This window comes from Alnus glutinosa, chromosome 11 (assembly GCF_958979055.1).
Source record: "Alnus glutinosa chromosome 11, dhAlnGlut1.1, whole genome shotgun sequence".
NCBI lineage: Eukaryota > Viridiplantae > Streptophyta > Magnoliopsida > Fagales > Betulaceae > Alnus > Alnus glutinosa.
Window position 1 is genome coordinate 9,102,901 of NC_084896.1, and position 72,089 is coordinate 9,174,989.

At 35.8% G+C, this 72,089-nt stretch overlaps 1 protein-coding gene across 1 annotated transcript; it reads left to right on the forward strand.

The window, feature by feature from the left end:
- Nucleotides 1–28,296: 28,296 nt before the first annotated feature.
- On the forward strand, nt 28,297–40,655 carry LOC133880861 (butanoate--CoA ligase AAE1-like). Its single transcript, XM_062319821.1, has 3 exons — nt 28,297–28,564; nt 38,862–39,461; nt 39,714–40,655. The coding sequence occupies exons 1-3, from the start codon at nt 28,364–28,366 to the stop codon at nt 40,545–40,547; spliced, it is 1,635 nt and encodes a 544-aa protein (XP_062175805.1). The 5' UTR covers nt 28,297–28,363; the 3' UTR covers nt 40,548–40,655.
- Nucleotides 40,656–72,089: the final 31,434 nt, after the last annotated feature.

Consider the following 72,089-nt stretch of genomic DNA (forward strand, 5'->3'; position numbering starts at 1 on the left):
TCTAAATTGATACTTTTTAATTAAAGTTTGGATTCTTTTCTCAAAAGTGATGAAAGATCACGGTTTATAAATGAAGTTTCCAATAAAAGAATAATCATTTTTACCAAATTATTACAAATTCTTGATGCCATTTTGTCGTATGTGCCAAGTAGATATATTCCATATGCCGTACGTGTATCTATGATCGATCATTGCTTACTTCAAACTTAATTAAGTATTAGCAATAGATCAAATCTCTCCAAAAAGGACAAGAACGTTACACACATAGATAGATATATATCTCAAAAGTTAAGATACCTCAGGACTAAGAATTTTGGGAAGACAGATTTTGAATCCAATTCACAGAATACTTTGAGAGTATAAAAAGATCGTCCCTAACAATTACTTTGCACACATATATGGTTTTCAATTACTTTAATAAAAAAATGTATACCCAAATATTAGTTTACTAAATTAAAAGATCCTAAAATTGGTTGGTTATTGATAATAACTTACGAACTCATGATACCATGATAGAAAATATATATGCTATTAAATTGGAATATAACAAAAGAAATAAGCTCTAACATATATATGGTGATTCTCTTACTCTTGGAAAGGCGACTGTTTCCACTTGTTATGTGTGGATCTGGCCCTAGGGGTTGGCATGCGAGCTACCCCAGACTGCGAGTCACCTCTCGGGTGGCTTGCAAGCCACTCCCCTTGGTGAGGGTGCCACCCCAAATACCCATATTTTTTTTTTTTTTATTTTAAAAAATAAAAAATATTTTTGTTTTGTTTCAGTTTTTTAAATTTTTAATTTTTTAATTTTTTTTTTAGTTTTTTTAATTGAAAAATGACACACGGCAGGGATATTATAGACATATTTTGACAAAATGAGTATTTTTAAAACTTTTTTGTAGTTTGAAGGCCAGAGTCCAAGCGTTGGCGGCTTGCAGTTTGGAGAGTTAAATTGTAATTTTCCCATTTTTTATAATAACCATAAACCAAATACATAGTTACGAATTTCATACGATACTTACCATATGTAATATATATAGAAAAATGTTAGATTTACAACACCAATATAACAACTGTACAACAACCCCTCACATGAGGGTAGGTCCCACACACTAAGGCCCACCCTCATGTGAGGGGTTATTGTGCAATTATTGTGATGGTGTAGTGTAAGAATCAAATCTCAAATATATATATATATAGAACATCCCTTATATTACTAACTATTACTTACTATATATATACGTCGATCGTAGACATGCATTAAGATCGATGTTACTCACAAACAAACCGACAAGAAGTAAGATAAGATATTTTTAACCAAGTGCAATTAGTACACTGTGCACAAACTCTAATGGGACTCAAACAAGACCACCGCTAGAAGTGGGAAAGGAAATAAATAATAAAAGCCCAATCGATCAAATGGTTGCTTTGAAGTGATGTCAACTATATAGTGATCGTAAAGTCACTTTACAAAAGAGAAAAAATTAGTGATGATTAAGTCATCAGCTTTCTCTCTCTATATATATATTGACTTGGCCCCGTCATTAGCTTTCTAAATAAAATTTGATTGGCGATTCACATGCAATAATTGGGCTTAATTGTTGATCCCTTATCATGTTTTGCTAATTAGAAACGACTAATTATGATGGGCACATCTTTATGCCTTTTACCGTCATACTACAAAATCAATAATAAAGACAAACTTTGTCGTCCACGAACGTGGCGTGCACGACTCAAAAAACTCCGGCCCATTTGGTCATTTTGCTAATTAGAAACGACTAATTAATTATGATAGGTACATCTTTATGCCTTTCACCGTCATATTACAAAATCAATAATAAAGAAACTTTTTCGTCCACGGCGTGCACGACTAAAAGAACTCCGGCCCATTTGGTCGGAGTTTCCAAATGAAGCCACTGACATGAGGCTTTCGGCCATAAGACACGGAAAAAGGGATGTTGCATGTTCTGTTCTGCCCACGAGGAACGCTCTAGTCTTGGACAAGGCTTTACGGCTGTTTCTCAGTGGTGACACTGACAAATCGATCTGTATCACTTTTCTTTCGGTAGATTTTCCTTTCTGAAAAAAATAAAAAATAGAGAGAGAGAAGCTTCAAAGTGTACGTAGAAATGCATGCATGGTTTGATAAACGGTGAGCTTCGGAGGTGCATTGAATATGAGTTGGCGTGGCCGGGGGGATGAATATGGAGAGGTCCTACTAGAAGGAATGGGCAGAATCATTGGATCTACCTAGATATCATGCACCTTCCAACTTTTCTTGGGCCGGGGTCTGCATCTTCGACATTCATTTCTTTGAAATTTCAAATATGATTCATAGAATATATATATATATATATATATATTCGATTCAGAAATATACAAATCCATTTATCCACCAAATCACTGCTCATTGGATCCAGATTCTTGGTTAGTGTTTGGTCTTGGATGTGACTAGCTTGGAAGTAATAGGGTTACATACTGATAATAAAAAATAGAGATGGAAATAGATGAAAGAAACATAAATTAAGGTGGTTCGGTTTATGATTTACATCGACATGCACGTTAAAGTTCCATAGACTACATCTTTCTTTGATATCTGGTCTGAGTACAAAGATCTATTTATAGAGTTTTACATGTGATTTGAATAATTTCATATACAAAGTTATCTCTTATATCAAGAGTAATAAATTCCTTAATTTACGATCAAATCACCTAAATCTATTGATTTAGAGAATACAAATCAACATTTATCCAGAAGGATTTCTATCATTTAACTGGAACAATTTTAGACTAGTCATTGGATCAACTTTGAACTATTTAAACATTATGTAATAACTAATTTTGTGTATTTGGACTAAAAAATATGCGATGCACACTAATATTTCAATATATTTTCAAATGAACTATCAATCAATATAAGAAATATATATATATATATAAAGTGTCCAATATCTATAAATACATCAAGCAAACAAATTGAAAAAATAAGACTCCTAAGTGTGTGTAATCAACGAAACATACAACCAAAATATAAAGTGCGGAAAATAAATAACACAGATATTTTGGTGAAGAAATAGAAACTCTTTGTACTAAAGAAAAAAAATCAGTTCGGGGCAGCCAAACCCAGGAAATCCACTATTCAGAAGAAATAGCTAGTTACAAAACAGTCGTACTCACATACCCCTAATGCAGTACTTGTACCTTGAACTCTAACACGTACCTATACGTGAGCGCCTCCCAACCAGACCACCTGTTTGAAGGGTTCTTCATTGGACTCCTTTATCTTAAAACTCCTCCTTAAATTATACTTCAATGGTTGATCAAATCACACACAATAATTCTAAGAGAGTTAGCAAATATTACAATTTCTGCATAAACACCATCTCTTAGCACAATGGAATTCAATACTGAATTCTTTTAAAATAACATCCTAGGAGCCCCTTTAAATAGGCTTTGAAAAACCAAATTTGACACAAACTTAAATTTCCCTAGGCAGCGTTCGAACAGGAAATTGGGCATTCGGACGGTACGTAGCAATTCTTCATAAGTTGTTGAAGCGCGTTTGGATGGCTTGCCCTAACGTCGAGATGATTGTGCAGAACATCTCCACTGTTTGCAAGTACCTCATTTGCGTCCTGACACTTGTGCGAACATGTGCTCTTTGTGGGTCATGTCTGTTGGGTCGTCCGGATGGCTGTGCGAACACCAAGTCCTTGTGGTTTGCGTCTGATACGCTGTTCGGACAGGATGGACACTGGCTGGCATCTAGACACTTCCTTTGGGCCGTCTAGATGGTCACAATGAAAACCGCCTTTGTTAAGCTGTACGTGCGTCAAAACTTTCCTTGTCTCAGGAAATTGCCTTCTTTGAGATATTTGATGCAGACCTTGCCATATTAAGCCATTTCCATGTTGGAGAATATATTCTACAATATCTGAAAAGTCTTTCTGAAATACAGTATTCCTGTTTAAGCAGTTTCCTGATATGGCAATGTTTTTGTCAACCAGAATATCGGACCAATTAGGAACAATTAATTATGCAGAATATTTTTCACATCTCAAATCTTTCATTTCTTGATTAATATTCTGCAATATTTTCAGCACTTAGCTCTTTCCTTTTCTTGAAGAATATTCTACAATATTCTTTCTTTCTTGGCTTTTTCCTTTTATTGAGGAATACTCTGCAATATTTTTTCTTACTTGGCTTTTTCCTTTTCTGAATTAACCAAATAAGTTTTGACACCGAATTTGCCAATATTAAAAATCCAACAAACTCCCCCCTTTGGCAGTTTGGTGACAAAACCAATTACAACAAAATCTCTATTCTCTAAAACATGAACACACCATTAAACACATAGAGATTTGAAGTAACTTAGATTAACATAAAGATGAATCATTGAATATATATCCAATAAACACATTAGCAAAACTATGTTAATCAAACAGCATGAAGAAGTATCAAAGTAATTACTCCACCTATCAAAGTGGTAAATACTTCTTCTCCCCCTTTTTGTCACGAAATGAAAAAGAGTTAATAGAGTAATAAACCCACAAACAAACATCCAAAATAAATTGGGAACGTAATATAGTAAAAAAAAAAATAGCCCAAACAAACATAAGTGAAACAACACTTAATCCTTTAACAACTTTCTGAAATAAAGAAGAAAGACACGCAGAGTGATTCTTTCACACATAGAGTCAGAGCACACGTGTAGATAAAATGGATAAAACAGTTATGAAGCATAATAAACATCTACAAGAGAGATGAGTAATTTATGAGCAACAATTTCTTTGCAAAATTTTAACTATGATTAATTTACTCAACTCATGCCATGCGTGTCGTGTGTGAAAACTTTCTCAATAAGGCGTATGATCACTGAATTTAATTCCTTTATGGTTGAGTACGGGTACAATGAAACTACTAATCACTTTGTGTTTGTTAAGAAGTTATGTGATGGAGAATTTGTTATTCTTTTGTTGTACGTGGATGACATGTTGATAATTGGCCGCAACACTAGTAAAATTGACAGACCGAAGACAAAATTGAGTAAGTCTTTTGCTATAAAGGACTTTGGACATTCAAAACAGATTCTTTGTATGAAGATCTCTCATGACACAAAGAAGGCAACATTATGGTTATCTAAAGGTTCAACATGGGCAAGGCAAAATCAATGACTTCTCCATTTGCAGGTCATTGAAGCCAAGTTTCAAGCAAAGTCCTACTTGCGAGAAAAACAAAAAACAAAAAACAAAAAATGAAGAAATTGTCTTATGCATCAACTGTGAGTAAATCAATGTATATTATGGTGTGCACAAAGCTTGATATCGCTCATGTTGTTGGAGTCCTCAATCGGTTCATTTCTAATACCAGTAAGGAATATTGGAAAATGGATTCCCAACTTTCTTAGAGGTACTTCCAGGGTGTGTTTTGGTTTTGACAATGATAAGCATGTGCTTGATCATGAGTTCATAAATATAAATATGCCTGGTGATATTAATTTTAGGAAGTCTGCTTTAGGGTACTTGATAACTTATTTAGGGGAACAATGTTATGGCAATCCAAATGGCATAAATGTGTTACTTTGTCTACCACGGATATTGAGTACATTTCTATCACTGAAGCTAGCAAAGAGTGGTTATGGATGAAAAAGTTCTTAAGTAAAGGAATTGAGTCTATAACAAAAGAGCTATTTTCTTTACTGTGATAGTTAGAGTGTCATCCATCTCAATAACAATCCAACTTTCCATTCGAGATCCAAGCATAATGATGTGAGGTATTATTGAATTCATGATGCATTGAAAATGAAGTTTTAGATTGAGAAAATCTCGACTTATAAGAATGTGTCATATATGATGACAAAACCATTGCCAATAGAAAAGCTTGAAGCTTGTAGAATAAAAGAGGGTTTGGTGGAGCCTCCCACATAGTCGAAACGGGGAGATTTGTTGTGTGGTATCTCCTATGCGAGGGAACCAACCCACGTACTAAAAACAAAACAAAAATGAGAGCAATTTGTTTTTTCATAAACGTCACATATGAGCTAGCGGTTGATGAATTTGTCTTTCGTAGAAAACAAAGTGAGCACTCATGTGTTTTTATACAAACTTCAACAATTAGAGAAAGAAAAATTGGACATTTACGCAGACAGTTGCATCAGAGATTGAGGAATCATTTTTGGTTCAAATTTTGTAGAAATTTTAGTATGTTGTTCCCGACGATGAGACACTACAAAAAAATAGGTGTTTTGAGCCTTTTTTTGGAGCCAAAACAGTTTGAGACTTTTTTTTTTTTTTTTTTTTTGAGCCATTTTGAAAATGGCTCCACATATCAACTATTAAAGTCTCGGTTTGAGCCATTTTAGTCCAAAATGGCATTAATTTGAGCCGCTTTTACTAAAACGGCTCCAACCTTTTTGAGTCGTTTTAACAAAACGATTCAAATCGGTTTGAACCGATTTAGTAAAAACGACTCAAATAGGTTGGAGTCGTTTTGGAAAAAGCGGCTCAAATAGGTTGGAGTCGTTTTGGAAAAAGTGGCTCAGAACGATTTGAGCCGCTTTAGTAAAACAGGTTCAAACCGGTTGGAGCTTTAGTAAAACAGGTTCAAACCGGTTGGAGTCGTTTTGAACCAAAACGGCTCTAACTAATTGGAACCGTTTTAAGGACCCTAAAAAGGCTCTAATTTTTTTTTTTAAAAAAAAAAAAAAACCATTATTTTTTTTTAGAGCCATTTTCAGGTCCCTAAAAAGACTCTAAATTAAAAAAAAAAAAATAAAAAAAAAAAACATTTTTTTGAGTCGTTTTAGAGTCTAAATAAAAAGAAATTAAAAAAAAAATAGTAATACCAGATATAGCAAGATTACCGAAAAACAAACTAAAACGCCATCGAACTAAAACGCCAACAAAAACGATCCTAAAAGGCTATAAGAACTTGCAATTCACGCTTCAAATTAATATCTATATTTTGAATGTTAAAAAGGGTATTCACACATATAGAGAATCAACGAGAAGCTCACACGAAAATGACCCATTCACTCTTAAAATAACAAAACCGAGCTAAAAGAATCAGCTTTTTATTGAATAAAAGAAGGGTTTAATATCAAAATTATACCTTGAAAATCCAGAAACTGTCAATGGCTTCCTCGAAGTCCGAAGTGGATTCGGGGCGGATTTTCCTTCCCCGTCGACGTCAGGAGTGAATTTCCGTTCCCCGACAACGAAAAACAATAACCAGCATAGAGATTCAACCCAAAAAATCAATAAATGGCATAGAGATTCAATAACCGACATATAAATTCAACCCAAAAAAAAACAATAACAAACAAAAATAATTTCCGTTCCCTTTCCTCCCCTATGAAATTCAATCCAAAAAATCCAACCCAAAATTAAAATCCGACGAACACAAAGTTCCAAGAGAGTTCAAAAGGGGAGAAAAAGTGGAAGATCGGACCCGATCTCCCACCGGTGACCCAAAAAAATCTGGCCTGGAGTGGAGCTTGACGCCTTCATCCCCGTCACCTATGATGAAAACGAGCTTCTCTGGGTGGTGGCGACCAAGTTGTGCGGTCAGTGGGTGAGTCGTCATCTTCTGAAACAAAAAAAAAAAAAAAAAAAAAAAAAAAACACACACACACACACACACACACAAAGAAAAGAGAGTGAGACACAGAGAGACGAGGAAGAAGAAGAGAGAGTTTTTTTATTATTATTATTATTCAATATTTTGAGAGAGAGAGAGAGAGAGAGAGAGAGAAACTTAAGATCAAAGAGATATGTAAAAAAATAAAAAATAAAGGCAAAATTTAAAGTGGTCCATACTCATCCACGTTGAGAGAGTGATAATGCATGACACGGCTTTTTAGGAAGTAAACGAAAACTTAAAATTTAAAAATTAACAAAATGAAAGAAACTTTAATTTCAATTTATGGGGGAGGTGCGCGCGGACACGAAAATTTTGTGTCCCAGGCGCCTTTAATGGGTCAGAAAAAAAAATTCAAAATTCAAAATTCAAAAACACATGAAATTGGGTCCCCCCCCCCCCCCCCCCCCCCCCGCGCGCCCAAAAAAAAAAAAAAAGAAGTTAGAGTCATTTTCTCCAAGACTACTTCAACTGGAGCCGTTTTCTCCAAAATGGCTCTAGTTGGAGCCGTTTTATGGCTAAAACAACTCTAATTAGAGTCCTTTTTTTTTTTTTTCAAAAACGGCTCCAATCACTAATTTTAAATTTTTGATAAAAGAAAATTTATATATATATATATATTTACTAAATAAGCATATAGTATACTAGCTAATTAAATATAGTATACGGCTCCAATAGTTTTTAATTTTTAATAAATTTATAAATACATTTTTTACTCAATTTATTAATATATGTTACAGATGTTATGTGACATTTATAAGTGTGTGTATTAGTTAACATATATACTAACTACTTAGCTCTGAATAAAAATAAATAAAAATATACCAGTTTTTTTTTTTCTATAATTTTTTGTTATTTTATATTTTTTAAAATTTTAATAATTTAATGAAAGGTATTTTTGTCATTTGGGGGAACATTGACAATTTTTAGTAGCTTAAGGAGGGACAGTGACACAATTGGGAGTTTGGGGGGACATTGACAATTGAATGGTAGTTTTGAGGGGGATATACAGATCTTACCATGATCAATCACATAGTTTGTACCACGATCGATCACTTAGATTGTACCAGTTGTAGGATCGATCATGTGTGATCGATCGTGGTAGGATCAAAATGTGATCGATCGTGGTAGGATCTAAGTGTGATCGATCGTGCATGGTATAATCAATGTGATCGATCATGTGTGATCGATCGTGGTAGGATCAAAATGTGATCGATCGTGGTAGGATCTAAGTGTGATCGATCGTGCATGGTACAATCAATGTGATCGATCGTGGTACGATCTATGTGATCGATCATGGTAGGATCTAAGTGTGATCAATCGTGATATGATTTAAGTGTGATCGATAGTGATTCGATCAATGTGATTGATCGTGGTACAATCTATGTGATCGATCGTGGTACGATTATGTGTGATTGATCGTGGTAGGATCTAAGTGTGATCAATCGTGGTAAGATCAATGTGATCGATCATGGTACAATCTATGTGATCAATCGTGGTAGGATCTAAGTGTGATCGATCGTGGTAGATCTAAGTGTGATCAATCGTGGTACGATCTAAGTGTGATCGATCGTGGTACGATCTATGTGATCGATCGTGGTACGATCAATCTGATCGATCGTGGTACGATCTATGTGATCGATCATGGTACAATCTATGTGATCGATCGTGGTAGGATCTAGGTGTGATCGATCGTGGTATGATCTAAGTGTGATCGATCATGGAACGATCAATGTGATCGATCGTGGTACGATCTATGTGATTGATCCTGGTACGATCATGTGTGATCGATCGTGGTAGGATCTAAGTGTGATCGATCGCGGTACGATCTATGTGAAACTTTTTTTTTGTTTAAACGCCTGCAATTAAAGCCGTTTTGATCAAAACTGCTCCATTTCGAACCATTTTTGTTAAAACGGCTAAAATTAGAGCCATTTTAACAAAACGACTCTAATTAGAGCCGTATTAACAAAAACGACTCTAATTAGAGCCGCTTTTACTAAAACGGCTCAAAATTAATTAGAGCCGCTTTTTTAAAACGTTTCTAATTTGAGCCGTTTTAGTTTAAAACGGCTCAAATTAGAGCCTTTTTCTTAAAACGGCTCTAACAAAAACGGGTCAAAAAACCTTCTTTTTTATTTTTGTAGTGAGAGTTTTGTATTGACTGATGTCAATCGTTGGAATTCCTATTTAGTTGCTTTGTATTGGTGTGGCCTCTAGAAATTGTTCTAAAGAATATAGTTATAAAATCAGTATTGTTGATACTGAAAATTTTAATTGGACTGTCAAATGGTTTTTCCCTTCTCATTGGAGGGATTTCCATGAAAATTTATCTTGCTTGTGGGTTACTTCATTTATTTTTCTACAGTATTTGTGAGTTGATTTTTACTGCTTGAAGTCATCGTTATTGTCTATTTGATTTGCACAAAGATCAACGATAACAAAAAAATTATAGTGTTCGTCATTGTTGTTCACCTAACATTTCGGCATACCAAAAAGAAATGTTATCTAATCCATTTGTGCTAGACACAGCCTTGTTTAGAAGTGAACTCAAACTCAAATTTGGGTCATAAATTTCAAAAATCAAATGTAGTTATAAACAGTTTGAGTGCTACAAATTTGTGCCGAGTGTGAATTTCATGTTAAAAACAAGATAAAACTCTGAATTTTTTCACATAACTAAATTCTAAATTTGCATAAAAATTTATGCTAAAAGCAAAAACAAATTAGTTTCAAACAAGGCCTAGCTAGGATGATTAGGCAAAGCAAACTACCTGTCTTTTCCACACTACAAAAATTGAAGCAGATAGCCACATGGATTATAAGAACACGTCGCTGAATGATTCAGCGACGTGGCCAACCGACCATGCGGCCATGTGGCCACGTGGATTGAGGGCACGTGGCCACATGGCTATGTGCCCGAATCCACGTGGCCACATTCAACCACGTGGCCTATTGGCCACGTGCACGTATTCAACGTGGCCGCACGACCATGTGCCAGAGAGCCACGTGAAATATGACCACATGGCCATCTAGCCACGTGTCTCATATACAGGTGGCTAACTGTTGTAATTTTTTTTTTAAAAAAAAATTAACATTAGAGAAAATAATCTAACACGTAGCGTTTTTAGCAACCGGCCTATTGCATGCGGCACGTCACTAATATATTAATTATATATTAATTATTTAAATAATATATTTGACGTATTAAAAATATTCAGAATGATATACCTCTCACTGTCTATTTTAAAAATATAAATCATTTAAAAAATAAATACAACTTTTAATTAATACTACATACATATTTTAAAATATGTAGAACTTTTAATTAATATACCAAATTTGGTATATTATATGGTTCGAACCCTAACCCTAGTTTAGTATTTATATAGCATGCATATATACGTATAGCTAGGGTTTACATTTGTGTACTATATATATATATACACTCATTAAAAGTATATACTTAATTGTTTTAACTAATACTATATACATAATTAATAGTATATATACATAATGAATATATACTACTAATTACTAAAGCACTAACCCTAGTTTAATACTATATATAGTATATATACGTTTTGTAGTGTTAGGGTTGTGTACTACTCATATAAAATATATACTTTAACAAATATAACAATTTTCAATATATTAATACTATATACATAAACTGCAGTTGTGCTAAGTTTGGTACGCATAAGAAAGTGAATGCACAAGTTCCTGAGGATCATCTGCAGAAAAGCCAACCTCGTCAAATAGTTCAAGGTAATGTGTTGGCCTTGTGGTCCCGATCATTCTAGCATACCGAACAAAGATTGAAATATGCATGCCTCTATCATTATATAGATCCAGTTCAATGTTCAAAACTTGGTCGAATTGTGACTTACTCACTCCACGTGGCTGACAACGTTATTTGACACAACCTGAAATCCCATGATGTTGATTTTGCAAGAACATAAATTGGCACATATGTATATTTTTATTGCCTTACAAATCGAGGACGATCTCTCAACTCATTGTGTGATCCATATGATTGAGAGTTAATTTCACGATAACATAAACAAATTTCACCGAATGACCATCTAATAAACACACTAGGAGTACCCCTCATTGGGCTTCCCCAAAGAGTCATGTGACACATCCATCCCAATTATCTAGTAGGTGGGAGCCATGGAAACTATACGATTAGAGCTAGAGAGAGTGTTCAACTGTCGATAATTAATTCAAACCATAGGTGGTTTTTGCATTTATCTTCAAACACACTGTGAAGGAGGGCGGGTTGAATTCCCTTCAACTCTTCACATTTAGTCAAATCTCGTATAAGTTCTTGTACAGTATATACATGTGTTAATGGTATATTTTATTTATACCATCCCTAACCCTAGTTTAGTACTATATATAGTATATATACGTATAGTTAGGGTATATCATTTGTGTACTACGTACACATATAAAATATATGCTTTAAAAAATATATATGCCAACTTGGGGGTTATTACTATGTACATAATGTATATATACTATTTATATACTCTAACCCTAGATTTGTGCTATATATAGTATAGGTCTGTAGGGTCAGGGTTTATCTTTTGTGTAGTATATATTTAAACTTTATACTTTAACAAATTAATACTATTTTAATTCAACATATATAATTTTTTGGGTATATTTTATTTATTGAACTCTAACCCTAGTTTAGTGCTATATATAGTATATAAACTTAGGGTTATGGTTTACATCCGTATAATATATATTTCATTAAGAATATATGCCAATTAACTTCCATGTCATACTATATACATAATATATTGTACATATACTATTTATATACCATAACCCTAGATTTGTGCTATATATAACATACGTAGGGTTATGGTATATTTTATTTAACGAACCCTAACCCTAATTTAGTGATATATATTTAGTATATATACGTATGGTTATGGTTTACATTTGTACAATACACATATAAAAATATATGTCAATATAATTAACTTCCAATTAATACTATTTATATATACATTATATTGTACATCTACTATTCATATACCCTAACCCTAAATTTGTGGTACATATAGTATAGGTACGTATATAGGGTTAGGGTTTACATTTGTGTACTATTTAAATACTTTAAAAAATTTAAAAATATATGCCAATTAACTTCCAATTAATTGGCATATATACGTAATATTGTACATATAATATTTATATACCCTAACCTTATATTTGTACTATATATAGTATGCGTACATATATATAGTTAGAGTTTACTTTTGTGTACTATATATATATATGCATTTTTAAATTTTTCATGTTAAAAAATTTATATTACTTTATATATTTCAACATATATACTTTTTCTGGGTATATTTAATTTATTGAACTCTAATGTACCCTAGTTTAGTGCTATATATAGTATATACACTTAGGGTTAGTGTTTAGGTTTTAGGGTTTAGTGTTATATATAAATAGAATACTTAGGGTTAGGGCTTAGGGCTTAGGATTTAGTGCTATAAATAGTACACTTAGGGTTAGGGTTTAGGGTTTAGGGTTTAGGACTTGGGGTTTAGCGCTATAAATAGTACACTTAGGGTTAGGGTTTAGGGTTTAGGGTTTAGGGTTTAGGGCGGGTTTAGTACTATAAATAATATACTTAGGGTTAGGGTTTAGTACTATATATAGTATATATAGGGTTAGGGTTTACATGATTTTATTACAAATACAAAACATATAGTGTGTATATATATATAATACTTTAATTTTAGGGTTAAATACCCCAGAGGTACCTAAGTTTTACGTGTTTTTAAATTTAGTACCTCAGTTTCATTTCGTATCACAGGTAGTACCTGAATTTGGAAGAAAAAAACCATAGGTAGTACCTGTCAGATTTCTCGTCCAAATTTCAACTTCTCGCCACGTGTCAACCGCTGAGGTTGACACGTGGCACCACATAAAAAAAATTAAAAATTAAAAATTAAAAAATTAAAAAAAATGATTAAAATTAAAAAAATGAAAAAAAAAAAGAAAAAAAAAAGAGGGGTGGCTGGGCCACCTCCTTGGCCACCATGGGGGTGGCCGGGCCGGTCTGGCCGGTCTGGGGTGGCCGAACCACCCCATAAGGGGTGGTTCGGCCACCCCACAGTTGAAAAAAAAAAAAAAAAGAATAAAAAAAAAAAATTGAAGGGTTTTGGCCCTAGGAGGTGGTTCGAGCCACCCTAGACCGGCCAGACCGGCCAAGGGGGTGGCTGGGCCACCTCCTTGGCCAAAATGGGGGTGGCCGGGTGGCCAATTTTTTATTTTTTTTTTTAGTTTTTTTTTTAATTTTTTTTTAATTTTAATCATTTTTTTAATTTTTTAATTTTTAATTTTTAATTTTTTTTTGGTGCCACGTGTCAATCTCAGCCGTTGACATGTGGCGAGAAGTTGAAATTTGGACGAGAAATCTGACAGGTACTACCTAGGGTTTTTTTCTTCCAAATTCAGGTACTACCTGTGATACAAAATGAAACTTAGGTACTAAATTTAAAAACACATAAAACTCAGGTACCTCTAGGGTATTTAACCCTTAATTTTAATTAAAATATTATACAATGACGTGGCTAAATGACATGTGGCATAATAGCCACGTGTCTTCTCCCACGTCACACAATGGATGACGTGTATTAGATATACAGTCACGTGGATTTGACCACGGGCCAAATTGCCCACGTGGGGAATTTTGGGCCAGATGGGTGCACAGGACATTTCCTCACACGCCACTTACCCTAAAATTCAAAAAAAAAAAAAAACAAAAAACAAAATAAAAAAATTCAAAAAAAAAATCCTTTTTGAAATGGATAGCTTCATTTCATCTCTCTCTCTCTCTCTCTCTCTCTCTCTCTCTCTCTCTTAGCTTTCTCTCTCTCCCTTTCTCTCTCTCTTATAGCTCCATCGTCCCCCACCCACCACCACCGCTAGTCCGGCATCCCCTCCAGCGACTGTCTCCACCGTCCACCCCCTCTCACTCTCACTCATCTTCTCTATCTCTCAATCTCTCTCTCCAAACATCTTCCTCTCTCTCTCTCTCTCTCTCTCTCTAACCAAAAAGGCCCACTGTCCGGCAACCACCTCCGGACGGAGACACACACCCGACCTTGATAGGTTGTCTCTCACTCTTTCTCTTTTGTTTACACTATTATTTTAACAATTTTTTTTCTTTCTCCAAAAATGCAGGTACACAGTCAACCATCCTTATACTACAAAATCCACTGTGAGTATTTTTTTCATTTTTGACTTGAATTTTTTGCTATAACTTGGTACATTTTACTGATTTTTTTTTTTTTGTTTGTGATATTTGTCTAATTTTTCTTTTCTTTTCCAGTACGTGGAAATATGGAATTAATATGCACTTGTAGATTTTTTTTCCTTTTTTTTTTCATGCATTGTTACTGATTTTTTTGGGTTTGTATATATATGATTTTTTTTGGTTTTGCTATTGTTGGTCATTATGTAGATGTTGGAAATTTTTTGGTGATTCTAATTTTTTTTTTTTTTTTTGGTGTTTATGTTACTACAATGTTTTGTGTTTTTTTTTTTTTTTGGTTTAATTGTTAATGTGAGAAGATTTAAGATATATTTTAATGTGCGATTATGAACTTGGGGTGCTATTATGAATATAGATGAATTTCGGTATTTTCGACCCAAAAAAATTATAAGAAGAATTTTCCGCATACGCATATTTAAAATAATATACAGAATCAACATTTTTAGAACAAACATCAAATTTAAACAAGTGCAACGACCATGTTCTTACCTTTTTTTCTTTCTTTTTTTAAGTTTAATTGTTGGTGTGAAAAGGTTCTAAATTTTTTAAGGTGCTATGAACATAGACGAATTTTAGTATATTCAAAAATAAAAAAATAAACAAAAAATTTTCCACCTATGCATATTTAAAATAATATACGGAATCCACAGTTTAAAACAAACATCAAATTTAAACAAGTGCGACGATCACGTTCATACCTTTTTTGTTTTTTTTTAAGTTTAATTGTTAATGTGAGAAGTTTATAACTTTTTTAAGGTGCTATGGATATAGACAAATCTTGGTATTTTTGACAAAAATACACATGTAGGAACAAAAAATTTTCCACATACGCATATTTAAAATGATATACGAAATCAATAGTTTAAAACAAACATCAAATTTAAACACTTTGATCGGCCACATTCTTACCTATTTTTTTTTTATAAGTTTAATTGTTGATGTGAGAAAGTTCTAAAAATTTTAAGGTGCTATGAATATAGATGAATTTTCTGAGAAAAAAGAAAAAAAAAATTGACAGGACTATGCATATTTAAAATAAGGGTTAAATATATTTTAGCCCCCAAAATTACCACAATTTCTCCGGATGGCCCCTCAAACTACCAATGCTTAGATTCTAGCCCCCAAAATTACCACTTTCTGATTTTTTGACCCCATCCGTCTATTTATGCCATCAATTCTAACATAAATTGGCCAAAAACTCGAAAATACCCCTCCCCTAACCGTCAGAATTTCAAAGTGTATGAGGAGTATTTTCAGATTTCTGTTTAGAATTGACAGCATAAATGGACGGATGGAGCCAAAAAATCAGAAAGTGGTAGTTTGAGGGGGGTGGGGCCAAAATCTAAGCATCGGTAGTTTGGGGGGCCAACCAGAGAAAGGGTGGTAGTTTGGGGGGCTAAAATATATTTATCCCTTAAAATAATGTGCAGAATCAACAGTTTAACACAAACATTTAATTTAAAGAAGAGCGACGGCCACTTTTTTTTTTTTTTGTTTTTTTAACTTTAATAAATTTAAGCACTTTAATTGCTCAAATTAAAAAATCTTAATTTGTTTTGATCTATTAATTCATGTATAGACAAATATGGACAAGCCTTGGATGACAGCACGTAGGGGTACGACACAGTATAATGACAAGTGTAGAGCGTCTGTAGCATTTTCCATTAGTAACTGTACGGCCGCCGATGGTAAAATTTACTGCCCATGTAAGTCCTGTTCTTGCCCACCTAACAGAGGGTAGGGGAATGACACCGGGATACATTTTGTGGTATATGCACGGTGAGAGAAGGATTAATGGACCTATTCTTGGCCAGTATTCGAATCCTATGGCCGCAGATGCGACGATTGGAAGCACAGAACAGGGTGGAGGCACAGAATAGGGTGGCGACAAGCATGCCATATTGCGTGACGCCTTCGGCAAGCACGATCTTGGGGAAGACGTCAATAGCCAGCCGAAGTCAGTTAATGAAGAAACGGTTGGAGGGAACACATTGAAGTACTATGAATTGCTAAGGACCGCCAAGAAGCCACTTCACCCCGATACCAAGCATAGTAAATTGAGTGTTACTGTACACATGTACAACTTGAAGTGCATTTGAGGTATTAGTAACAAAATTTTCTCAAATATTCTCAAGTTTATGAATCGGTTGCTGCTTCCTTATGATGAGACTCTACCAGGTAATACATATGAAGCAAAGAAGTTTCTCAGTGACATGGGGCTCGGGTATGAGAAGATTCTGGCATGCTCTAATGACTGTATGTTATTCTGGAAAGGCAATAAGGACTTAGATTCATGTATCCTATATGGAGAATCTAAGTGGAAGGATGACAATCATTTAGATGAGGATGGTGAGCCCATATCATCGAGGAAAAAACATCCAGTGAAAGTGTTGCAATGGTTTCCACTCATCCTACGGCTACAGAGGCATTTCATGTCGGAGCATACTGCGCCCTATATGAGGTGGCATGCAGAAGGCCGCGCTAGGGACGGCGTACTAAGGCATCCGGCCGACGGGGAAGCATGGATATCATTCGACAATTTACATCTAGATTTTATGGCAAACAGTAGAAACGTGCGGCTTGGTTTAACATCTGATGGATTTAATCCTTTTGGGAACATGAGCACATCCCACAGCACTTGGCCTGTATTGCTTGTACTGTACAATTTGCCTCCTTGGATATGCATGAAACAAACGTTGTTCATACTATCACCGGTTATCCTTGGCCCGAGCTCACCTGGTATGGATATCGATGTCTACCTTCAACCATTGATAGATGAGTTACAAGAACTATGGAATGTAGGAGTACGAACATTTGATGTTTCAAAAAAGGATAATTTTAAAATGAGAGTTCAGTTGATGTGGACAACAAATGACTTGCTGGCATATGCAGATTTGTCCGGGTGGCCTAACAGGGGTGTGAAGGCATGTCTTTTCTATATGCATTCAACAAGGTCTATATATTTGAAACACGGCCGAAAATTTTGCTATATAGGGTACAAGAGATACTTGCCAACGGAGCATCTGTGGCAGCTGAACAGAAGAACATTTGACGGTATTGAAGAATTAGAATGTGCTCCCAATGTGCCATGCGGGGACGAAATCCTTCAACAGTTGGACGAAATTGCATTTGGGGATGATAATGCAAATAAGAAGAAATGGAAGAAGCGAAAGACGGGTGCAATAGGTACTGATTATGTAGTGTGGAAGAAGAAAAGTATTTTCTTCATATTGTCGTACTGGAAGGACAATTTACTTCGGCACAATCTTGATGTCATGCAGATAGAAAAAAATGTCATGGACAACATACTTGGCACTATTCTAGACATCAAAGGAAAAATGAAGGACAACCTCGAAGGCCAAAAAGACTTGCAAGAAATGGGGTTGATACCTAAATTTCATCCGTTCATAGCCGAAAATAGAAAAATATATATGCCCGCAACATGCCACACGATGTCTAGGGAGGACAATCAAACTTTCTGAAGGTTCTTCGAAATGTGAGAGTCATGGACGGATATGCCTCAACATTTCTCGGTGTGTTTGACTCAAGGAACGTACGATTTCGGGGTTGAAGAACCATGACAGTCACATATTGATGTAGCAGCTTCTCCCAATTGCATTGTGCCTATCATTGCCAGATAAAGTGGTTAGACCTCTTGTGGAGATGTCTGCATTTTTCAGAGGCATATGCTCAACAAAATTAACACAAGATGAGATGGATCGACTGCAGAGTGACATATGTATTACTTTCCCCCCGAGTTTTTTACCAACATGGTCCACTTGGTCATGCATCTTGTGCGCGAATGTAGACTCGGTGGACCTGTACAGTATAGGTAGATGTACGCGGCAGCGAGGTAAAATGTGAAGGGTTACAATAAAATATTTTTACAATAAAATATTTTAATTATTTCGAAATTGGTTTGACAATATCTTAATAAGTTGATTGCATGTGTGTACACTAGGAGCCTTGGGGGATTTAAGTCTAATGTGCGCAATAAAGCGGCTAAAGGGCAATGCACGACCAAGCTGGTGACGTTCTGTTCAAGGTATCTAGATAACGCACCAACTTTCCATAACAAACCTCAAAGAAATCCTAATGGGTCAAAGGAGGCCGGAACACGAGTAAGCCTGGACCATTTGACAATGAACCAGATTCACCATTTCATTGTGTTCAACTCTGACGAGTTCCTTCAATTGTGGATGTAAGTAGGGTTTATATAGTTTGCACATTCAAATACGTTTCTAAATAATAATGAGTACATAATAATATCCGCTGAATATAGGATGCAAAAGCACGCTTAGGCGATCATGCACTGGGGGTCGTATTACGGATGATCTTATTGAAGCCCAACATCATAAGCAGTTCCGCGAATGGTACCATGCATATGTAAGGAAATAGTGGTATTTAATTATAAAAAAAAATATACCGTGTGTTCAATGTATTTTAAATATTGATTTACCAAAATATTAACCAATGTGGTTTCTATTAATTGTAATACACACATAGGTTGATGGACTTGACGATCAACGTAGGGAGGAATTGGGTCACAAATTCGTTATGCATTATAGAGGGCTGAAGGAGACAACAGTCAAGTATAACAGGTACGTGGTCAATGGCAAATTGTTTCGCATGCTTGCCCATGATGTGAGAAGGAGGACTCAAAATAGCGGCGTATGTTTACCAACCGTTGATGGCGAAACATACTACGGGAAGTTAACCTATATAGTTAAGGTTGAGTACTATGACCAGACTAAGTACGTCCTATTCAAGTGCGATTGGGGTGACCCCACTAGAGACAGGGGATTCAAGATAGACGATTATGGCCTAGTGTTTGTCAACTTCAATCACCTTGTCCACAGGGGAAAGCTGATAACTGATGAGCCTTACGTGCTGACATCTCAGGTTGACCAAGTATTTTACGTCAAAGATGAAAAGAACCAAGATTGGGTTTGTGCCGTGAGGACTAAACCGAGGAACGTGTACGACGTTGGTTAGGGTGAAGGGAGTCATGATTCAGGTGCAACCTATCACGAATGAGAGCCGCTCATATTAACCAATGGTAACCTATATGATATGAATGATAAATTCGAGTGCGACAGGCCCGATATAGATCCAATTGAAGCGCCCGTTGGATGACTAAATATTATTTGCTGGTACAATTCACTTAAATTCTATTACATAATATGTAACGTATAGTAATTAATAAGTGCGTTGACCAAAATGAATAAATTTCATTGTCTAATTTGTATGTTCCTTATTAATATATATGTGGGTAATTATATGCATTAACGTGTTTAATTCGTTGCCTAACTTTGTTCGCAGGTTTCAATAGACTAGAGACCTCCTCCTTGTGCGCATCGGGCACCACATATACCCGTGCCGTCCACGTCCATGCCACAAGGGTCACTGTATGCTATGCCACACCACACAGATGGCGCTTATAGACAATTATTGTCGGGTACAATGGGGTACCAGCCAGAGCACGGGCAGGCCAGCTTCGCTGGATATTCTTCTTTTCCATATTCTATGCCGCCAACGCTTTTGCAACTAGGGATCACCTCACCAGGTCATGTGGCTCGACATTGGGCCCGAGAAGGTCATCAAGGGATCAGTACCCCTTGGTCTACTATGTTGTACGAACTGTTCCCCTAGTTTGGACCCCATCCATGTGGATCTGATAGTGAGACGCGGGATTACAAGTTCCCACTGACCCAGCCAGGCGAGAGCCAGATGCCAGCTTCGGGGGAGAGCTAGATGCCGGCTTTGGGGGGGAGCCAGGGGCCGGATCAGGGGGAGAGCCAGATGCCCCATAAGGGCGACTTTGCGATGTTAGGTCCTAATCAGTCACCCCTCGATAGCCCCCAGGATATGCCTCCAGAAGACAACCAGCAGCTGCCCCCAGAAGGGGTTGGCGACGAGCGTGTAGATGACCCTACAACGCAGCGCCTACAGCCGGACCAGATTTGGTTGATGGGTAAGTACAGATTTATACATCATTAAATCCCTGAATATATATATGCAATTAATATGAAGTTTGAAATAATATACATCTATCATTGTTTATCTTAATTTATTTTTTATTATATTAGCTTAAGTATTTTATTTTCTTTGCTTAGGGTATAATCCATATTGGAGCATCTACTATGAGGTGTTCAGGGACCCTGAGAGGAATTGGGTGCTCCCCAAGAGGAAAAAGATTGTACTGCAGTACAATGCAACGGCACAACCTATTGGATGTGTAACCGATTTAGGCGCAATATAGGGAATCTTGTAAGGAGCGGCTCCTACGTGCATATACGGGACGAATGGTTTAGGGTACTACATGTGGCAGACGTTGATGGTATATATGTTTGATATAGATGTTTCAATACACATTCGTACTTTGATTAATTTATTTAGTTTTTTTAAAAAAAAAAAAAAAAAACTTAGGGTTATGTTTTTGTTGAACTTATAAATTAATGTTTAAATTGCATGTTCAGGAGGAGTTCTATCTCCCGGTCTCTATAGATGAACAAAAGGTACAGCACGAAGCGTTCCAAGATATGGGACGTAAGCACCGTTCATGGAAGCATTCACTTAAAACACAGCTAGATATTTGAGACAGTGACACACCTGAAACTATTCGTGCAAGAGTGCCTGCCAAAGTTTTTGAGAGGTATGACAAAGCAGATGTGGAGCATCTACTGAGAGAATGGTGTACCGAGCAAAAAAGGATACGTAGGTCTTTGATTGTATTACTATTATGTGTATTTTCAATAACTGTTCAATTAATTTTATGTCTTATTTAAGTGTGTTATTGCTTAAATATTATGAAATATATGTTCACTCTGTAGAAGGCCCATGAACAGATGAAGTAGATGCGACAGCAGAAAGACCTCCCCCATTGCTTGGGATCAAAAAGCTATGTCAAGTTCAATCACGATGAGGTATATACATATATATGTAGATGTTATTATATTTGTATCTAATTGTTTTTAAAAAATAATGTTCCTATTTATTATTTATTTTGAAAAAAATTTCATCATCATTTTTCATTTGGATGTCGACAGGCAACAATTTCTAGCACTCCTCCCACTCGAGCGAAATCATTCTTCAAGACGCACACGAGGCGAGACTGGAGTCACCTGAACGAGCATACGGTGGTCCTATGCGTGTGCTGCTGATCTTATCGTTTAATATTTCTAAGTTATGCGTGTGATAACTTATATATTGACTACATAAATATCATATATTGACAACATACAGGAGAGGATGACACAAAGTATACCGAATTCCTGCTGCTATGCAGAGCATTTCGAAGGACACGGTGCGTTGGGCACCAAATGACGCGTACGAACAGGCCCTTGGGAAGCCTAAATACACAGGGAGGGTTTGGCAAGTTGGGCCGAACATTACTCCAGTATGGGGAACATCCTATTCCTACCACACCCGTTCACAGGCAGGTCCATCACAGTGTACACCTCAGAGCTGCTCTATACATGAGGATAGGCTTGCCACGATGGAGATACTGCTACGGGCTCAGACCGATAGGAATGACGCATTAGAGCAACGTATTAGGCACTTCGAGTCTATTCTTACCTCCATGGGGGCACTACATATGAGCCCGATTGCTCAACACTCTCCACAGCACAATGGAGGTAGTACATCGTCTGTAGGTAGTGCCTCTACAGGTATGATTACAATTGTGTAAACTGCTTATTTTTCCTCAATTCTATGGACTTGATATGCATATAGATTAATTTTTCAATTTTTTTATTATTTGCAGGTAATATGACAACAATTGGGCCGCTGTCACCCCAGAGTTCGGTCTGGTCCCTTGGAAGGCAGTATTCACCATCGCCGTTGGGCCAGTACTTTCCTGCTGGGACACCCTCACCCGCTACACCGTCCCTTGTGCATCAGTCGCCCGTTGATGAGTCGACACCTAGTACGGGAAATTCTAATTCCCAAAAGCGCCGACGTGAAGATTTGTAGAGTTTTTGTAGTGCAATTTTGTTAATAAACAATAACAATTACATTTATTTATAAATAATTTATTGTTGTTTTGATTCATATTTATTGCAATATTGTTCACATTTGTATATATTGTAAATCGTTAAATATTCTGGAAAAAATGAATTTAATGAAATAATTTTTTCAAAAAAAAAAAAAAATTTGCCAATTTTTGCCACATGGCTGACTGTGACCACGTGGATTTGGACCACGTCCCCATAGTCAGACACGTGGTCCGAATCCACATGGCTGGATGGGGCCATGTTATGTATCTTTCTTGGATTTGTGTATATTTTGAGATTTTTGTATGGAAATGAGATTGGAATGATGAATAATGGATTGAAGATGAGGAAATAAGAACAAGATAATGGGCTATTCAAGATGCCCAAGTCTCCAAGTTGATTTGAGAACAACAATTTTCCTAAAAAGGATCCATTTCATATAATTCTTTTTCTTTCTTTTCTTTACAAACTTCATTTCCTTTTATAGACTCTAAAATAGTATTCTAGAAACAATATCCTAACTAATTCTCCCTTGCTAATTTCCCTATTTACCCCTATATAATATTCCTTACCAATTCCCTATTAACCCCTATATTATACCATAACATTCCCCACTCCTTAAAGCACCTCGCCCGCGAGGTGCGAGTTTTTGTTTTGTTTTTTTTTTTTTAATAAAAAAAAAAAAAAAAAAAAAAAAAAAAAAAAAATTACAAAAGAAAAAATAAACCAAACAATTAAGCTATCTAAAGGAATTAAAAATTCCATTATTGCCGGCCCATAAAGCATCCCAAGCATTAGCCCATGCAACTGCAAAGCCCAATTCCTTCTGCTGCCTTGTACTCAAGTGGCCCACAGTTGACCCACACAGCACCCTAAACCGAAGCCCAATCAATTGTAAAACCCACTCCATTGGAACAATTCGCATCTGGAAAGGATGGTCTCCTAAAGGGCAAAACCGTCCAAGACTGCATCAGCTCCAGCTCCTGCCACGTGGAGCTCCAAAACCGCCGAGTCCCAAGCTCTAGACGTTTGATCTGGAACCTTCCAGAGGCTCCCAGAAATGACGCACAACGTGGACCTCCAAAAACGGCATCAGCTCCAGACGGTTAAGCGTGATCCTTCCAGAAGCTCCCGGAAATGACGTCAAATGAAATTGCCGCCATGGCCACAACCACCATCGTCCTCCTCGCTGCTGTGCGAAGGAAGTGTCGGTCAGAATGTCAAACGGTATCAGCGTCCATGGATGTGGAACTGTGACCAACGGATTCCCTTTGTTCATGGATACGGAGCTGAGGCTTCCACTAGGAAAAATCATCCCGGTCATGCGATGGCTTCCATCGACTATGCCAGCCGAGTCGTCTGCCATTGCATCGTCGTCATCATTCACCAACTTCCATCTCCAACGTTGCTTAAAGACGACAGTCGAGTTCCAAAACTCCAAGGAGCACCGAATTTGAAACGTAGCCGTTGGGGACCTCGGGGTGGTCACTAACGGCAGAGGTGACGTGGTCAGTGACCTTCTCGGCGTGGACAGAGCTAGATGCCCGACTGTATTGGAGGTGGCTATCGCATCGTGGAGGACGCCAATCGATTGTGATGGAGTCGACACTGGCACCACCGTCACAGACAGCTCGTCCACGGGCGCAAGCTGGGTGGCTGGATCAAAACTCCCGACGTTGATGACGCCAATCGAATGTAGATCGAGCAAGATGATCGTCGGCTACTCGATGATGCGCCTGAATGGTTGAGGTAGCAGCTTCTCTGTATCAAAAATAGTCGAATCCAGTTCTGATTTTTTCATTTGCTCGTTCTTTGCTTCGTCTTCTTCCTCGAGTTCGTGCACAATCTCACGAAGATTGTGCAAGTTACACCCAATTTGGCATGTGTTTTCCACCATTGCCGGCATAGATACTTGCAATTGACCCAACATCTTCAACACCTTTCGAAGCAATGGTGTTTGTTGTGGCCACAAAATGGCCATGGTATTGGTTGTATTGTGCAATGAAAAATGAGAGGAAAATTTAAATTTCGGAATCAGAAGCTAGGAAAAAAAAATTGTGAGGGAAACAGAGAAAGCGGAAGCCATGGGAGAGGAAGGACTGGCTCTAATACCAATTGTTATGTATCTTTTTTGGATTTGTGTATATTTTGGGATTTTTGTATGGAAATGAGATTGGAATGATGAATAATGGATTGAAGATGAGGAAATAAAAACAAGATAATGGGCTATTCGAGATGCCCAAGTCTCCAAGTTGATTTGAGAACAACCATTCTCCTAAAAGGGATCCATTTCATACAATTCTTTTTCTTTCTTTTCTTTACAAACTTCATTTCATTTTATAGACTCTAAAAGAGTATTCTAGAAACAATATCCTAACTAATTCTCCCTTGCTAATTTCCCTATTTACCCCTATATAATATTCCTTACCAATTCCCTATTAACCCCTATATTATACCATAACAGGCCACGTGGATTCAGGCCACGTGTCTGACTTTGGCGACGTAGTCCAAATCCATGTGGCCACAGGCAGCCACGTGTCTCAATCCACATGGGTTCCAGCCACGTCACTGACACATCAGCAACGTGGTTAATCCACATCGTCCACGTGTCGCGACGTGGCCAATAAGCCACGTGGCCCAGTGGCGGCATGAACAACGTGGCCACGTTGCGAAATGTGCATTTCACAACACCCTGATTTGCCACGCTGCGCCCAAGTCGTCACTGACATGTAGCTTACAGTTAGCCACGTGGATGACCCATCCACATGGCGAACTACAAGTGGCCAAAAAAAAAAAAAAAAAAAAAAAAAAATTGTAGTGCCAGTTCTGCTCAATGATCAAAAAGCCCGTCACTGACAAGGCACATCTGTTGGGATCTCCATCACCAAGTATAGATATTGGCTTCCATTCATGTCTGTTTGCTTCAAAGTTTCTCAAAATTTACGGACCAAAAAATGGCCGTTCAAATAACAAAGCAAACAGGTGTACGTTGACGGGGATATTCATGTTCTCACTTGTTTCTTTCTCTCTTTTTTCTTTTCTTTTTTTCTTTTTTTTTTTTTTTTGCTACTAACGATGCAACAAAAAAAAAATCATAAAATAATTCTCTCAATAAAAGCGTACGTTTGTTGTTAAAATTCAGGTGTCAAATTAAAATGAGGATCTCAAAATTAATGATCCAGTACCCTTAATATGGTATATCCCCTCCCCCCAACTTAATTAACATATTTTATATTTATACAAACAAATATTTCACCAAAAATAAAGATCATATCTATAACTTATTGAGATTTCCTGAATTATGATATCTAATATTGGCCAATTATATATTACGTGCATAAAGGAGCAAGCTCGCAATTACTCCTAAAGAATACGGATATATGCGTGTTCAAAGTTCCTTTTTTTTTTTTTTTTTTTAAAGGTAAAAAAACAAAAAGTTCACTTTCATTTGCCGTAATATTTAGGATTTGTTTGCGTGTGCGATTTTTTTGTTTTATATTCTACTATTTTGTATTATATTTATTGTCCAGATAATCAACCCTAGATGGAGGGTAATAGGATTGATAGCAAACTTTTCTTTTAATAAAAATTATACTAAATTAAGAATTTAGAACAATATAAGATGCAGTATAATGCAGAGAATATAAATGTAAGAACAATAATAAAGAGATAGGGAGAGAGAGATTCAAACTTGGCGATATATAGTAGTTCGGTCTACGTGACCTACATTCACTCCCCAAGAGTACACCACTCTTCTTTACAAGGTGAAAAATCTCATTCACACCTCACAAGCTAGGGCCACACCAACCCTTTTGTCACAATTGATTGTGGATAAGATTTGAGATTTCTCTCACAATGACAATTCTCATTTTTTAGAAGGATATACAAATAAAGCTTTACAACAATATCTCTCACTATAACTCTTGTATGAATTGAACTTGAAGGACTCAAATGAACTTGAATATATGAAAAGAAAGATTGCTTTGAGTTCTAAGCTTGTTTGTTTCTCACTTGATTGATGTATTAAAAATGAGAACTAAGGTCATGTATTTATAGGTCTAGCAGAATATAACCGTTGGAGATAATTTGAATTTTTCTAGCTAATTTTCAAAGTTGCAATCACATTTTCAAAGTCAAAAATTGTTGCTAGCTAATTTTTCAAATTTGAAATCAGATTTTCAAAGTTGCAACTAGATTTTCAAAGTTAGAAATTGTTGCTAACTAATTTTTCAAATTTGCAACCAGATTTTCAAAGTTGCAACTAGATTTTCAAAGTTAGAAATTGTTGCTAACTAATTTTTCAAATTTGCAACCAGATTTTCAAAGTCAAAAATTGTTGCTAAATAATTTTCAAAATTGAAATCAGATTTTCAAAGACATGAATTATTGCTAACTAATTTTTCAAAGTTGAAATCAGATTTTCACAGACAGAATTACAACTAGCAGATTTTTCAAACTTGAAATCAAATTTTCAAAGACAGAATTATTACTAGCAGATTTATTAAACTTGAAATCTAATTCCAATGTGTTTTCGTATTTCAAAAACTCATGTATGCAATGCATGAAGGGTCCTAAGGTCATTCTAGAGTAAGGAGTCTCAAGAGTTCAATTATATAAAAGCTTTACAAGAATACCCTAATAAAATAAAGATTCTTCAATTTTGAGTTCTTTAGTGCTTAAGGGCTTCTTGCTTTGAATCCAAATGCCTTTGATTCTTTTTGGTCCTTTGAGAATGTGTGCTTGAATGTTTCTTGCAACTATCATACTTGAAGTGAATACATTAGAGCAACAAGATATAATTTGTTATCATCAAAATATTTGCAATATAATTGGATTGACGTCATAAGGCTAACAAAATTCAAAATTATAAGTACCGAGAGAACATGTTTTTTGAAATTGTGTTTGAATGGTTTAGAAAACCTGAGATAAAATTAGAAAAAATTGTATAAAATCTAAGTAGAATTTAAATTTCAAAAAATAACCCAAACATACGTTTGAAAAATACTAAAATATAATAAAAAAACAATTGTTACTCAATCATGCCCTTAAAAGCTATTTGTCTTAAAGGCTAGATAAAGACAAATAATAATAATAATAATAATAATAAAAAGAGGTTAATGTCAAAATATTAATTTCTCTTCCATCTCGAGGAAAAATATTAAAAAAATATGAGGAATATTGCTGATGAAACCCATAAAGCACTTCCATCCTCATCTCAATTTGATAAAGACAACACATAATTTTTTATTTTTTTATTCCCTTTATGATCATCTGAGTCAGAACTCAATTCAATGCACATTAACTCTCTCTCTCTCTCTCTCTCTCTCTCTCTCTATATATATATATATGTGTGTGTGTGTGGGGGGGGGGATAGATAATTAACTTGTTGGGAATCTTGTAGAAGAACCTGGATTGTTATACGTAAATGGAGGGTGTTGTTCTATGCTCTGGAAACTACATACCTTTGTCACCTATAAGCTTCTTAGAGCGAGCAGGCAGTGTGTATGGTGATAGGGATTCCATGGTTTATGGTGCTTGGAAAACTTCATGGAGAGAAACACATGAAAGATGCATCAAGCTTGCTTCTGCTTTGGTCCACTACTTGGGGATATCTCCTGGTGATATCGTGAGTTTGCCTTCTTGTACTGATCATATGATTATCTCATTTTTCATTAATTATCTTGATTTTGGTTCAATTCTATTACTCTCAGAAGATGGATGCATATTTATATGTATATATAACTCCTTAATTCTTGAAAATAAAAAAATAAAAAAGAAAATGGGCTTTGAGAATATAGATCAGTAACTCAAACTTGGGATTATTTGATAATTATTGATCGGTTACGAAGACAAAGAAGGTGGTGGCTGTGGTTGACGTTATATTTAGAGTTATTTTATGATTTTAAATTTTATAACCATCGAAATAGAAAAGTATTTATAAAATTTGTGTGTAAGAATTTATAAATTTGTTGACCACATGGAATGATATAATTGTTTAAAGCTTGGTGGGAAGGTGCTTCCCAATGACATAACAACAATGATAACCACCCTTTTGGATGAGTAGCAAAGGTACTGAAATTTAACAACGCATGTATATATTCAGGAGTTGAAGGTTTCATTTGTATAAAATTCTATTGAGTTAAATATACCTTACATCATATATTACAAGAAGCTATATATTATGTTCCAATTAATGATCAGAATTGCCTCGTAGAAATAGGACGATTTTATGATCAAAGCTCAAATTAAGCAAGCGTATATGTTTCTTGATCTCTATTTTGGCCAATCAAAAATTAGATAAAAGGGTGGCATATGATAGCATGCATGTTTCGTGTGTGAAAATAGATACATGCAAATTAAGCATAAGTATGTGTATGTATGTTATACTTTTTGACCAGTTTCCTTCTCTTTAATTAATTTGTTTATCTTTGTACAAGTACAAAAGAATATTTGACCTTTTGGGAAAAGCCTTTTCGTCCCCTTTTTTTGTGGAAACGTATACTTATTTAGAGTGTTATTGTGGTCCTAAGCTTCACCCCCTAATCCACGGAGAGGAATCTTACTTACGTCTGCATATCTTGTCTGTTAGACCGTAATAATGGAGATGACTTCATCAGGATTCCCTTATTCCGTATATTTTAGCTTCTACCACCAAACAAATATTGCATTAAATAATGATCAAATGGTTATGAGTCTTTGATAGTATAGTTTTGATTTAGAGAAATGTTTGTTTTCATTTTTGTTCATATTATCTCTTGTCATTTCTTGTATATCTCCGTACAAAAATATGTAAATTCTTGTACAGATATCTAGAAATCTTTTTCGTAGCTGCTTAATTAGTAGAACAAGTAGTCTCGAGGAGGTGGGAAGTATGCCCAAGCTAAGTGAGCCCCCATCTTTGAACTGTGGAAATCCTACAACAATTTAGTTTTGAGAGGGGACGATGGTGGCATCACCACTCGACCTCTATAAAACAGCAGTCCTTCATGCTCCAAGTAGTGTGAATGGCCGGGTTGGCTCATGACCCGTTCTTGGAATTAATGACTCATCTCGCTTGGAATTTTATTTGGATGAGTTGGGTTTAGGGTCGCCTTTGTAAGAACCAGAGGAATGGTTCTAATTAACCCACCACAACAAAAAAGCAAAACTAATAAGAAATTAAAAATATTTAATCAAAGAATCATAAGCAACATAACTATAAGATCTATTGAGGTTGAAAGCCAAAAACCAACACAACAGAAATTATCTACCACTCTTTGTACAAATTAAATAGTCAATCTAGTACCAAAATATCAACTCACCAAAAACAATGCAGAGAAATAAATCAAACAACCCATAAGCAAGATAGCAAGATTTTTACGTAGAAAACCCTCTTGTGTGAATGGAAAAACCATGGGACCTAGTCCAGTTAAATCTTCCACTATCGACAATAATGAGCTTAAAAGTGTCTTCTCTAAAACAATATCTGGAGGTTATCACTACATCAAAAATACATATATTCTTTGATTAAAACATAAATTCATCACTTCAAGAGTGGATTCCAACAAGAACAAAGAAAGGCATCACCAAGTGGGGAAGAACAACCAAGCAACTGGAGAAGAAGTCCAACGATTGACACCAGTCACTATGTAGCTCTTATAGTCAGGAACAACATGCTGAAATTTCATCAAGAACGGACCATAAATGACCTTCCAATCTTTGACGGAAATGACTATGTGAAAAACCTCATTTTTTTCACTTCTCTCAGTGTTTGCTCGCAACTCTCTCCTCCATATTGATTTTCTTCTATTCTATCTCAGGCTGTAAAACTACATGCATTTTCTTTTCCAATTTTTTTTTTGTTCAAAGTCAAAAGAGTCGCGATGTGTGTGACCTCTTCTCTTTGCTACAGAACATAGGGTTGCTGCCTCTTTATTTTGTAGCACACCTAAGTTGGTCCCCACATAGGAAGGACCATCCAACACCCGCTGCCCTTTGTTTCTCACTTGTAGAACTTTGTTTTGAACTTAGCTTCAAATGACCTACAAGTGGAGAGCTTATCGGGCTTGCGTTGCTCATGTTGAACCTGTCCAATACCTTCTCAATATAACTCTATTGTGATAGCCACAATCTTACATCTTCCTATCACGAGAAATCTTCATACCAAGAATCTTTCTTGCGGGTCCCAAGTCCTTCATAGCAGAGGACTTACTCAACTCCTCATTTAATTTGTCAATTTTGCTAGTGTCACGACCAACTATCAAAATGTCATCCACGTATAGCAAAAGAATAATAAATTCTCCATTTGAGAACTTCTTCACAAATACACAGTGATCAGAAGTAGTTCGGTCATACCCGTGCTCAACCATGAAGGAATCAAATTTCTTGTACCACTGTCTCGGTGCCTGCTTCAGTCCGTACAAGCTCTTTTTCAACTGACACACTAGATGTTCCTTGCCTTTAATTCTAAACCCCTCTGGTTGCTCCAGATGTATTTCCTCCTCCAAGTCACCATGGAGGAAAGCAGTCTTCACATCAAGCTATTCAATCTCCAAATTCAAATTGGCAGCCAAACCTAGAACAAATCTGATAGAAGACATCTAAAAAATTTCTTCAAAGTCAATACCCTTCTTTTGACAACCAGTCATGCCTCGTACCTTGGTTGTGATCTATTTAGTTCTCTTACATCTGAACACCTATTTATTCTTGAGTGCTCTCTTGCCCTTAGGCAGTTCCACCAAATCATATGTGTGGTTCTCATGCAAGGATTTCATCTCTTCTTGCATGGCTTCTTGCCACTCATTTTTCTGGTCATGTAGCATAACCTCCTGATAACTTTCTAGTTCTCCCCCATAAGAAAATAACACATACTCATCAATTGAATATCTTCTGGAATGCTCGCGCTCTCTGGTAGATCTCCTCAACAGAATCCCAGTGGACGGCTCTGAGGAAGCTTGCTTTAGGTGCTCTTCTGACTCCACATTATCAACTCCAGATTCACCATTTCTACCAACTATGTCAATCTGTTCTTCTTGTACATCTCTCATACGTTCATCATGTATCATACATAGAGGAACAACTGGACCCAAATCAACACATTCTTCACAAAGAGATTGGCTTTTTAGTTTGTTCCATGTCTTCAATGGTTTGATCTTCAAAGAAAACAACATCTTTGCTCCATATGATTTTCTTAGTAACTAGATCCCAAAATCTGTAACCAAACTCCTCATGTCCATAACCCAAGAAGATATAATGTAGCCTTACTATCAAGTTTGGACCTTTTATCTCTAGGAACATGAACAAATGTCTTGCAGCCAAACACTCTCAAGTGCTCAAAAGAAACATCTTTTCCTGTTCACACCCTTTGAGGAAAGTCACAATCCAAAGGAACTGACGGAGAAAGATTGATCATGTCAATTGCGGTCTTCATTGCCTCACCCCAAAAGGATTTAGGCAATTTTGCATGAGAGAGCATACATCTGATTCTTTCACAAATAATTATGTTCACTCTCTCAACTATGCCATTTTGTTGCGGAGTCTTGGGCATAGTTTTCTCAAGCCTAATACCATGGCTTCTGCAGTACTCTTCAAACGGACCTCTATATTTACCACCATTATCTACTCGAATACATTTGAGTCGCCTCCCAGTTTCTCTTTCAACCTTTATGTGAAAGACTTTGAACACATCCAGCACCTGATCTTTAGTTTTCAAAGCAAAAACTCACAGTTTTGTAGAGGATCATCAATAAAGGTCACATAATAAAGTGCACCACCAAGAGTTTTAGTATTCATAGTGCAGACATCAGTATGAACTAAATAAAGAATATTGGTCTTTTTTTTATGGAGGGGATTTATGAAATGAAACACTTCTTTGTTTTCCAACAAGACAATGAGTATAGGGCATTAGTGGTGTACCTTTGATATTAGGTAGGAGCTGCTTCTTGGCAAGAACCTAAAGTCCCTTCTCACTCATGTGATTCTCTTGTGCCATAACTCAGTGGAAGTTTCATTCTCAACAATATTCACATCTCCCTTGACTAATCTTGCTTTTGTCTTGTAGAGAGTGTTAATCTTCTTCCCCCTGGCCAAAATAAGAGAACCCTTGCAAATCCATTGTCCACCTCCAAGGTAATTATGGTAGCCTTCATCATCAAGTTTCCCAATGAAAATCAAATTGAAAAGCATTTCAGGAACATATTAGACATCTTTGAGAAGCAATTTGCACCCAACGCTAGTTTCTAACTGTATATCTCCCATGCCCAGAATTTACACTTTGCTTCATTTCCCATCCTAGCCTAACCAAAATTTCCACTAGTGTAGGAAGGTAAGAAATCTTTTTGTGGCGTAAAATGAAAGGAACCTATCGTATCAACTACCCACATAAACTCATGACATGTGAGATTGACATAAACATCTTCACAAACAACTAAATCACTACCATCAGATGCAACTGCTACAATGTCTTTTTCTTCTTTTTTTCGGTTCTTACCTTTTTTTTTTCAATTGTTCCCTTTTAAATTTTCTACATTCTCTCTTCATATGCCCAAGCTTGCCACAATGAAAACATTTTATCTCCTTTCTTGACTTGGACTTTCCCCTTGACTTGTCACGACTGTCATCACCACGAGGTTTTCTGCTTTTAATTCTCCCCCGCTTTTCTATAACAAGTGTCTCTGTATGAGAATAAATACCCTGCTCTTTTCTTCTTGCCTCTTCATTGAACATGTTGTCTTTTACCATACCCATAGTCATCACACCGTTGGGAGCCAAATTGCTGAGTGACACTACCAAGGTTTCCCAACTGTCTGGCAAAGAACTCAACATAAGTAATGCTTGCACCTCATCATCTAGCACAATTTTTATGGTAGACAACTCATTCAATAATCCCTAAAAATTACCCAAATGCTCCGTAACACTTTGCCCATCTTTGTACTTCAAATTCATAAGCCTTTTTATCATAAAAGCTTTGTTCTGAGCAGTCTTTCGCTCATAAAGACTCACTAATTTAAACCAAAGTATGTAAGCATCAACTTCTTTGGCTACATGATGGAAGACACTTTGATCAATCCACTGCCTAATATGTCCAACGGCTTTCCTATTTAATTTCTTTCATTCATCATCGGTTTTGGCATCTAGTTTAACCCTATTGAACTCAATAGGCCCAAACAATTTCTTATAATTCAAAATATCCTCCATCCTAGTCTTCCAAATTGAATAATTAGAAGTTGTGAGTTTAACCATGCTATTAGATGACTCCTCCATTTAATTTACACAACAAGTTCGCAACCAAAGCTCTGATACCACTTTTTTAGGGTTGAAAGCCAATAACAAAAACACAGCAGAAAGTATCTACCCCTCTTTGTGCAAATTAAATAGTCAATCTAGCACCAAAATATCAACTCACCAAAAACAATGCAAAAAAATAAATCAAACAACCCGCAAGCAAGGCACCAAGATTTTTACGTGAGAAACCCTCCGATATGAAAGGAAAAACCATGGGACCTAGTCTAATTAAATCTTCCACTATCAACAATAATGAGCTTACAAGTGTCTTCACTAGAATAATATCTAAAGGTTATCAGCACATCAAAAATACATACATTCTTGGATTAAAACATAAATTCATCACTTCAAGAGTGGATTCCAACAAGAACAAACAAAGGTCTCACCAAGTGGGGATGAACAACCAAGCAACTGGAGAGGAAGTCCAATGATCAATGCTAGTCAATACGAAGCTCTCGTCGTAAGGAATAACGTGTTAAAATTTCATCAAGATCGGACCATAAATGACCCTCCAATCTCTGACAGAAATGACTATGTAAAAAACCTCATTTTTCTCATTTCTCTCACTGTTTCCTCGCAGCTCTCTTCTCCAAATTGATTTTCTTCTATTCTGTCTCAAGCTGTAAAACTGCATGCATTTTCTTTTCCTTTTTCTTTTTTTTTTTTTTTTTTTTTTGGTTCAAAGTCAAGAGAGTCACGCACTGTGCATGACCTCTTCTATTTGATACAGAACAGAGGGCTGCTGCCCTTTGTTTTGTAGCACACCTAGGTTGGTACCCACATAGGAGGGACCACCCAATTAGATCAAACACATATCTACAACACAAAGATTTGTTGATGAAATTGAAAGTCTTTAAAAGAAAGCAAAGGGAAAAACCACTTCGAGTTAACTAAACTCGAGAAATCACTGGCAAAGAAGATCCAAAATACAAACACAAAGAAACTTGGAACCCCTTTGTAACTCTTGGACTCTTAATGACAACAAGCAACCCGATTGCTTCCAAGCTTAACAATCATCTTCAAGTGCCTTTCCTCACCGATCTATTGGTAGACTCCTTGGTGGATGCATGTTGTGTATGATGTGGTTTGAAGAATGAAATAAAAGCTTCAAGAGATGGCAAGCTAAAGGATTTGTACACATCCTCTCTTAGAATTGCAATGAAATGAAGCAAGACAACTCTAGAATCTCTCTCTAGGTCTTTTACAATTTCCTTGCTTTTCTTTAAGAATGAGCATCATGTTCTATTTATATGGGTTCCAAGAACACACATTTTAGCCTTCAGTTTAGAGCAATTTCACAGATTCACGTCAAGACAGGATGAATCGGGTCATGACATGGCTACAGTCTCATCGCGAACTCTCTAAATTTGGCAGCTTTTGTCAGGACACATCTTGACACACAACTAGGGTTTTATCTCTAACTTGACAGCTTTTCTCAGAACACGTCAAGACGAACTTTAAATGGAACAAGAGAAAAACTTTATGTGACTCTGCGTTATGTCTCTATTGTTACGGGCTTTGAACGGAAGAAGGCAATAGCGTTTCTGTGGCTATGCAACATTTCTCTGTCGTAACATGCTTTGAATGAAAGAAAGTAACTTCTCTGTGACTCTACATCACGTTCCCGTAAAGACGGGCTTTGAATAGAAAACTCAAAAACCTCAATAACCAATCTTTTTCACCACGAACACTTAGGAGATCAAAAGCATTACAAGTAATATTTTGAACACTAAAAGAAGTCAATTTCTAAAACCTAACAATCTTTCCATTTGGCCATTCGGTTACAAAACTTACTACATCAGAGACCCAACAACATTATAGAGAAAAATAACCACAATTACAACCCCACCCATGTCTAACAAACCACTACTGGACCACGGTTGATCGAATGTGCAATGTTCTTGTTCTGTGGTGACAATAATAAACTCATTAAACATATTGAGACTTTGACTAGAACAACTTTTTCAATCCATATATGAGTTTTTAAACAAATGCAATAAAGAAACAACTTAGGGAGATATAGAAATAACAATCAAACCAAAAAAAAAATAGTTTGCAGCCCATAACCACAATAGCTAATGTAAGAAAAGCAAACAACTCCCCCTCAAATAACCCACAAAAGTAGCAACACATATTCATTTTCAAAACACTTCTCCCCCTTTTTTCACAATGGACAAAGGAAAACACCCATCACAAGACAACTAAAAGAAATCACATAGGACACACATGAAAAGCCAATGAAATGAAAAAATCAACATGATCACAAAGTGTATCTAAGGAGATCCGAAATATTCACAACCATGATGGTTTTATACACACAAGGCAATTGTATTAATGACAATGTTAAGACATGTCAGGTGATGTGTTTGACAAATTCCATAAGGGAAGACCAAACCTACATATGTGAGAAAGAGGGACAAACTCACATGAAGATTAGGCAAACCATGAGAGGCAACAATCAAACCTTTTACTAGGACCAAAAGAGCACTTACACACCCATTCCTCTTCAATTGTCCAAGCAATCATTTACAATTTCAATCCCGTAGGCATTTCACCATTTTCTGCAATGACTTGACACCGGCTCTCTAATAAGGACTTAGAAAGCAAAATTTTGAAAGTTATATTTATTTTGAATTTAATAAACATTTCTTTTTGCATTGTCATTATATGAAGTTATTGCCTCCGGTTCAACTAGCGTGTAGTCAATTTGAACTTAAGAAATACCACACCCACACACAAGATTGCCTATCAGATCTAACACGTAGCCTGCCTCAAGCTTATGAAAAGAGTGCAAGAAGATGGCATATCTTAAACATGCCATTAAAGGCAACTGTACACAAGTAAAAACACAATCCATATTAAATAATGTCAATTCTTAACTCATCAAAGTACACAACATGACATAGGGGGTAAACCATGAAAGGAAGACGTGAGTGAATTAGGATACTTTAACAATCGCTTTGGAACAAGAGAATCACTAAACCCTTTATTTGGATATGACAAAAAATAGACAAAAGACAAGAAGAGGAGAGCACAAAAGACCAAAGGATAAGGATCACCAACTCCAATGAAAACAGTTACACTAAAAATTAAATCAGCAGAAAAGCATAAACCAATAGACAACAAATTGGAAGTAGTCTACTGTTTGGGTCAATGATCGTTGCTCTACGAGTGAGCTACTATATGTGTAACGACCCACCCCCAATGACACAATATTGTTCGCTTTTGGCTCCCCAAACCAGACTTCCCAGGAGATCACCCATCATGGGATTGCTCTTGCAGAAGCACGTTTAACTGCGGAGTTTTGATAGGTTCATGGCCATCACGGCTTTAAAACGCGTTGTGTTATAAAGGGTGCATTTATACATATAAGTACATCCTCATTCTCAGGCGATGTGGGACGTCACAATCACCCCCTCTTTGGACCCAGCGTCCCCGCTGGCGTCCCTCATTGGGCTTATGCACCCTCCCACCATCTCAGGCTAGGCAACGGCTCTGATACCATTTGTAACGACCCACCCCCAATAACACAATATTGTCCGCTTTTGGCTCCCCAAACCGGACTTCCCAAGAGGTCACCCATCCTGGGATTGCTCTCACAGAAGCACGCTTAACTGCGGAGTTCTGATAGGTTCATGGCCATCACGGCTTTAAAACGCGTTGTGTTATAAATGGTGCATTTATACATATAAGCACATCCTCATTCCCAGGCGATGTTGGACGTCACAATATGTTCATTGGTTTCAACCTCATCTCTTGAAGCTCTTGGAAGTAGTCTACTGTTTTCGGCTTAGACACGGAGGTTAAGTATTGGGCTCTTGGCAATACTGCTATTGAATTGGTTTTGCTTCAGTCTCTGCTTCTTGAACTTTGTGTCTTCTTACCATGTCCCCACAATACTTCACTGTGAGAACATTAACACTACATATTTGACTGTTAACCCGACAATTCATGCTCACGCAAAGTATACTGATATTGACTTTCATTTTGTTTAGGATAAAGTAGCTTCTAAATGTCTTGGAGTACATTTTTTATCTAAGAAGGATCAATTAGATGACAATCTCACAGAGCCACTAGTCTCTCAACACTTTTGGGTGGTTCGGCCACACCCTTGGTTTTTTCCTCCTTTTTTTAAGTTTTTTTTTTTAATTTATAAGGGTATTTTTTCTTTAGGGTAATTTTTTTCTTTTATCAGGCCTTAAGGGAGGACATTAACAATTTTTGGTAGTTTGGGAGAGACATTGTCGCAATCTAAAGTTTTGAGATGAGACCTTGTCAATTGGGTGATAGTTTAAGGGACGTATATGGACTTTTCCCATACTAATAAGGCTATAGCTCAACAACAACATGACCCAATTAAAGACAAAGAGCTTAATTATAAGCCAAAACACTCTATAACACAAGTCTTTTAATCAATCAATTGATGTTGCAACTAAAATAGCTATGAATTTGTATGTATAATTATAAATAGTGATACAACTCTTTTAAAAAAATATTAGAGAAGAGATCGAGATTGAGATTTCCCCATCATCTGTGTTCTTTATCTTTTAGTGACAATCATGTTCTATTAATTTAACAAAGTTCTAATAGTGTTTATAGAATAGCATTGTAACATGCGCCTTCATGGTTGATATTCTTCACTCTTCTTCTATCATGAACAGGTTATGGCTTTTGCGCCAAACATTCCAGCAATGTACGAGCTCCATTTTGGCATTCCGATGGCAGGGGCAATTCTTTCTGCTCTAAACACCAGGTTGGATGCAACCACGTTAGCATTGTTATTGGAACAATTGGAGCCCAAAATCATTTTTGTATACTATGAGTTCGTTGAAGTTGTTCAGGAAGCACAGAGCATACTTTCTGAGAGAAGCAAGCCAGCCCAACTTGTTGTAATAGCAGAGTATGATCAAACATTACCTGGTAGCTTGGATTACAACAGCCTTATTGCAATGGGAAAAGTAGATTTTGAGCCTATACGACCAGAAAATGAATGTGATTCTATTTCAGTGAATTATACTTCAGGCTCAACTGGAATTCCCAAAGGAGCAATATATAGCCATAGAGCTGCCTATTTGAATTCACTAGCAACAATTTTCCGTTGTGACATGAAACAAATGCCGGTGTTTCTATGGACTGTCGACATGTTTCGCTGCAACGGTTGGTGCTTCGCTTGGGCAATGGCTGCTCTTGGTGGCACCAATATCTTCCTTGGCACTGATCTCTCAGCAAAACTTATATTTAACGCAATTTTAACTCACAAGGTAATGAAAGATGAATTTAAATCATTTATTATATTCTAACACACTTTTTTTTTTTTTATGAACTCAAACTCGATCTCACTTAATAAGTGAGGCCGGAACACGTAAAATATTTAATTGAAATAGGAGGTAAACTGTAAAGTCAAAATTCAAACTTAGGACATTTGGTCCTAATATCATGATAAATCATCACCTAGTTCAAAAGCTTAAACTGATAGTAGGAGATGAATTTAATCATTTATTATATTCTAACAGGTAACTCACTTGTGTGGCGCACCCACCATTTTGAACATAATCGCCGATGCGCCAACTTGTGACCAGAGGCCATTGCCATCTACGGTGGACATTATTGTTGCCGGCGCATTACCGGCTGCCCAAGTCCTTATAAAGGTTACCGAACTAGGGTTTAATGTTAGCCATGGATATGGTATGACAGAGGCTCTTGGCCCAGCCATTGTTGCACCACTACAATATTCTTCTAACAGCTTCGATGAACAGATGAAAACAATAAAACATCGTGAAGGGATTCACAACCTGATAATGGATGGCGCTGACGTAAAAGATCCAAACACCATGAAGAGCATACCCTATGACGGGAAAACTATCGGTGAGGTTATGTTCAAGGGTAATACTATGATGTCGGGGTACCTTAAAAACACGAAAGCAACTCATGAAGCTTTCAGAGGTGGATGGTATCGTACTGGGGACCTTGCAATTAGACACGCAAATGGATGCATACAAATGAAAGATCGTGCGAAGGATATTATCAAAGCTTCTAGGGGAGAAGTTATTAGCACGATTGAGGTGGAGGCAGTGCTGCTTAGTCATCCAATGGTTATGGAGGCTGCTGTTGTTGGGAGAGTAGGCAATGATCATGTGGGAGAGATGCCATTTGCATTTGTGAAGTTGAAGGAGGAGGGTTGCAGTGCATGCATGGCAAAAGAGATTATTGAGTTTTGTGGGGATCGATTGCCAAAGTATATGGTTCCAAATAGTGTTGTTTTTGGGGATTTGCCAATCAATTCAACTGGCAAGATACAAAAATTTGTTCTTAGGGAGAAGATCAATGCTATGGCTAACAATTGTTAAAAGTAAACGAATAATTTCTATTTAAATGTGGAAATGGCATCTTACCTTCATTGTATTGAAATTAAATGATTGTTAATTTCTATTTATAATGAATAATTTGTTTCTGTACACTTTGTGATAAACATGAAATGTAACAATCGAGAGCATATCTACGATATGACAAGTAAAGTTGCTATCGATCGAGTAGATTTCCTTAAATTTTAGTCATTGTTTTGAAATTAAATGATTTAAATTTTGTCATATCAACATTTATTAGACATATTTACTTTTAGCGACTTGGTTAAAATATGATAAACGTTGAGATAAAAAATGCTAAGTCTTTAAAAGTTATATAATAATAAATGTTAATATGAAAAAAAAAATGAAAATTATTCATCCAAAAAAAGAAAAAAAAAGTGAAAATTTTAATTTTAGAATAATAATTTAGATTTAAGGAAATCTATAAATATTCTAGAGAATCTTGATCCCTATGGACCCTATATATGCTGTTATTCGTTGTTGTATGAATGTCTCATCTTGGTTATTATATGAATCTCAATATGTATTGTGATTGATAATGGGTGATTTTGGCTACTGTAAGTGGAGACAAGGATAATCAACAATAGGATCGTGCATGGTAGCTAGATTCCCAGTTAATTATGTCGAAAATAAAAACAACAAAATATCGTTTTCTTTGTATTTTTTGAGTTCCCATCTTGTGTAGATGCATGAGGCTACTTTAAAATCCCCAATCCTCTAGGTCTTGGTTTGTTATCGTAAACCCTTACAGGTGCAAATTAAAGATACTTATTAGGAAAACCAAGACATTAACTAACATAATGAAAGCATTAAGTAAAATCTTGATTGTGGAAACGTAAGGTCACAAAACTCCAATGTATTGAGTTTCTTAAAACATCTCTTGTGCCCTTAGTCACTTATTGAAAATAAGATGCAATTAAAAGATGACAATTACATGTGAATCTGCTTCCAAAATCATCCCAAGCAGAATTGCTCATTTGCAACCTCATTCGAACGAGTTTTACAAACGAGCGATAATGCTTGCTCGTTTGCAAAGCTCATTTGAACGGGGTTTGCAAAAGAGAGTCCCTCAAGTCACAAATGCAACCTTCACCAAGAAGGAAAGTGTATTCTGCGGGATTACAACCCACCACCACCAAAATACTTCTACACTTAGCTACCTATTAGTATTGCAATGATGTTTCACCAATTAAAGTTTTATTGTGCAAAGATTCGTAGCCAGCAATCATGAACAAAAAAGCATCGAAGAGCTTCCTATTAGTGTCTAATGCCTAGTTAAGATCCATTGGTTGGCCACATCTACCTACATTTTCCATAAAACTGAGAAAAGTTCTAAAATTTTACATTCAATTTACATTATCCTCACAAGAAGTTGATATATTTGTACAACAAAACTAGTTTTATTTTGATTCTCCAAAATGTACATTCCTAACAAGAACAAATTTTTATTTTATTTTTTTACATAGTTTCTCACAAGTCACAACTACATAATATTCAACTTTATGTTCCAACTAAAGTTTTTTGGGCAGGCAAAGTGATTAATAAGAAACAGGAAAAAAAAAAAAAACATAAATTGAGAGAGAGAGAGAGAGAGAGAGATTGAGGAGAGACGCTTTTCCTGAGTTTTTTGAGATAGAGAAGGGGAAAAAATCCTTTTTTCTGAGTTTTCTCATGGTAAGAGAGAGAGAGAGAGGGAGAGAGAGAGAGAGAGAGAGAGAGAGAGAGAGAGAGAGAGAGAGAGAGAGAACGGACTAAAGACATACACTTTATTTGAGTTTTCTAAGATAGAGAAGGGAAAAAATGCTTCTTCTTTTTTAGTTTTCTAACGCTAAGAGAGATAGTGAGCAGTCATGTCCATGAGAGTCCTCCATGGTTGCCACTACCAGTATATGCCTTGGCTTGGGTAGTGGAAACCTAACCTGGCACTTGCCATGTTAGGGTGTATAGATTTGGTAGTAAAAGTTGGAAGTACGGCTGGCATTACTCTTATCCAAAAAGAAAGAAAACATGAAGTCTAAGAGCATCTTTAGGACTGATAGTCATTTTCACTACAAGAAATTTGAACATTAGCTCCCAAATTATTAGTGGCGACACCAAAGTCACTGCTAAAGATCACTCCTTAGCAACGACCTATAAATAGTCAATAATTAGCAGCGACTTTGTCATTGCTGCTAGTAGTGGACGCAAGTATATGCTAGATCATTAGCCAACTTTATATCATCGGTAATGATCCTTCATCAACAACGGCCCTCTCATATCATTACTAGTGATCTAGTTTCAAAGGAGATATGTGAGGGTCGCCGGTGATGATCTAGCATTTGCGGCGACTTCATATCACCTCTTATGATCCTTCATTAGCGGCGACACTCACATGTCGCTTCTAATGCTAGATAACTAGTGACGACTCTTACTAAAGTTTTCTAGGCAGCCAAAGTGATAGATAAGAAATAGGAAAAAAAAAATAAAAATGAGAGAGAGAGAGAGAGAGAGAGAGAGAGAGAGAGAGAGAATAGACTAAGGACATATGTTTTTTCTGAGATACAAAATGGGAAAGAAAATTTTCTAAGTTTTCTAACGGTAAGAAGAAGAGAGCAGTCACGTCCATCAGTGTCCTCCATGATTGCCACTGCCAGCATATGCCTTGGCCTGGGTATTTAACACCTAACGTGGCACTTGCCACGTCAGGGTGTATAGATTTTGAAGTGAAAGTTAGAAGTAAGGCTGGCATTACTCTTATCCAAAAAGAAAGAAAACATGAAATAAAAGAGCATCTTGATGAGTGGTAGTCACTTTCCCTACAAGCAATTTGAACATTAGCTCCGAAATCGTGCAAATCCGAAAGAACAATGAATATAAACTCAAATAATTCAAGATTTAACCCAAAATCTCAAAGAATAAGAGTTTACATAATTACCTCAAACTAATCGGTAGAAACGTAGATCGGGCTTCGTATATCATGTTTCTGAGGTTAGATTTGAGGTTGGGGGCTTGGATAATCATAGATCAAGGGTTCTAGGTCAAAACCCAAGGGAAAATTGTGTGGGGGTAAGAGCGATTCGAAAAATGAGCCAAAAAGACTCATTTCCGCACTTTATCTCGGGTGCCATCTGTTCAGTCAAGTGAGTGTCCTGACACACGCATTTTAAATCACAAGCGTCCTCAAGAGCGTTCAGACGGGTTGCGAACGCGGACTTTCTGCCCTAAACGTTTGTACAAGCATCCGAACGGGTTGCAAACACAAACCTACTAAATTCACCGTCCCCTAGAGCAGCCAAATGGCTAGTGGACAGTGACCTCAGCGTTTGCAAAAAGGTCCCGACAGCTTGCAAACGGTGCAACCAGAATGTCCATTTGGGCATTCTTTTACACCCGAACTTGACCCAACATGTTTTCTAAGTGTTTTCTAAGCTAATCATTTATCTAATTTAATTTACATTTTAAACATTTAATTAATATCAAGGATATTACATCCCTCCCTCCTTATAAAAATTTTGTCCTCAAAATTTAGACTCTTAATCTTTTTACACACGTACAAGCATGCATTCTTGTAGAAATACACATGCGAGTATGCGTTTTGCGCGAAATAAACGTGTGAAGGTGGTATGATAAAGCAATCATACCCGGGATAACTCAAATAAATGGGAAATTACTCCCACATTTAATGATCAAGCACCCATGTGGTTTCCTTAACACCGTGATTTCACTGCAGAATTTCACTAACGGGTTGGTTTTAGTCCTCCATTGGCGTTTCTTGTGATCCAACACTTGCTTTTGCAGCTCTTCATAAGTCAATTTCAGTTGAATACGAAGAGGCTCCTCACAAGTGAGGGGTCACAAACACATTTTACAACAAAGAGGGGTGGGAAATGTTGTGAATGCCTGTCAACTAGGGGGCATCACAACAATATAGACTATAGGTTCACTTGTTTCAACACATCCACAGTCTGGACAATTGCAAATTGTTGTGCCAATAGCTCAACGTGCACAATAAAGTCAATCTCTCCTTCACGAGATTTCTCATTTAGTGCACTAACAAAAGGAAACTCTCTCAAAATTCTCTCACAATTCTCAAATCCCTCTCTCGGCCATTCTCTCTTTCTTTTCTTTTTTTATTTTTCTTTCTCTATTTTTGTAACCAAAAGCAGAGCATGGAAACTTTGATTCTTCCTCAATCCAGCAGCCTTCTTCCTTTATTTGTTGTGCATAAAACTTCTTCTTCTCTTTCAGGTCAACATCTTTGGTAAGTTTTCTCTTCTTCCTTTGGTTTTCTATGTTTGCATCTTTTGTTTTCTTGGTTAAAGTTCTACAGGACAGAAGATAAGTTCTTCTTCCCTCTTGTTTTGTGATTTCAGTAAAAGAAAGAGGAGCTTTTGTCATTCCATAAACTAACTCTCTCCCTTTGTATGCTCGGAGAAAGAAGAGAAGCAAGAAGGATCCTCTCCATTTTAATTCTTTCTCTCCCTCAACATCTCTCTATCTCTCCTGATTCTCTACAAGGAGAAGAGAAGAATCTCTTCTTTAATTTCTCGAATTGGCAGCCGTGGGTAAGCTCTCTCACTCTCTTTCGGTTGGTGTTAGAAAAGAAAAGAGAAGAATATGTGTTAAGATGAAGAAAAATGAGATAAGTGGTAGAACGGAATAAGAAAAGAAAAGAATTTTTAAGGATAAGAGAAGAAGAAGAAAAGATTAAGAGAAAAGGAATGTTGTTTTTTTTACAAAATATCTCAAGAGATATTTTGCAAAATATCCTAGAAAATATTTTGAGATATTTTACAAAATATCCTAAAAAGATATTTTGGATAAAATTCTTATCCTTTAATGATTTAAGTTATGTTTTTTAAATAATGTTTTTCATATGGCATAAAAGATATATAAATCATGTCGTTGTGATGCTCAAGTAAAAAGAATATATTTTATAAAAGCGTCGTTATGCCGCTCAAATGATTCTCAAAACTATTAGGCATTTAATATACTAATGCCACTATTTTTTTCAAGATTGTAAAAGTGTTTTTGAAACAATCTTTGTGTAAAAGAATCATTTTGGTAAAAATAGTATTTTGGTAATTTTTATGGAAAATGGTATTTTGGTCATTTTAACAAATACTGTTATAATGCCCGCATGAAATATGTGACATTATACTATATCGAAATAATAATAAGATTAAGAAATCAGAAATTAACATAGAGTTGAAACGTATTATTAGTAAATTATGTTAATTCACTATTGTGTGCATTGAATTGTATTACAGTGTATTCTTGTGTGTTTGATTTATGATGTTAATGAAAGAGAAAATAATGAAGAAAACAAAAAGAAGAAATATTTTGATGCTCTCACGAGTTACATCTCTTTTAAAAGGAAAGCAGAAAAATTCTATGCTTCGTGTGCTACAGCAAAGGTGCAATTTTAGCCTTTTTTCTAGAAGTCTTTGTCAACAATTGTATGGAAACCATTTTGGAAGCAAAAGACGGTGAGTATCTTTATACTTACTGAGGGTGATGCTGGTGGACTTTTCCTTAATATTGTGTTTACTGTTTTATTTATTTGGTTGTGCATGTGACACTTGCATGTCTTACCGTTTTAACTAAAATTGTTTATATTAACAAAGCTAGTGTGCAAAGGCCATGAGTAGGAGCATAGGCCCTGTGAAAGACCTAATAAATAACAACACTAGGATGCAAAGGCAACCAGTATTAAAACAATAAGCTTTGAGCATAGGTTCTGGATGAAAGAAGCATAGGCTTCAAATATAAGAAGCGTAAGCTTTAATTTGATGGATAAGCTTAGGCCCCTGATAAAAGAAGCATAGGCTTTAATTTGACGGATAAGCATAGGCCCCCGATAAAAGACGCATAGGCATCAATTGGAATGAGCATAGGTTCCTAGATAAGCCGTTAACCGAGCAAAGGCTATAACTAGAATTAGGTAAGAAGAAAGTTGTTACTTTAATGAATAAAACTCTGCATATAAAACTGTCATATCATTGCTTTATTATTATACATATATATTCAATTCATGCCCGGAATATGAATTGGATATACATATAATCATAAAGTTATATTTCATTGTGTTACATTTCATAAATAAATCAGCATTCATTATATTATTGGAAACAACTGACTCACTTTGGAATTTTTATATTAAGGGTAATTACCATTTCCCCCCATGAACTACCAACTTTTGCTCAAAGCCCCCACAAACTACCAACTCGACCAAAATAGAGCATTCAACTACCAAAGTCAACCCTTTTCCCCTCTTCCATCAGTTAAAGGGGTTAAAACAAACAGTCAACGGGTCATGTGATCGTCATGTGCCGTTTTACATGGGGGACATGTTGGAAGATGGTGGTAGTTCATGGGGGGAAAAGAGGAAGAAGACGAGGGTAAAACGGCGTGTGACAGTCACGTGACCCGTTGACCGTTTGTTTTAACCCCTCTGACTGACGAAAGGGGGGAAAAAGGTTGTCTTTGGTAGTTGAATACTCTATTTTAGTCGAGTTAGTAGTTTGTGGGGGCCTTGTGCAAAAGTTGGTAATTGATGGGAGGAAAAAGTAATTACCCCTTTATATTATTATTTCTATCTGTATTATTTATTAATACAGGGTTTGAGGACGAAGAGTATCAAGACTATCCAGATGCATAGATGGATCCTAGTGGAGGTCTTTTGAGGCTAAGTTGCCTCCTGTGTTGTGAACTCTTCGATGTGATGGACTACTCTGCTTAGTCTATCCTTTCATGCACCTGTGTCAGACTCTTTTCATATGTTTCTTTGATACTGTGATATTTATTACGGTATGATTGATACTTTATTAAGTGCCACTTGTGGCACATATGTTAATAATTTGAATTTAATTATTATATCAGAACAAAATGTTATTATTTTATATATTGAGGTTATTCTGTCAGCTCTTATGTGTCATTGTAAAGAAAAAATTATATTCTGCTGCTAATTTATACTTTGATGACGCCATTGATGAGTCATAATTATACGTGAAAATCGAAATTTTCACTTACGCCTTTTTGTAAAAGGTGGGTCGTTAAACATAAGTATTTATTTATAGAGAGACAATGAGTAGTGAGCAAAGAAACCCTAAATTACATAATGTATGGAATAAACCCTAATAGGAAAGACAATAATACGGTGAATATAAAATTTTCTAACACATACAAATAAAATAAAATAAATTTCCTTACTGGCATGATGTTTAACCTATCACTTTGTTGTTCAGGATGAGGATAATGAGAACCTTGAGAGCGTGCCTCCAGATCAAAAGGAAAACGAGTTGAAAAACATTGTACCTACACTGGAAGATGAAGAAATAATCTATTTCTAGATCCTTACAGAATCAAGAATCTGGTCCTAGCTCCAACAAAATCATGAGCTTCCTAGCTCCGTACAGGGTCATGAGTCTGTTCCTGACTCCTTACAGAATCGAGTCTATTCTTATAAGAGTTTATTACTGCTGGCTCCCCACAAAATCAAGAGTCCTTGCAGTAGATTTCTTCTCTTAGTGGTGGCCATGAGATCAATCTTGTGGACTTGGATTCCAAAAACGATCATATCATGTCAAAAATAGATAATGCCATTACTGATGAATCCAAGTACTCGAGGAATTTGAACACTACAGATGTTGCAGTTAGTTAGGGAGTGTCTCTTACTTTTGGAGAAGATGTTTGGCCAGCTGTTAGCATGCCCCATTCTTACTATGATTCTGCTGCAAGTCTAAAGGACAATCATCATAAAGGACGAAAAAGAGGTCCATCATACCACCTCATCAACATCCGAACCGAGAACTTGGGTAGCCTTTGTTTTACCAAAAAAAAAAAAGAGGACTTCGATTCTACGGAGTATCTACTACAGCTAATAAAAGAAGAAAAAGAAAAACAAGACATGATGGGAGAGACTAACATACCTGTATTCAGTATACTGTGAGAGATAGAGGTGGAGAAACAGAGATTTTTGCAAGAAAGAGATGTGGTGGTATGGAAAAATATGAGGGATTGCGACAACAACCTTGCCAAAATATGTCAATTTATAAAGCTAGGTTTCTGAGTTTATGGCGGCTAGGGTTGGAATTTAGTGGAGTAAAATATAAGTTTTTGCTTAAGACACTTAAAAATGTATATAAAAGTAGTGTTCAAGAATTCTCTTTTATTATTATTATTATATATAAATTCAACGGCATATTTTTATTTTATTTATGTCTATATGACCATATTATGCATGTAATTATCTATTATCATTACTAGACTGAACCTACCCTTTCTTAATGTCTCAATTATAAATAAATTACTATTCTCTCCCCAAAAGAGGATCAGGGTCATTATAGCTAGTGCTCTAAATGCATGGTGTTATGGTCTTCAACCGACCGGCCTGATTATTGATTACATTACATGTAGACTTGTAGTTGGACTAGAACAGACTAAACGTACAGTGTTGAACCCAAACCAACTCATCAAGGTCTTTGCTTCACTTAACTGTGTTTGCTTTATTATATTTATCATCATCTAATTGTTGGGTTAGTCCGTCAGTGGCACTAATTACTCTAAAAGCTAAGATTGCATGCACTTTATGTTTGTTGAGTTTGGAGAACCAGAGAAACTCGAACACCACACCTTACATCTGCACCGAGAAGATCAAGCCTTTTTTTTTATCTAACACTGCGTTAGCCTATAGCTCTAATACATGTCTAATTATCACTTTTTCAAAAAGTTTAAATTTTTTAGACAAGTTGTAATTTAACAGAGAAGCTGATAGCAGAATTTATTTTTGTTTTATGAATCTTAGCTTTATATATAAATTTCAACTTCTACAACTTAATTATTTAGTTTTGCATATATTCTAATTGACGTAGTTGCTTTTGTGTGTTAATCTACAAGATATGGATAGACCTCAACAGAAAATTCAATAAGTGATTGCGTTCAATAATTCTTCATATAAAATTAAGAACACCACCGACGGAAATTAAACACAATCCACCTGTTGCTAGTTGACAATCTTGGTGACAGCAAATCTCATGATATAATTGTTTCATTAAGTTTCTTTATTTCCATTTCCTACATGTGATGTGTACAAATGTTGCATTATATATATATAATCCCACGTATGTATGTGAAAGAATAAAGCATTCTGTCATAGAAAATCTCTCCTTTATTATATTATTTATTATAAGGAAAATCTCTCTTATTTAAAAAATAGGAGTAATTATTAATTAGCTAGATGGGGATTAATTATTAATTAGCATCGCATTGATGGCCATCAAATCGAAAGCTATAAGAATTAAGTAAGGATCAAATCCTTCCCCCAACGGCAAAATAAAGAGATGTACGTGGACCAAATTAAGGCACTCTTATTACTCTTGGTGGGAAAAGATTTGACTTAATTATTACGTAAATAATAAATGTTCTTTTCCACAACCTGCATGCATAAATGTTCTTGATTTTTTTTTCCCCAAAGAACTGCCAGTGTTTGTTTCTCATTTATGATTTATTACGTTGGCAACAACTTAGAACTTGAGGGTTGATATTGTTCAAATTAAATAAAAACTATATATAGTGACTAAATCGATCACTACAAAAAAAAAAAAAAAAAAAAAAAAAAAAAAAAAAATTCCAAACTTTTGAGTCGCTTTTTTGGCATAAAAACAACTCAAATCGTTTTAAGTCGTTTTTTTTTTTGAGTCGATTAGAAAACGACTTAACATATAGCGTTTGGACTCTGGGCTAGAGTCGTTTTACTGTTCAAATGATTAAAATCCTTTAAAGTTGTTTTAATTGAAAACAACTCCATGCAACTGCTTGGAGTCATTTTGAATATGTCTGAATTATATATATCAGATGATGAACAATATTTATGATATAAAAAGGCAATAATGTCCCCAATAATAAGTACCTATATTAAAAAGAGTTATACAACATGGTTATGGTTAGAAACATAATTAATGCCCTCTATACAATACTAAGATGTTCACTGCAACCCAAAATACCCCGTTGGCATCATGCTAATAGGAAAAGGAAAAAGAAAAAACCCAACATATTTTGAAATCGGCTAACTTATAAGCACTATGTGCAAGCAAACACGATGATGATGACGATGGAGATAAAAATTGTTGGAACAAGTGGTTCATATTCGTATATGACTGTCCGCACAACTTAGAGGAGTGTCTGGACGTTCTTCAGTGTTTGGTGTAGTGTTCGAACGGGTCAATAGACAACAACCACAGGGAGTTCATGTTCGCTTAGGTGTCCGACAGTTCAGCGGACACCTAGATCGGAGAGCACCTATTCGATGTGGTGTTCGGACAGCAATGCAATGGCTGCGAACGGGGAAGACCTAATGTAGCCGTCCCGATGCTAGGTTGTTGGCGTCCAGACGCACGTCAGTAGAAACACAAATTAGTGCCTGGGGAACTAGGGTTTTTTTGGGGGATGGTATGGATTACTATATATATGTTGTATTGTAACCTTGGACAGACAGATTATTGAATATAGCCGCACTCACTCTTGTGGACGTAGACAAATTGCCGAACCACATAAATATTGTCTTTCTCTCTCCTTTATCTCTTCTTTCTTCTCATATTATTCATCATCATCAGGCACCCAGTAAGTAAGTGTACTGCAATCACAATAACCAATCAACATGCATAAACATACTTCTTCTACCAACAACCATATGCCACATCCCCCCAGCAACATCATTGTCCTCATGATTATTAAGCACTCCAATTAAAAAAAATAAAAATAAAAATAAAAGCTACACAACATGGTTAAAACTTAAAAACATGCTTAAATATAAGATAATGCCTTCCATACCTAAACAAAACATTCTCTTGTTATTATAAGTAGTAGTGCATTGAGAAAATAAGATATGGAGCTTGAGCCCCATATACATCTGAAATGTCATTCAAGGAAAAGCATGGCAAGTTAACATTCCATGTACAGTTTCTAAATTGAAGTCCCGTTTTGTCGATACAGAACTTTATTTCAAATATCTGAACCACCTTTCCACTCAAGTCCTTGTTACATGCAATGCTCGGTGTCATTGTCAGGCCTAGTGTCTGGTGAACTACACTTTCGATGGCTCTTTTGTGTTTATGAGTACTGTATTTCTGACCGGTAGTGATTCATGTTACACACACACACACAGAGCAATGTTAATATTGATTAAACATATAAGTAGGAGTTTTAAAAAGACGAAAAGAGAAAATATTGTAAATTAACCAACTCGATTGAGCCCATGAAGCAGCTGGACAACTCCAAGATCATTGGCCCTATCACATGCTATTGAAAGTATTCATATTGCGTGAAGCTGGAATAGGCTCCATTGTTAGTTTTTGTGTTGGCAGCATTCTGTTTGACAAAATCACTATTATGTAATGTTGATATTTTTCACAGGGATACCGTATATTTCAGAATCTTCACAATAATTAGAGTTTTTATCTCTAATACGGAAAGAACCTCTTTATCATAAGTTGCAAGTGTCACAAGCTTCAGGAAGGCTATTTAAAGCGTCAAGGAAGATTCTGTTCAGATTCTAACTCATAGAAGTCGGATTCCATGTTTTCGTCCGGACGACTCAATAAAGCGTCTAGACGCTCATCAGTTAGCAACATCCATCCAGACACCCATCAGTGTCGAGAAGCTTCGAACAGCTCAAGCTTGCATCTGTCCGAACGTCATGGCAACACGTCCGGACGCTATTTAGACTTTGAGAAGATTTCAACGTTCCAATGCATCCATCCGGACAACATGGTTATACCGTCCGGACGCTAGTCAAAGCTCGAGGAGAATTAGGTTTTCCTTCACAAACACAGATATGGGAAGACAGCTGCATACGTCTGGACGTCAAGTCTACACCGTCCGAACGCTATCCTTGATAAGGCAAGACGTGGAGCAGATTTGTAACCGTCCAAACGTCAGGTCTACACCGTCCTGATGCTAGTCCTTATTATGGTAATTGTGTGCAGCAGAAGTGCAACCGTTCAGACGCAACCTTATTCAAGAAAGAATATCAGCGCTTTTTGGAAAACCGGTTGCATAGTTATCCGTTCGGACGCCCTCAACTACCATTCGGATGCTGCCTAGAGGAAATCATCTCACACTCGATTTAGGTCTTCTATAGCCTATAAATAAAGGTCCCTAGGCATGTAATTTGTAAAAATTCAATATTGAATTCCTTATAGCTTAAAGAGTATATTTTATGAGTTGTTGTGCTGATCCGCTCACTCTCAAGGCGTTGCCGTTGTGTGTTATTGTTGTGCTACAGTTGAAGTCTATCTTAAGGAGGAGCCCTAAGGTAAAGGATTCCATTGAAGACCCCTTCAAGTAGGTGACTTGGTTGGGAGGCATTCGTGTTGGGTTACATGTTAGAGTTCAAGGTACAACCATTGCATAAGGGTATGTGAGTGCTACTACTTTGTAACTAGCTTTGTCTTTTAAATAGTTGATTTCCTAGGTTTGGCTGCCCCGGAGTGGTTTTTCTATTCATAGAGTTTCCACTTCGTTAACAAAATACTTGTGTCATTTAAATTCCGCTTTTACATTATTTCGTTACAAATTGTGCACGCACACACGGTTAATTAGAAGTCATCTATTTTTCAATTGATATCACACTCCGTTTAAAGGATTTAATTCCTGAGAGCAATCCTTATCTTTTTTGACTTCTATTTTTTTTTTACTCCTTTTATTATAAATTCTTCTCAATTATCTGAAGAGAATTGTGATATTAAGCTCTTTAAGGTTTTTGATAAATTGAAGAATGCTAAAAATTCTAAACTTTCTCATAAAGAGCTTAAAAATGTGAAGCAAGAAAAAGAGTAGATTGTTCAGTTATCTAAATCACATGTTTTGATTGACTCTTTGAAATCTGAGAATACCATGATGTATAATACTATTGATGAAATAGAGAATATATTAAAAGAATCTAAAGATCTCTTGAAAAAATTTTCTAATGATAATTTGAAAAGTATGCTTTGTATTCATAAAGATTTTTCTAACAAACCTGACTTAACTGTTGATAATTTGAGTACTTCTACTTCACATGCTTCTGATTATGAATTAGATTCTATTGATATTAAGCATGTGATAGTAGATACAACTTGTTTAGATAATTCTTGCTTAAATAATCATGTGATTCCTAAATCCAAGGAATCAAGAACACAAGGTAAGTTTGTTCCTACTTGTCATAATTATGGGAAGATTTGTCATATTAGACCAAATTGTTATTTGTTGAAATCCCACAGGCCTTGGATTAACCAGGATATTCTGAGAAAAGGTAAAGTTGAAAATTCTTCCTCATCTAAATATGCCCCTCCTCATAGGAGACATATAAAAGGTAAGGGCAAAAGAAAGACTCAGAGTGAGTTGAAACGGAGAGACGAGTCAGATTTAGAGCTAAAGAGAGATAGAGAATGTCACTTTCACCACTGAAACATATATAGGAAACGTGCATATTACATGCCTCAGATAAATTAAATGCCTGTATGACAGGATGACGAGGGACTGGACCGGCATAATTCTCTGGCCATAAGCAATGGATGATGAAATGGTAAGGAATTTGAGTACATGGGCCATAGCCTAAGTTGCAGTAGGAAGCCAGCCATTGGAGAGTTAGATGGAAAAAATCAAATGCCAACACAAGAGGAAAACAAAAAAGAAAAACAAGGATGAATGGAAAGAAATGACTCATTCTCGATCACTACTCTCGCTGATCAAGTGATCAATCTCAATGCATGCATGATTGCATGTACAACAATATATATAGAGATGAAATTTATCTTTGGGAGGGCCAGGTTATTTTTGGGGAGGGAGGGAAATACAATTTAGCCCCCCAAACTACCACATTTTTTTCGGATGGCCCCCAAATTACAAAAGCTTGCACTCTGACCCCCCCCCCCCCCCCCCAAATAACCAAAACCTTTGAAAAATGCCTCTTTCGACGAAATGTCCCCATATTACCCCTACCATATGTCATTTTTCATTTAAAAAAAAATTGAAAAAATTTAAATTTTTTTTTTAAAAGAAAAAAAAAAAAAAGATGGGTGTTTGGGGTGGCGTTATTTCCCAACCGTGACCCGATCTTCCCGACACCCCTCTGGTCACCATCCATTTGCAATGCTGTGATGACCGATTTTATAGCTCGGCTCAGCGAGTTCCGATTCACAATCATCAGCTCGCTAATCTCAACCGAGCTCAAGCTCGCCCCGCTCTGAAAAATATCTTCCACTTAAGAGAAAAACTTGTGATCCTTGAGCCCCAAGTAGCTATTGGCCAACGTTTTGAATGCCAAAAAATCACAGAGAGGAAAATGGATGCTCACAGCTGTTAATTACTCCGTCAGAAACCGATCAAGGTGTTCCATAATGATGATAGACTTGCTAGTTGTTTGTAACAAAACAAAATTCAGAGTGGAATCATTCATAACCTTCGAAAGATCAATATCATAGATATCGAAGGATAGGAAATTAGCCATATCCGCGTTCAGAGAGGCGAGAATGAGTTCACCGAGCTGCAGGCGTGCATCGTGCCCAACGACAATGCTAGAAAGAAGCAAAACGTCATCCGGTCGATCGCAATATTTTTTTAAAAATAAATAAAAAATAAATTTTAGTTTTTTTTTGTTTTTAATTTTTTTTTCTATTTTTTCTATTTTTTTCTATTTTTTTGAATTTTTTTAAATTTGTTAATTTTTTTATTATTTTTTTAATTGAAAAATGACACGTGGCAGGGGTATTATGGCGATATTTCGCCAAAATGGGTCATTTTCAAAGGTCTTGATAGTTTATGGGGTCAGAGTGCAAGCCTTAATAGTTTGGGTGGCCATCTGAAAAAATGGTGGTAGTTTGGGGGTTAAAATAGAAATGAAATATTTTATAACATATATGAATTAAAACAACTACAAAGGAATTAAGAATAACTAAATACTAGTAAAAATGTCACCTAGTATTGCCTCTATGTAAAGTTCCAACAAAATTTCAAAAAGAATATGAACTAAAGGGCAGCATGTGCAAAGATAATCATTAGACCTTGAATCATATTTTAATTTTTCAATTTTCTTACAAAAGATATATTCAAAATGGACAAACTAGCTAGTTTATTTTTATTTTTATTTTTTGTGTGGAACTAGCTAGTTTATGGTGCAACAATTTAATAACACAAATAATTTTAAAATGAAAAGAAATAACAATAATAATAATAATAATAAATTATCTTATAATATAAATAATAGAAGAACCTATACATAAAAAATAAATTAAAAAATTAAAAATTAAAAAAAATTAAAAATTATAATAACTACAATTTGGAAGTCACTGATGCAATTTAGAATAAAAAGCAAAAACTGAAGAAAAAAAAAATACTTACTTTTGAAAGAGAAGTCTATGTGGTAAACAAAAACAAAAAAAAAATAAATAAATACATGAAAGAAAACTATAAAAATAAATAAATAAGGATGCAATTTGAAAGAGGTTCATACATTTCAATTTGGGGCTTTTTTTTTCAATTTATAGTCTATTATAACCTACAATACTTTTTATTCTAAAAATAACTTGACACTACAAGTCTACATACCTACCATACGTGGCTAATAAAAAAAAAATCCAATAAAGAACTGCCTGTGGGGGCGTGGATAAATTACTTAACAAATTTTCTTATAAAATATATTTTTTAAAACCAATTGCTGGGTCCACGACCCCTACTTGCCTTAACGTGGCTCCATCATTGCATACATCCCCTACACATCTCCATACCACAAAGATTCAAATCCACCAATGAATTTGTGAGCCCAATGTGGCTCCCATAAATCCAACAGTGGATTTAAAAATGAGATGTGTAGGATATATATTTATATCATTTCTCATTTTGATGAGATCTTAGTGGGGAGTCGATCAATTACTTAATTTTTTAATAAAATAATTTTTTTTCAAATAAATTGTAGGGGTCACGGCCCCTACTGGCCTTAACGTGGCTCCGCCACTATGTAGGATATATATTTATATTATTTCTCATTTTGTTGAGATGTCAATTTTGACAAGCACTTATTGAGATCTCAATGGGTGCATGGATCAATTACTTAATTAATTTTCTTATAAAATAAATTTTTTAAAACAAATTGCATGGGCCACAATCACTACTGGCCTTAACATAGTTTCGCCACTGTAAATATCGATTGAACTACTTAACAAAGCATTGAAAGAAAGTAGTTGGGAGTTGGGAGTTGGTGTCGTGGAATTAAGGATCCTATGCCTAGTTGTAATGTTATTAAAATGCAATATTCCTTAAAATTGACACTAGACCTTAAAATGATATACGTAGTTGAGCACTTGATGCATACAAATAATAATCGAATTAATCATAGTAACTCAAATAAAATGATGTGGTTGTGCGTCTCCATCATTGTCATTACAAGTAATAAAAAATAATAATAAAAAATAAAATAAAATGGTTGAAAGAGTACATAATATTTACACGCACATATTCTTTCGCATATATATATATATATATAGACAAATTTATTAATTATTCAAAACCCACATAATTCATCTTATTAGATTCTCTCAACTACCTAAAGAGTAAAGACTATAGTCTAACAACTTCTTGTTTTCTTATTTCAAAAATAAACTCGCGTACACGAACCTTCATTAATTTCATTGAATGCCTTGAAATTCATTCAATCTCATGAGGATAGAAGAAAATATTAATCCTTTATATACATGCGCGTGTCACCCTTATATATAGTGATAGAAATTAAAGATTCAGGCAGTTCCCCACTATAATGAATGTTTCATTTTGATGAGGTTTAATATAGGACATTGCATGGGAGAATGTCTCATCTATTCCCTCCAAAGAAGAGAAGTGTACTCCAAAATACATAATTAATATGTCATCGTATTCTACAACCATATGTCTTGGAATTAGTGATGCAAATTTTAAAGGTAAAAATGTGAATGCAGATACGGATGCGAATGTGGCTATTCGTAATACTCACATTTGCATAATGCAGTTATCACTTTTATGTATTCGAATCAACATCATGCGATTACTATCTACACGGTTATAGCAGTTTTTAAATGCAGTTATTATCCCCTTTCCCCATATGAGGTAATTTGCGTATTGGACTTTAAAGTGAGGGTTTTTGCCTCCGCCTCACAACATTACAAACAACATGAAACACACTTGGAAAAGACATAGAAAGATGTGTCCTCAAGCCTTGTCAACAATTGTCCTACTCTTCAAATTCATTTCCTCCCTTAACAGAAACTAGGGTCTCCATGTAAGTAACCAACTGCAACGACTCTCTGTCTCCATGAATTTGGAGATTAGTCATTTGTTTGGTCGAGGGGTCATACAAGACCAGTTATCCATCAGATTTTACAATGAACACGGTGTCATTCTTCCAAAATCCTAATGGAACTCGAAATCCTAATGAATCGTTAATTTCTATAAATGATCCAATAGTGAAAAGCCTAGGTCAGGAGTCCTTAATACCAACTTTAAGCAACGACCATAAATCATAGATAAGTTCGAAGTATTGTTCATCAATAGTCATGGCAATCAATTCATTAAGCACGAAAAGTTGTTCTGCACCCTTGCTATAAGTATCTGAAAGTGGTGTTTTTAGGAATACCTCATCGCTCATGTCAAATGACAAAACAAATTGAAAAATGAAATTGACTTCTAAGATAAAAGGCAAGTGTGTGCAATAGTGTGCAACAAAAATAACAATGCGGAAAATAAATAACACAATGATTTTTGTTGACGAAGTGGAAACTCAATTAAGAGAAAAACCACTCCGGGGCAGCCAAACCCAGGATATCCACTATTTAGAAGACAAGACTAGATACAAGATAGTAACACTCACATACCCCTGATGCAATGGTCGTACCTTGCTCTCTAATGTGTAACCCAACACGAACGCCTCCCAACTAGGTCTCCTACCTAAAGGGGTCTTCAATGGAATCATTTACCTTAGGGCCAACCCCTAAGATAGACTTCAGTTGTAACACAGCAACAGCACACTTGTAATGGCTTGAGAGAGAACAAATCAGCTCCAATAATCTTCACAAATTAACTCTCTAAGCTTTAGCGGAATTCAATACTGAATTCTTGCAGTTCTCAATGCCCAGGGGCCTCTATTTATAGACTGAGGTTCAAATGGGCGACTGCAGTGAAATATGCGGGTACCGTCCGGACGGTGGACATGGGTCGTCTGGACGGACAACTGTGCGACCAGAATTTCTGAGATTTTGGCTGAAAATCTTTCCTGTTTAAGAGTCGCGTCCAGACGGTGAGGCACTGTCGTCCGGACGGTCACACGTCCACTACAAATAACTTCCATACAAGGCTTCTCGGGTTCGGGCCATGGGGGATGGCCGTCCGGACGGTTAATCTTCAACACGCAATTTCCATATCTGATATGCGTGCATCCAGACCATGAGAGGCAAGCGTCCGGACGGTTGAAGTTGAATAGGCAATTTCCATATCTGTTGAACGCGCGTCCAGACCATGCTGACAGTCGTCCGGACAGTTGAATTTGAATTGCGAACTTGCCTTAAGGAGACGCATGTCCGGACGGGAAACCTTGTAGTCCGAACGGTTGAAGCAATCTTCCCATATTTGCACTTGGAAAGAATCGGAACCTTGATCGATTACTGAGAGGAGTCCGGACGGGCTATTGAGACGTCCGAATGGATGCAAGCTGGAACAGAAGCTTCTCAATACAGTGAAGGGTCCAGACGGAAAACCATGTCGTCCGGACGGATGATGCTTTGTCTGTCGGCGTCCGAACAGTATGGCACGTCATCCGGACGGATGAAACAGTGGACAGATGAGCGTCCGGACAGGATGACACGTCGTCCAGACAGCTGACAGGGAACTGAAAATCTTCTGACTTGCAGGCAGTGTAGAGTCTTCTGAGATTGCTCTGAATAATGGAATCCTTGTTAAAAGCATCTTTACATACAAGTGATTTTGTCAACCAGAATGTAGCCAATCAAAACCTAACACAAATGTCTCCTAATCATTAACATATGCCGGCCAATAAGCCATCCCATTGATGTATGTCCCCGGAACTATATCATGATTAGAAAGAAAACATGGGGATCCATAAACTTTCCTCCAAGAATTGACTCTAAAGTTGTATACCTGTTTTTGGTGTATGGCTCCTCTTTTAGAAGGGCTATAGTAAAGGCGGTGATCAATGATACAAGAAAGTTGATTATTTTGTATTCATTAGTTTTGGCATTAGAACCAAATGTCATAGCTTCAATTCTGGTGTGATAGCCAGTGGGGACATACAATGAAGGGCAGGTTTGATTTGGGGACAACCTTTGTTTCTTTAGTTGCAGGGTTCCCTATAACATCACGTAATGCACGGTAATCGTGGAGACAAAAGGCCACTACTGGCCTTAACGTGGCTCCGCCACTATGTAAGATACATATTTATATCATTTCTCATTTTGTTAAGATCTCAATTTTGATGAGCTCTTGTTGACATCTCAATAGGGGAATGGATCAATTACTTAATTAATTTTCTTATTAAATAATTTTTTTAAAACAAATTGCAGGGGCCACATCCACTACTGGCCTTAACATGGCTTTGCCACTGTAGAGATCGATTGAACTACTTAACAAAGCATTGAAAGAAAGTAGTTGGGAATTAAGGATTCTATGCCTAGTTGTAATGTTATTCAAATGCAAAATTCCTTCAAACTGACATTAGACCTTAAAATGATGTACATAGTTGAGCCCTTGATGCATGCAAATAATAATCGAATTAATCATAGTAACTCAAATAGAATGATATGGTTGTGCGTCTCCATCACTGTCATTACAAGTAAAAAAAAAATAATATTAATAAAAAAAAAGTAGTTGAAAGAGTACATAATATTTACATGCACATATTTTTTCGCATATAAATATAAAGATTAAAGTTTAAAAACTTGTTGTTTTCTTAGTTCAAAAATAAACTTGCGTACACGAACCTTCACAAATTTCATTGAATGCCATCAAATTCATTCATTCTCATGAGGATAGAAGAAAATGTTAATCCTTTATATACATGCGCGTGTCACCCTTATATATAGTGATAGAAATTAAAGATTCAGGTAGGCCCCCACTATAATGAATGTTTCATTTTGATGAGGTTTTATGTAGGACATTGCATGGGAGAATGTCTCATCTATTCCCTCCAAAGGAGAGAAGTGTACTCCAAAATATATAATTAATATGTCCTCGTATTCTACAACCATATGTCTTAGAATTAGTGATGCAAATTTTAAAAGTAAAAATGCGGATGCGGATACGGATGCGAATGCTAATGTGGTTGTTAGTAATATTCACATTCGCATAATGCGGTAATCACTTTTATCTATTCGTATCCGCATCATGCGATTACTATCTACACAGTTGTCGCAGTTTTTAAATGCGGTTATTATCTGCTATCCCCGAATGAGATAAGTTTCGTTTTGGGCCTTGAAGTGAGGGTTTTTGCCTCCGCCTCAGAGCGTTAGAGACAGCATGAAACACACTTGGAAAAGACATAGAAAGATGGGCCCTCAAGCCTTGTTAACAATTGTCCTGCTCTTTAAATTCATTTCTTCCCTTGACAGAAACTAGGGTCTCTGTGTAACCAACTGCAGCGACTCTCTGTCTCCATGAATTTGGAGATTAGTCATTTGTTTGGTAGAGGGGTCAAACAAGACCAGTTGTCCTTCAGATTTTACAATGAACATAGTGTCATTCTTCAAAAATCCGAATGGAAATGGAAATCCTAATGAATCATTAATTTTTATAAATGGTCCAATAGTGAAAAGCCTAGTCCAAGAGTCCTTAATACCAACTTTAAGCAACGACCATAAATCATAGATAAGTTCGAAGTATTGTTCATCAATAGTCATGGCAATCAATTCATTCAACACGAAAAGTTGTTCTGCAGCCTCGCTATAAGTATCTAGAAGTGGTGTTTTTAGGAATACCTTATCTCTCGTGTCCAATGACAAAACAAATGTCTCCTAATCATTGACATATGCCGGCCAAGAAGCCATCCCGTTGATGTATGTCCCAGAACTATATCATGATTTGAAAGAAAACATGGGGGTCCATCAACTTTTCTCCAAGAATCGGCTCTTAAGTTGTATAGCTCTTTTTGGTGTATGACTCCTCTTTTAGAAGGGCTATAGTAAAGACGGTGATCAGAGATACTAAGAAAGTTGATTATCTTGTAGTCATTAGTTTTGGCATCAAAACCAAATGTCATAGCTTCAATTCTGGTGTGATAGCTAGCGGGGATGTACAATGCAGGGCAGGTTTGATTTGGGGACAACCTTTGTTCCTTTAGTTGCAAGGTTCCATATAACATCATGTAATGCACGGTAATCATGGAGACAAACGAGACCATTGCAAGAACCCACGACAAAAATATCAATCTCCTTGTCGAACCCAAAATACGGTGGACATAGAGGTTGTATAAGGGATACTTTGAGAGTTTCATAAGAAATCATGGATACAACAAATTGTAGGGGTCACGGCCCCTACTAGCTATAACGTGGCTCCACCACTGTATAGGATACATATTTATATCATTTCTCATTTTGTTGAGATTACATTTTTGACAAGCTCTAGTTGAGATCTCAATGGAGGCATAGATCAATTACTTCATTAATTTTCTTATAAATTAAATTTTTTAAAACAAATTGCAGGGGCTACGGCCACTATTGGCCTTAACGTGGCTTCGCCACTGTAGAAATCGATTGAACTACTTAACAAAGCATTGAAAGAAAGTAGTTGGGAGTTGGTGTCGTGGAATTAAGGATCCTATGCCTAGTTGTAATGTTATTCAAATGCAATAATCCTTAAAACTAACCCTAGACCTTCAAATGATATACGTAGTTGAGCACTTAATGCATGCAGATAATAATAGAATTTTGTACGTCTCCATCACTGTCATTACAAGTAATAATAATAATAATAATAATAATAATAAAAGTGGTTGAAAGGGTACATTATATTTACATGCACATATATTTTTCGCATATATATATATAAAGACAAAAGTCTTAAAACTTGTGGTTTTCTTATTTCAAAAATAAACTCTTGTACACGAACCTTCAGAAATTTCATTGAATGCCTTCAAATTCATTCATTCTCGTGAGGATAGAAGAAAATGTTAATCCTTTATATACATGCGCGTGTCACCCTTATATTTTGTGATAGAAATTAAAGATTCAAGTAGGCCTCCACTATAATGAATGTTTCATTTTGATGAGGTTTTATGTAGGACATTGCATGGAAGAATGTCTCAACTATTCCCTCTAAAGAAGAGAAGTGTACTCCAAAATATATAATTAATATGTCATCGTATTCTACAACCATATGTCTTAGAGTTAGTGATGCAAATTTTAAAGGTAAAAATGTGGATGCAGATACGGATGCGAATGTGGTTATTCATAATATTCACATTTGCATAATGCAGTTATCAATTTTAGGTATTCGTATCGGCATCATGCAATTAATATCTACACGGTTATTACAGTTATTAAATGCGATTATCCTCCGCTATCCCCGTATGAGGTAGTTTGTATTTTGGACCTTAAAGTGAAGGTTTTTGCCTCTGTCTCATAGCGTTAGAGACGACATGAAACACACTTGGAAAAGACATAGAAAGATAGGCCCTCAAGCCTTTTCAACAATTGCCCTGCTCTTCAATTTCATTTCCTCCCTTGATAGAAACAAGGGTTTCCATTTAAGTAACTAATTGCAACGACTCTCTGTCTCCATGAATTTGGAGATTAGTCATTTGTTTGGTAGAGGGGTCATACATGACCAGTTGTCCATCAGATTTTACAATGAACACGGTGTCATTCTTCCAAAATCCTAATGCAAATGGAAATCCTAATGAATCGTTAATTTCTATAAATGGTCCAGTAGTGAGAAGCCTAGTCCAGGAGTCCTTAATACCAACTTTAATCAACGACCATAAATCATAGATAAGTTCGATGTATTGTTCATCAATGGTCATGGCAATCAATTCATTCAACACGAAAAGTTGTTCCACAACCTCGCTATAAGTATCTGGAAATGGTGTTTTTAGGAATACCTCATCGCTCATGTCAAATGACAAAACAAATGTCTCCTAATCATTAACATATGCCAGCCAAGAAGCCATCCCATTGATGTATGTCCCCGGAACTATATCATGATTAGAAAGAAAACATAGGGGTCCATCAACTTTTCTTCAAGAATCGGCTCTTAAGCAGTATACCTCTTTTTGGTGTATGAATCCTCTTTTAGAAAGGCTATAGTAAAGGCAGTGATCAAAGATACTAAGAAAGTTGATTATCTTGTAGTCATTAGTTTTGGCATCAAAACCAAATGTCATAGCTTCAATTTTGGTGTGATAGCCTATAGAGACGTATAATGCAGGGCAAGTTTGATTTAGGGACAACCTTTGTTTCTTTAGTTGCAGGGTTCCATATGACATCATGTAATGCATGGTAATCGTGTTGATAAACGAGACCATTGCAAGAACCCACAACAAAAATATCAACCTCCTTGTCGATCCCAAAATACGGTGGAGGTAGAGGTTGTGTAAGGGATACTTCGAGAGTTTCATGAGAAATCATGGATAGAACAAATTGTAGGGGTCACGACCCCTCCTAGGCTTAACGTGGCTCTGCCACTATATAGGATACATATTTATATCATTTCTCATTTTGTTGAGATCATAATTTTGACGAGCTCTTGTTGAGATCTCAATGGGTGCATAGATCAATTACTTAATTAATTTTCTTATAAATAAATTTTTTAAAACGAATTGCAGGGGCCACGACTACTACTGGCCTTAACATGGCTCCACTACTGTAGAGATCGATTTAACTAATTAACAAAGCATTGAAAGAAAGTAGTTGGGAGTTGGAAGTTGGTATCGTGGAATTAAGGATCTTATGCCTAGTTGTAATGTTATTCAAATGTAATATTCCTTAAAACTAACACTAGACCTTAAAATGATGTACGTAGTTGAGCACTTGATGCTTGCAGATAATAATCGAATTAATCATAGTAACCCAAATAAAATAATGTGGTTGTGCGTCTCCATCACTGTCATTACAAGTAACAAAAAAAAAAAAAAAAAGTGGTTGAAAGAGTACATAATATTTACATGCACATATTCTTTAGCATATATATATATATATATATATATATATATATATATATATATAGAGAGAGAGAGAGAGAGAGAGAGAGAGAGAGAGAGAGAGAGAGAGAGAGAAAGAGAGAGAAAATTATTAATTATTCAAAACTCACATACTTCATCTTTTTAGATTCTCTCACCTACCTAAAGAGTAAAGACTAAAATCTAACAACTTGTTTTTTTATTTAAAAAATAAACTCGCGTACACCAACCTTCACAAATTTCATTGAATGCCTTCAAATTCATTCATTCTCTTGAAGATAGAAGAAAATGTTTATCCTTTATATACTTACACGTGTCACCCTTATATATAGTGATAGAAATTAAAGATTCAGGCAGGCCCCCACTATAATGAATGTTTCATTTTGATGAGGTTTTATGTAGGACATTGCAGGGGAGAATGTCTCATCTATTCCCTCTAAAGAAGAGAAGTGTACTCCAAAATAATTAATTAATATGTCATCGTATTCTACAACCATATGCCTTAGAGTTAGTGATACAAATTTTACAGGTAAAAATGTGGATGTGGATACGGATTGCTTTCAATAGATATTCACTAAGACGATTGTACCACATGCGTCCGGATTGCTTTAACCCATATAAAGATCATTGTAGCTTAATAGAATTAATACTTTAGGATTTGGAATTATATTCTTCAGGCATTTTGTATCCTTCAGGGATTTTCATATATATATCATTATCATGTAATCCATATAAATATGTTGTAACCACATCCATTAAATGCATATCCAAACATTCTGTAACTACCAACCTAATCAAAAATCTAAATGTAATTGCATCAACTATAGTGAAATATGTTTGTTCATAATCAATACCAGGTTTCTACAGGAAACCTTGTGCAACAAGTCTTGCTTTGTATCTCACAATTTTATTTTTCTCATTACGTTTTCGTACAAATACCCACTTATATCCAACAAGCGATACGCCTTCAGGTGTTTGGACTACAGGTCCAAATACTTCACATTTTGCTAACGAGTTCAATTCTGCTTGAATTGCTTCCTTCCACATTGGCCAATCATTTCTACGTCGACATTCTTCGACGATTTGTGATTCAATATCATCATTACTTCTGGTAATGTTAAATGCAACTTTAAATGAAAATATGTTGTCGACAACAGTTTTGTTTATACCCAATAATTCTCTTGTACTTACATAATTTATTGAGATCTCATTATTTTCAGGTATTTGTTTATCTTCAGGGGTAACTCTTTAGGAGATTCTTCTTCAAGAGGTTCTGTTTCAGAAGATTCCTTTCCAGGAGAATTTTGTACAGAAAGTTTGGATGGATTAATTTGTGTTGCCTGTTTTGTGGGTAAAGCCTCTTCAGGAGCTCCGATTTCATTTCTTTGTGCTTTTCTCTTTCGAGGAATCTTATCCTTTATACCAATAGGTCTTCCACGCTTTAGGCGTGCCTTAAACTCATTTGTTGCTGTATTAATTGATTGCCCTTGAAGGACTTCTATCTTCGCTAGAGTATTAGCAGCTGGAATGTGAAGACTTAACTATTTTCTTGGTTTCAATAAATGCATCCGACAATTGATTTGCAATACTCTGCAAATGAATGATCCTTTGAACTTCTAGTTCACATTGATTTATACAAGGATCAAAATGAGATAACGTTAAATTATTCCAAGTGATTTCTTGTCATGTTTCTGGCAACGACTTTTCTCTCCCTAGTGATGGGAATATGTTTTCATCAAAATGCTAATCTTCAAAAACGTGCTTTAAAAATATCACCAGTTAAAGGCTCAATGTATCTAATAATAGAGGGAGAATCAAAACCAATATAAATCCCAAATCTACGTTGAGGTCCTATCTTAGTACGCTGAGGTGGAGCAATTGGAACATATACAGCACAACCAAAAATGTGAAAATGAAAAATATTTAGTGGTTGACCAAATGCAAGTTGCAAAGAAGAATTTTTGGTAAGATGTTGGTATGATCCAAACTAATGATGCAACTTGTAATATTGCATATCCCCAAGCATAAACAAGTAGTTTTGATTTCATAAGCAAAGGTCGAGCAATTAACTGAAGTCGTTTAATAAACGATTCAGCTAAACCATTTTGAGTATGGGTATGAGCAACATGATGTTTAACATTAATTCCAATTGACATGCAATAGTCATAAAATGCTTGAGATGTAAATTCACCCGCATTATCCAGCCATCCTATTAGATTGAATTGGATAATCAGAAAATTATGCTCATAATCTAGTTATTTGGGCAAGAAGTCTAGCAAATGCAACATTACGAATAGAAAGCAGGCAAACATGTGACCATCTAGTTAATACATCTAATAAAACCATAAAATATCTAAATGGCCCACATGGAGGGTCAATCGGCCCACATATATCCCTTTGAATTCTTTGTAAAAATGATGGAGATTCAATAATTATCTTAGAAGGGGATGGTTTGATAACAAGTTTACCTAAAGAACATGCAATACAAGGATAATCACTGGGTAAAAGAATCTTTTGGTTCTTTAAGGGATGCCCATGAGAGTTCTCAATTATTCAACACATCATAATTGTTCCTAGATGTCCAAGGCGATCATGCCAAAGCATAAACATCTTTGAATTAGAGCATTTCTGGTGCATCACAACATGTGATTCAATTGTTCTTATTGTTCTATAATACAACTCGGAAGAGAAAGCAGACAGTTTTTCCAATATGAGCTTCTGGCTCGAAATTATTGAAGTAATATAAAGATATTCGTCACTACCTTCATTAGTGGTTTCAACATGATAACCATTTAAACGAATATCCTTAACACTAATTAAATTTCTTCTAGATTTAGAAGAATACAAATCATCGTCAATACAAAATTTTGTTCCTTTTGGAAATATGATACTCGCTCTTCCAGTGACTTCAATTAGGTTTAATGAACCTGATATTGTATTAACACTAGCTTTGTTTAATATTAAGTATTGAAAATATTTCTTATCTCTAAGAATTGTGTGCTTTGTACAACTGTTTGCTAGACACAAATCTTCACCAATCATCTTGGAATTAATCATTCCATCAGTATGACCCATACCTCCATATATAAATAAAATAAATTTCATTAATCAAAAGAAAATAACAAAATACAATTAAAATTGACAACATAAACATAATATGATAAAAACATAATGAAAACATATTAATTGTTGTAGACATATTCTCATCACCAATCAAAAGATTAGTTTTTCCGTTAAAGTCTTCAAAGAAATCAGAAATATCAAGATAAGTGTTACCCTCTCTATTTAGAGTATCAAGAAAAAAATGGAGAATCTATAGGATTACTGTGACTAGTAAAATTCATTTCAATCTCTCTTTCTTTCTCTTTTATGGAGGCTTGATATACGTCTACCAGATGTTTAGGCGTACGACAGGTACGCAACCAATGTCCTTTCACACAACACTTGTAACATTTATCTTCATAGTTCTTTGTAGGTTTATTCTGTAAACCTTTGTTTTCATTTTGTTTCGCCTCAATGTAGTTCTACTTCTAGTGGTAAAGAGCATTTTTTTTGTAAGAATTATGAGTATGTTCCCCTTGACATATATAATTTTTTCTACCAGTTCACCTCCACGACCACGGTTTCTTTTATTACCATGAAATGAGGTTCCATTTGCTTCAGGAAATGGTGTAGAACCTGTTGGACGGGATTGGTGATTTTTCATTAATAGCTCATTATTTTGCTTAGCCACTAGAAGACAAGATATTAGTTTAGAATATCTTGTGAAATTATGCTCTCGATACTGCTGCTGCAAGAGCACATTCAAGGCATGAAATGTGGTATATTTTTTTCTAACATATCCGCATCAGTGACTTTTTATCCGCACAATTTTAATTGTAAACTGATTTTAAAGAGTTCAGAGTTATAGTCACTGACACTCTTAAAATCTTGCAACCTCAAGTGCATCCAATCGTAACAAGCTTTTGGGAGGATAACTGTCTTCTGGTGCTCATATCTCTCCCTTAAATTATTCCACAAAGTCAAAAGATCCTTTACCGTAAGGTACTCAGTTTTTAATTTTTCATGCAGATGATGGCAAAGAAAAAACATTGCTTTAGCACGATCCTACTAGGATGCTTGATTATCTTCCTTAATAGTATTTCTAAGATTCATAGCTTTCAAGATGGATCTCAGCATCAAGGATCCAATATTAGTTGTTGTTACCAGAAACATAAAGAGCGACAAACTCAAGTTTTGTAAGATTTGGCATTATCTATGCCAAAAATATATCAAGAATTAAATAAATAAACATTATTTAAAATTAAGAGATATTATACGCAAACCAAAAAAAAATCAAGTTTAAACTATAAAGCATCATATTCATAGCATTAGAATGATAACATTTTAGTTCATATTAATCTCACATGGATCATAAGATTCATATGTTATAAATGATTCTTAAAACGCTAAAATTTCTAAGCATATATTAGAATGTTAATTAATAAAATAGATAATAAGATTACTAAATCTTAAAGAGACTTACAATAAATTGAGAATATCCTACGGATAGCTTTTGATGTTGAAGATCAAAAGAACACAACAGCTAGCTAGAGCTTCGTACTAATAACGTGTTGTAAAATCAAAGAAAATAACAAGACAAAATAAAGAGATTGCAATATATGAAACTAGTTCTTCAGGAACTATATATGATTCTTCTCTATTATTGTGTATTTTACATACTACTCAATACTCCATTTTATAGACATAGAATCATAATGGGAGGTTAAGGAATAGGAAATGGTAGAACATGAATTAAAAAGCTACATCAATGTATTACATGAATGTTATAGAAATTTTAAAAAATAACATGAATGTGTAGAATTCCAAGAAATGGAACTACATAGACATCCACCAAATGCATAAATGCATTCATAACACTACTATATTTCTTCTTATTTAGTCATCAAAAAGAATTATTTGAGGAAAACTCATGTGCCCAAGATTGATCAATTTTACATAATTAAATTATTTGACAGTCATTATAAAAGAAAAAATTATATCATTTTACACACTTATTGTTAGATATTTCTATAGCCCATCTAACACAATTAAGTTATATATTTAAAGATATATTTGAGATTCAATAGAAGTAAATAACATGTATATTCACCTTTTTTTTAACATGACAAGTACGAAGAACATATTAAATCCCAGTTGAGTTCTGTGAGGATGATAGTTATTCATTGCAAAAGTCAGAGTGATAAGTCCTGTTCTTCTGGTTTTTTGTTTCTTTTTTTTTTTCTTTTTTATGTATTTTGGCTTAGACGATTTGCTAATTGCTAAATACGAACTTAATGTATAACTATTTTACTTAAATTTGGTTGTTGACTTGAAGCAATAATGTTGATTAAGTTTCTCCGCTTACTGCTATTTGCTAGATTGATTTGGCTAGGACTATAGCCAGTAGCGATCCTTTTAGTTAAATTGATCGGTCGGATCAAGATAAATATTGCTAATATTTACTACAAAATTAACAAAAATATTCTTTAACTTAGCCGAAGGAGAATATTGCTAATTGCCAAATACGAGTTTTACTATGCACAACGTGACAACTGTATTAAGAGTACTAGCAGTAATTTTCTTAAACTTCATTATCTTCCCTACATGTAGGAAAAACTTTTAAAAAACTTATTGCACCATATTCTCAATCTTGGTGTTTACCTAAATTAAGAAAACACCAAGAATACTAAAAGTTGTACTGTTAGAAAATGGGCATGTGGGGGTTAGGTATAGTAAGTCTAGGTCTGTTTTGTTATTTATCAATAAGAGTCTTCTCTGTTCAAGATGGTTACATTAGGAGTCTTGCTTCTTCAACGTGGATAAGTCGTGTTGGATAAGTCTTGCTTCTCCGACGTCGATGGCAAAGGTTTAGATATATGTAGTATGTTATCTTTATCATTATATGCATGGTTATGTTATTGCTTTCAATTAGAATAGTTGAGTCCTATGTTAATGCTTTATCATAAATAGTGTATCCACGTTGGTTGAGTCATGAAAGGAGTGTTCCAAGCTGTGATTCGATCCTACCAAGGTCATGTCATTTATTTAAAGAGATGGACGTATGAATAATGATTATTAAAAAATTAATCCAAACCTTATGTTTGAAAAAGAATTCTAAGATCCTCTAATTTCCTACGATCCTGCTCTTATTTTTTCCCCGAAGTTACTAGATCCGTTACGTGCAACGGGTCCACTTGATTGATCTAGAATCTGACTTGCAAGTAGAGGAGTCTGGGAAAGATTTTTTGCACAGACAATCAGGTGACTGTTCTTTCAGTTCTTATCCAAACCGGCCAAGACCGAAATGAGTTACTTCAATCTCTCTTCAAGAGCCAGGAGACGTTGTCCTACCATCAGGAGCAGAAACAGACAGGTTTAGACTTTCAACCACCAGATAATTAGTAATGGAAAATGGTCAGTTTCGATTCCTGGGCAATACCAGGAGCAGCGACAGCAGTCGCTGCCACTGGAGCAGGAGCAGAAGAGACAGAACGAGGTTTATATGCACCGAAACATTTCGGGGAACATGTTAGATACTTGATCCCAAGGCAAGAACACTTGGCACCAGTCAATATGCAGGACCTCTCCAATCTCATTGTAGTAGTACTGAAAGTCGTTCAGATCAGAGTTTAATTTATTCCATGTTCTATCTCATTGTAACCAGTGGCCCTTATGGTTCACTGGGCTCCACTGATCAGTTCATTGCATCGAGGAACTATGGAATGGTGGATGGCAGTACGCCCAGGATGAGCAATGTCCACAAGCATCACATTCACTAGACTACTCAAGTGGGCATGAAGCAGCCACCTCCATGATGCCTGATGATATGGGGTGGATGAGCTTGCCGCATCAGAATTCTGTTTTACATATTGATCCAATGGGAAAACCATACTTGAGGTCATGCATTGAGAAAGTTTTTTTTTCCCTTTTTGGGTGACTGTGTTCCAGTTTATAAGCTTGGTTGGAAGATAGGGTAAGAAGAAATGCTCTGGGGGTACAAGAGTTTCTGGTTTGGGAGACTTTGGGATTTACTGCAGATTCAAGTAAGTCGAGGATACAGAATTCCAAGATAGGTTTTTGTACATACCTATACAAGAGCCAACTCAAACACCATGTATATATATTTCTACATATTAGAGGTCCAGGTTTGTCATATATATAGTTCTTAGTTAAGTTATAAATTACTCTTTCGTTTTCATTGGAATCTTTTTCCTTCTAATAATTTTGGAGATTGTAAATTTCCAGAGGCAAACGATTTACATGATAAAGATCTCTTGATTTTTTTAATGCTTTTTGTTATTGTTGATAATTCCATA

What these genes read in the sequence shown, in the direction of transcription:
- LOC133880861 (XM_062319821.1), top strand. Translation starts at nt 28,364, where the DNA reads ATGGAGGGTGTTGTTCTATGCTCTGGAAACTACATACCTTTGTCACCT. An exon ending in GGATATCTCCTGGTGATATC is followed by an intron (nt 28,565 to 38,861) that starts GTGAGTTTGCCT and finishes TATCATGAACAG; the next exon opens with GTTATGGCTTTTGCGCCAAA. An exon ending in ACGCAATTTTAACTCACAAG is followed by an intron (nt 39,462 to 39,713) that starts GTAATGAAAGAT and finishes ATATTCTAACAG; the next exon opens with GTAACTCACTTGTGTGGCGC.